The following is a 71,259-nucleotide window of genomic DNA, read 5'->3' as shown; positions in this document are numbered from 1 at the left end:
CCTGAAGGTCACCTCTCCAGCCCGGCTGTGTACTGTGGTTGCTGATGAAGGACTACAGCGGAGGGTGGATGGATGTGGATGTGTGTGTAGAGAGTGGAGGGGTGTGTGTAGAGACTGGAGGTTGTGTGTGTGTGTGTGTGTGTGTGTGTAGAGAGAGTGGAGGGGTGTGTGTGGAGGTGTATGTGGAGAGAGTGGAGGTGGGTGTGTGTGTGGAGAGAATGGAGGTGTGTGTGTGGAGAGAGTGGAGGCGTGTGTGTGTGTGTGTGTGTGTGTGTGGAGAGAGTGGAGGCGTGTGTGCCGCTGCTGTTTCATATCTTCAGCAGCCAGCCCTGCCCCAGGTAGAGGCAGCGCTGTTCCTTTCTGACTGACTGAGCTCCTCCGGTGCTCAGCAGGTTCACTAACGCAGTAATCCATCCTCCTCCTCCTCCTCCTCCACCAGTCTCCTCATGTCCCCCGGAGCTCTTTCTTTCCACCCCTCCACCCCACTCCCACCTCCTCCTCCTGCAACCCTTCTCCTTTTTGCGTTGTTTCTCTCTCCCTCTGTGTCCTGCTGAGTGAGGCGTTCCCTGCAGTCCTGCCCCCTGCTCACAGCCCACCTCTTCCTGCTACCTTGAGGTTCTCTTCCTGCTAGTTTGAGGTTTTCCTCCTGCTACTTTAAGGTTCTCCAGTGGATTGTCTCTACCGCCGTAAAAGCCTGGCACGTCTCAGGCATCGCCCCACCCCATAAACCTACGTCATGTTGGGGGGGGGGGGAAAACAGTTTACTTCCCATTTGTCCCGTGTCCCGTGCCGTCGACCGGGGTATGACACACCTACCGTGACGCAGGCACACCGCACGGCGCGACGCTCTCGAGCACGCCCACGCTCTTGCCGGCGTCGGCGGCCATTGCTCCAGCGTGGCTGGGTTTGCGTGCTCCGCTCGTCTGTGCAGTAGGGGCAGTTGCCATGGAGACCCGCCGTTGCAGTACTGCTGATGGGAAGGGGTGCTCTGCATCAGACACACACACACTCTCTCTCTCTCTTTCACAAACACGCACACACTCCTACTCACTCATCAGAGGGTAAAAATAGAGAACTGGGCAAGTGAGCTAACGGCCTCACTCTGAATATTGATCATCCTGACGATAAAGGTTGACAATAAAGGGACTACAATAGATGGAGAGAGAGTCTTTACCCTGCCATGTAGGGCACGAAACAGCCTTCCACACCACTTACTATGTTCCTCACTCCTCATTAGATTAGCTCCTGTCTAACCGTGCCTTTTTTAATGTCAGTGCCTACAGCATTCTTAGCTTGACCTCTATCTGAAGCTTTCCCACTATCCAAAGTAGCCAGGTGAAGCATGAAGAGTTACACTGAAGGCCACGCCCAAGTGTGATGCTCAGCGGTAGATTTGAACAGGAACTAATATGGTCATCAGTTGGCATTATTGATGTCATGGGCTGCATAGGTAAAGCACTCATTTATATATTTTCACTCCTTGGCCTTGGCTGCCCCTCATGTGGTCAGGGTTTGAGGCTTGACCCAGCCATGGTTATTGTCCAAATAGGCCATTCTACAGACAATCTTCAATATTCTCCTAGTCGATCTGATAAGCCAAAGATATGATCTCATTCCTGCTGCTCTGCATTGTATAAACCATTTTAGGAATGCCTGAATCCCTTTGATCATTATGGGCTTTTCAGGGTGCCGATTGCCTGGTTTATCATCCCCATTCCCACTAGAGTCGCCTATAGACTCTAGTCACATAAACTAGCCGTTGGAGTCACACCCTTTATCAACAGTAGTCTCTGGCCTAACAGAGCAGGCGTGCACTGAGCCCCATGTCTGGAGTGCCAGACGTTCCCGTCACCAGGAAGTGTTTAATTACATCTCCCGAGGTGTGATGGGGGAGACGCTTTAATTACACCCATCTCCCCCACACTCTCACCGAGCCAGGCGTGGGTTCCACACAGCTGAGATGGTTAGAGATGTAGAGAGTGTGTGGTAGAGAGGAGAACACAGCTGAGATGGTTAGAGATGTAGAGAGTGTGTGGTAGAGAGGAGAACACAGCTCAGATGGTTAGAGATGTAGAGAGTGTGTGGTAGAGAGGAGAACACAGCTCAGATGGTTAGAGATGTAGAGAGTGTGTGGTAGAGAGGAGAACACAGCTCAGATGGTTAGAGATGTAGAGAGTGTGTGGTAGAGAGGAGAACACAGCTCAGATGGTTAGAGATGTGTAGAGTGTGTGGTAGAGAGGAGAACACAGCTGGGGGTGGAGGGGGGGCGGGGGGTGTCATATGGTCATGTTGGAAACATGGACCTCTGTATTCATTAGCAAGGAAAGTGTGTAAAGTGGGCTCCTTGTTTTCTCTTCATTCCTCATCACACTGGACGCGTCTGTGATGAGCGGTTATCAGATGGGTCATGGGGGGAGCGCGCTGGCACTGATTGGACTAGCGGGGGTGGGGAGCGTGACCTGGTGCTTGGTTAGTGTGGCGATCTAATAGAAGGGTGTCAGTGGATAGACGGGTGCAGTCTGATTAGGAGACAGGATAATAATAATAATACATCAAACTTGTATAGCGCTTTTCATAGTACTCAGTCGCTTTACATGGCACAATACAATACATAGCTTTATTAAATCAGAAATAGGGTTAGAGACAAAGAAAATTAGTTAAAAACAAACATGGTGTGTGCTTGTAGATGATAAAAAAGTGAAATCGCTTTTGAAAACATAAGTTTCTTTCCAGGTAAAAAAAAAAAATCCTCCAGGTTCGGGGCTAGTGGTTTTACTGGTAGTCTGATATGCTGTACGTTAATACCTCATGATGACAGGAGCTTTGTGCAGTATTACTATTAGCTAGGCATTTGCACAACTCACATTTTTCATAGTCAATGAGTCAATTCCAATCAGTATAGCGCTGTAGAACGGATGATGCATGACATTAGTTCAGTTCAATTTAAATATTTATTTGAATCAAATTTTATTTTTTTTACCACAATTTGACCAAAATCGATTAGTGACCAAAAATTGTACTTTTGAATGATTAATTAATGGACCCGGCCCTACTATTAACAGGATTGGGCTAGAAGACGGATTCTGTGTTTGATAAGAGGAAAGTCCCCTGACCTTGTCTGTCCTCCCCCCTGCCCTACAGGCTGAACTTTAAGGAGCCTGAGGCGGTCCGCGCACTGACCTGCACCCTGCTGAAGGAGGACTTCGGTCTGACCATCGAGATCCCCCTGGAGCGCCTCATCCCCACCGTGCCCCTACGCCTCAACTACATCCACTGGGTGGAGGACCTGATTGGAGGCCAGGGCAAAGTCTGCAAGGGCATCGACATAGGTAGCTAGCCGTCACCATGACACCGCCTTGCCTCTTGTCCTTCCTCCATGTCCTTATTAGGGACTTCCTGAAGCACCTTCATAGACCCGGTGGTTTTTCGTCAATATTTTTTTGAGAGGCAATCTGCATCGACTTAAAATGATCAATGTACCACATAAGCTCTGGTTTGAAGCAGCGATTGGAGTGTTGGAGGAGGTAACTAATACATGGGTCATGTTTGTTTGCTCAAAGCGGACTCCTCCAGCGTAATCTGTAGTAAAGCTGGTGTCACAGCGCCTGGCACACGGGTTGAGCCCAGAGCATCTGGCTGCCAGCGGGCACACGCTGGCACAGACCGGCCGCCTGTTGGCACCTCTAGCTCCTCCTGCACATGTGCCGTCCGTTGGATTCCCTTTGGATCTGGAGCTCACTGACAAAATCCCCCACCTACATGTCACGGCTGGTTTTCCTGTATCCATCAGGCCAGAAAACGTGTGTGCGCGCGCGCTTAGCATTTGTGTCTGCTGGTACGTTTCCTCAGAGACACTGAGGTCACTTACTGGTGACCATGGGCCATTATATAAGCGGATTGGAGCTGTCACTGTTGTGATGGATGTCCTTTGGGGGTATTCTCCTCCCCTGACCTGACGTGTGACAGATGCCATCCCAGCCCCCCAAGGGACCCTGCAGAGACCGTCTAATGTGAGATCTGGTCTCTGTTACTCCTGGATGATTTGATAATGGCTGCCTGAATTGTCTCTTATTAATCCATTATGGACTATAAGAGGCAGAGGAAGTGCATTAGATAGTCCTTGCCTAACATACACACATGCGCACGGTCACACACACACACACACACACACACACACACACACACACACACACACACACACACACAGAGTGTTTACTCATCAATATTGTCCCAGAAAGAAGACCATGTCTCTCTCTCTCTCTCTCTCACTCTCTCTCGCTCTCTCCCTCCATTCCACCCACATACTCCCAGGAACCTCATGCTCCGTTCTGTCCTCAGGCACCGGGGCCTCCTGTATCTACCCCCTGCTGGGGGCCTCTATGAACGGCTGGTACTTCTTGGCCACGGAGGTGGACGACATCTGCTTTGACTACGCCACTAAGAACGTCGAACAGAACAACCTGTCTGGCCTCATCAAAGGTGAGGGTGTGGTCCTGCCCGGCTGGTCCTGCTACCCAGTCCCATCTCTAGACTGTCCCTAACCTGTCTCTAACCTGTCTGTGTGTGTGGTCCCGTCCACCGTCCCAGTCGTCAAGGTTCCCCAGAAGACTCTGCTGATGGACGCCCTGAAGGAGGAGACAGCCATCGTGTACGACTTCTGCATGTGCAACCCTCCCTTCTTCGCCAACCAGCTGGAGGCAAAGGTAAAGGTCTCTCCTCTGACCCCAGCGCAGACGTGGTGTGAAAGCCAGGCACCTTCAGCTCCATGAAGTGCTCCAATTCAGACACTGCACCTGGCCTCCCCAAAACAAAACAAAGATTTTTTTATGCTAGGCCAGGGTTGTCAAACTCAAATACACAGTGGGCCAAAATTTAAAACTTGAACAAAGTCGCGGGCCAACATTGAACAAATGAAAATTTTAATATGGACCCAAACAAGTTTTGCTTTAACATTGAATATGCACTTATCACTTTCGCTTTTGGTGCGCATCAATGGTGTGCACTAACATATGTGAATACACCCTCAGACACAAGTGTTGGTGCTCCATCTGCTCAGTAGAGAAGCTTGTAAAACCCTGACTGTCCTACAGCCAGGAAGACAGACAGACAGCCAGGCAGACAGACAGACAGCCAGCCAGGCAGACAGGCAGGCAGACAGGCCGGCAAGAAGGCAGACAGGATTGAATGAACAGGAACACAGCAAACACAGCGGCCGGCTAGGTCAACACAGGTGTCTCTATCACAGTGAGACGTTACATAACGTAAAGCTTCTGTTTTCTGCCTTACTTTTCGCCATTTTTAAGAAGGGGTAACACGGTTACAGTTGTAGTATGAGATTGCTATGACTACTGTCACAGAAGAGAGGGCGTTTCTGGGTCCTGTCTTGATTGACGCGCCAAACCAACAGCAGAGCATAATGGGATTTGTAGTATTAGCGGTGAATGCGCTGTATAATACTGGCGGGCCAGCTCTAGTAGTCATTTGGTATTGCCTCGCGGGCCAAATATAATTACACTGCGGGCCAAATTTGGCCCGCGGGCCAGAGTTTGACACCCCTGTGCTAGGCGATAGCGTCCATCCGTCCGATGTTTGTTAATGCAATATCTCTGGAACGCATTGACGGAAGTTCTTCCCCTTTGGTACAAATGTTCACTGGCACTCAAGGATGAACTGCTTAGATTGTGGGGGTCAAAGGTCAAGGGTCGCTGTGACCTCCCAAAAGGCGTTTTTGGCCTAGTGAACACGATATCTCAGATATGGCTTGACAGAATGTGTTCATAGTTTGCCAAAATGTCCAGTTGGACTGAATGAAGAACTGATTAGATTTTGGTGGTCAAAGTTCAAGGTCACTGACCTCACAAAATGTGTTTTTGGCCTGATGAACACAATATCTCAAGAAAGGCTTAACAGAATTTGTTCATATTTGGGTAAAATGTCCAGTTGGACTCAATGATTAACTGATTACATTGTGGGGGTCAAAGGTCAAGGGTCACTGACCTCCAAAAAGGTGTTCTTGGCCTGCTGAACACGATATCTCAAGAACGGCTTGACAGAATTTTTACATATTTGGCCAAAATGTCCAGTTGGACTTAATTCGATTAATTGGATTAGATTTTGGTATTCAAATGTCAAAGGTCAACAATGTTAACTGCAACTTGCATTGTTGGGCGGAGGCATTTAGCCGCTACGCGTTTTTTCTATAAAAAAAAAAAAAGAAAAAAAGAAATTATGTTTAACAGGAGCAACCCAGACACCACAAATGTCAGTGGGATATCTCAGAAATGGTAATTGCTATTAGGGAGTTAACCCGCCCCTCTCCCCAGGGGGTGAACTCCAGGAACTCGCGCCGGCCGCCCCCCAGCTCCGTCAATACGGGCGGGGAGACGGAGATCATGGCAGAGGGCGGAGAGCTGGAGTTTGTGAAGAGCATCATCCACGACAGCCTGCAGCTCAAGACGCGCCTGCGGTGAGACACCCCAACTTCTCTCTCTCTCTCTCTCTCTGTCTCTCTGTTTCTCCCTCCCTCTCTCTCTAACCACTCCCCCATTAGTCTCGAAATTAGCAAGTGTCCTTTCCTTGACTTTTGACTTGAGCTCATGTAGAAAATAGTAGGGCTGGGTTTAAAAAATCGATTCATCGAATTCTGAATCAAATGATTCAGAATCGATTCATGAATCCCAAAATCGATCTTCTATTTAATGAATGAATGAATAAATGAAGGAATGAATAGTTCATTAATTCATTCAATGATTCATTCATTCATTCATTTTTCAAAATCAGTATCGATGCCGAGCCCTAGTATTGATGTGTTGCATAACTCTGCAGTCATGTAATTAAGGTTACGGCTAAAAAAAAGTTTTAGTAACACTAACCGAATCGATATTGAATCGAATCGTGATAATCGATTCTGAACCTTGTGAATCGGAATCGAATCGATTCTTGAAATTCGACTCGATACCCAGCCCTAGAAAATAGTGTTGCATTCAAATTCCAACAAATATGGCCCTGAGGTGACATGAGTGGATTCTGAAGGTCATTTCCACCTCCCTCAGACCTGAGACCTTGTTGTAACCAGAAAGGAGAAACGTGGTGAGGGGAAGAGAGGCCCAGTGATGAACAGGGCCCAGGGGCAGATGGAGGTTCAGGGATGGAGCTATCACCCAGAGTTTGTTTAATGAATCGGCGCCCGAAATAAACAGTCACCCCCCCCCCCCCCCCCCCCCCCCCGGCAGTGCTCGGACCCCCGCTGGGAACAGCTGTGTTGGGGGGGTTATGGATCCTTTCCATACCCCCCCCCCCCCCACACACCTCCTCCTCCCTGAACCCCCTCCATTACCAGGCCTGTCACTGGTGCAGCTGAGTGAGACTTCGTTATGGGGAAGGAGGGAGAGGCACTATTATGGCTGATTACACACTCCACACCTGTGGACCCCGCTGGGGCAGTTTGTGTGTGTGTGTGTGCGTGCGCGCGTGCGTGTGCGCGCGCTCACTCGCCTGAGCCGTTTTGAGCATGTGGCTTTCAGGAGACAAGTGCTGCACTTACGAGCACATTTTGTCTGCGTGTGTGTGCACGTGTTTTTCCGGCTGTGAGCGATGAGTCATACACCGGCGTGTGCGTGTGTTTCACCGGGAACACGGGCGGTCCTCAGGAGGGGGGCTCCCTCTGCCTGGCGCGTTCACACCACGGTGCTCCTGCGTGGCGGTACTTGTGTGGACAGATGAGTGGCCGGCCACAGGGAGGAAGGTGTGTCCCCCGTCTCCCCATCCTCATCCGCTCCAGCCTCTCTCGCCGTCTCTCTCTCCTCCACTGTGTCTTTCTGTCTCCCCACAGTGTCTCTCTGTCTCCTCCATCGTGTCTCTGTCTCCCCCACCGTGTCTCTCTGTCTCCTCCATCGTGTCTCTCTGTCTCCCCCACCGTGTCTCTCTGTCTCCTCCATCGTGTCTCTCTGTCTCCCCCACAGTGTCTCTCTGTCTCCTCCATCGTGTCTCTGTCTCCCCCACCGTGTGTCTCTGTCTCCTCCATCGTGTCTCTCTGTCTCCCCCACCGTGTCTCTCTGTCTCCCCCACCGTGTCTCTCTGTCTCCCCCACCGTGTCTCTCTGTCTCCCCCACCGTGTCTCTCTGTCTCCTCCATCGTGTCTCTCTGTCTCCCCCACAGTGTCTCTCTGTCTCCTCCATCGTGTCTCTGTCTCCCCCACCGTGTCTCTCTGTCTCCTCCATCGTGTCTCTCTGTCTCCCCCACAGTGTCTCTCTGTCTCCTCCATCGTGTCTCTGTCTCCCCCACCGTGTGTCTCTGTCTCCTCCATCGTGTCTCTCTGTCTCCCCCACCGTATCTCTCTGTCTCCTCCATCGTGTCTCTCTGTCTCCCCCACCGTGTCTCTCTGTCTCCTCCATCGTGTCTCTCTGTCTCCTCCATCGTGTCTCTCTGTCTCTCCCACCGTGTCTCTCTGTCTCCTCAGTGTTGGGGGTTTGGGGTTTGGGGTCGAGGCAGCAGCAACAGTGGTCTGTCAGTCCAACGCCTGCTGGGAGACCAAAGCCGCCAGGTGTCTGTGGAAACCCAGCCAGCTATTTGATTGGCCCTCTGAGACCCCCCGCTGCCGCCGCCTCCTCTTCTATTCTCCGACAACGCTGAACTGTGATTGGCTGCCAGACTGGGCGGGGCTGCTTTGTTACTGATCTCACGCACACTCACACATACCAAATTGCAGCCCGGAATAGGAGACGATTCCCCCTTTCCTCCTTTGCTAAATGTTCAGTCATTGATATGATAATTTCTGTCTTTAGTGCTAATCATGTTTTTTTTTTTAATTCTTGTAGATTATTTTCATTCTAATGAAAGGAAATGTATGAATTAACAGTAATTGGGCTGCATCACTTGACCCTCAGGGGTGTTTGAGAGGGCCCCGTTTTAGGAGGGAAGATGGGAAGCTGCCATGTGTGTTAACATGCATTTTCAGACTCCCCCCATCTACATGACAGAGTGGGGGAACATCTGTGGATATTAAAGCTCTTGAATATTTCATGGCCCCGCTTGATGCGAGCCCCATGCTTCTCTCCCAGCCTTCTCTTCCCTGTGGGCACCTCTCCAACTGGGCTTCCTTCCTGCTCCCTTGACTCCTAGACGCGCCCAACCTCCTCCCCTCCTACCCCAACCTTCCTCTTCCCCCTGCCTAATAAGGACTCAAGCTTAGCCTTATTATTGGAGCTGAGGGAGTTAGCTGTCGGACACACGACCTGTTGGAGATTAGCAGGGTGTGGTCATAGCTAGGTTGTTTTTTTATTTCTCTCCAGAGTGTGGTTAGTTAAGGTGGCGAATGGTGATATCATCCTGTAGCATGTCGTGTTCGTTAATGGAGGACTGATAGTCCTGTAGCCTCAGTTGTCATGGCAAAAGGCTATAAAGGAAAAAAAAACTCTTGACAGGAGGGCAACACAAGCAGACAAGGTGAATCAAAATTTTACTCTCAAATGAACTCCCTGGTACAGGTGTCTCTGTATTTCCCCTGGCCGAGGCACTGTTGGCCATGTATTGATTAAGCAAGCCTCATCTCTTTATTGCGGAGGAAAGATATTGATTTGGTTTCCTGCACTGGGCGACTTCAAAGAAGCCCATCGTCTACGAAGACGTGAGGACCCCGGGCCCAGTTGATATTCTTCTCCTCTTGTGATTTAATTTTAAAAATCCAGAAGAAATTGTCCATCTGCCCTCAAAAGTAGAGAAACAAGCGGCCCCCTGTTCCCACGGAGCTGTGGGGAGGCTGGAGGGGGTGTGCGTCTGGACGTGATGCCTCTCCCTGGGTTGTTTGATCTCTGCTCGGTGGCTCATGCCCAGGCCGCCGGCCGCCTCATCTTTCTTTTTGCAGGTGGTACAGCTGCATGCTGGGAAAGAAGTGCAGCCTGGCGCCTTTGAAGGAGGAGCTGAGAAAACAAGGGGTGAGTTTCCACAGAGACCTTCAACCAAACACACACACACACACACACTTGTAAAATATAACACACACACACTCAATCAATATACAATGTACAAAGCACACAAGTGTACTGCACCAAGCCAAGGCGTGTGTTAACGTGCCCTGTGGGCAAAGAAAGATGAATGGGGTTTTGAAACAACCTCCCACCATCTCTAATCCTCCTCCCCTGGGACTCTGTCGCTACGTTAAGGGGGGAGGAGTGGCCATCCGACGAGCCGTAACGGATCAACCCACCTCCACTAATACGCTGGCTAAGCAATGTCACAGAGCAGCCATGATTGAGCCGAGTTGGGTTAGCGTTGCGTGACGGAGACATCAAGGCCGCGCGCCACTGACGCTCATTAATAACAGCTAGCCTGCCGTTAGCCTAGCACATGACCACTAGCCACTGACGCTCATTAATAACAGCTAGCCTGCCGTTAGCCTAGCACATGACCACTAGCCACTGACGCTCATTAATAACAGCTAGCCTGCCGTTAGCCTAGCACATGACCACTAGCCACTGACGCTCATTAATAACAGCTAGCCTGCCGTTAGCCTAGCACATGACCACTAGCCACTGACGCTCATTAATAACAGCTAGCCTGCCGTTAGCCTAGCACATGACCACTAGCCCACAGTTCTGGGACTCCAGCCATATGCCAGTCACCTCCCTGAGAGACCAGCGTGACTCGGTGGGCATGGATGGCACCAGACGGGCATCGGTGCAGCTCCCTTGCGCACTGGCTCGTCCCCATCAATCACCCAGGGGGGCCTCCGGGGGGCCGCCCCACAATGCCTTGCTGCGCCTCCAGAGGTGTCGGAGGGCTGTCACTGCTCATCAGCGTGAGTGCAGCCTTGGCGCAGGGTCGGGGTGCCGCGTGTAACGGGAGACCTAGTTAACATGCAAATTCCGCTCACGCACCGAGTCTTAGATTGTGATTGTGTGGGGGACGGGAGGAGTCGGACTGGAGACTCTTTCAGAGCGACCTCCTCCTCCTCCTGTTGCTGCTGGCCTTCATGCCTGGAGGTTGTCATGCTATAGCGGTACACGCGCGAACGCGTCCTTTTCACATGTCAGACGCTGCATCTTCTCACCTACAAATGGACAACGTGGAGAGGCTGCAATAACCGGCAGCCACGGTAGACAATCGCATACGTGTTTACCAAATTAGGTTAGGCTGTTTTCTTCAGTGTGCTGTCTGTGTGTTTTGTTGTTGTTGTGTCTGATGGTGTGTGTTGCGTCTGCTGTGTTCTCAGGTGCCTAAGGTGACCCACACCGAGTTCTATCAGGGAAGAACCATGCGCTGGGCACTGGCCTGGAGTTTCTATGACGACGTGACTGTTCCGGTAAGCGGACCCGGCCGGGCTGGGAGGTCCTATCCACGACCCCACTACAAAGAGTTCTGACCACAGGGCCGCTTGGAATTTAGGAGAGGAATAAGACCATAGAGAGAACAAAGGAATTGCAGATCGCTTCCTCCGTCATCCTGTCTGTTCTCTCTCTTCCCCTTTCTCTCTCTCTGTCCCTCTCTCTCTCTCTCTCTCTCTCTCCCTTCACCCTCTCTCTCTTCCCCTTTCTCTCTCTCTTTCTCTGTCCCTCTCTCTCTCTCTTCCCCTTTCTCTCTCTCTCTCTCTCTCTCCCTTCACCCTCTCTCTTCCCCTTTCTCTCCCTCTCTCTCTTCCCTTTTCTCCCCCCCTCTCTTGCTCTCTCTCTCTCTCATTCCCAGTCATCCAGGGCAATGTGTCCTATATCCACCTGCTTCTCAGCCTTTGACACTTCCTCAATAATACATTTGCTGCCTCCTCCTCCTCCTCCTCCTCCTCCAGCCCATTCCATTAGACGCTCTTAACACGCCCTCTGGAGAGATGTTTTTGCGTCCCCTTAATTTGCTGTATCCAGGCAACAGTTGCCTGGGCAGTAGTGGCAGTGTCCGTTCGCGCCCGCCACGCCGTCATGCTCCCAGGGCGGCCAGCGAGCGAGAGAAGCCAGCAAGGAAACGGGAGGGGAAGAGAGAGTGAAAGATGGGTGCACAGAGGACAAAAGAAACAGTAGACATGGTATTAGTGAGAATGAAAAGCAGGACATGAAAGGAGGATGAAAATGTCAAGGGCTCGGGGCGGGAGCAGGGAGTGGTCTGTGAAGAAGCGTTCTGGCCTCTCGGTTCCCGTCTTTGGAGTTGCCCTTTCAACGTAAAGGCAGTCAAGCAGAAGGATTGGCCTACATTTCCGCAGCCCTCCTCCTCCCCCTGCTTTTCCACAGCGGAGCGCTACCTCATCACCAGACTGAGTAGGGAGGAGCCGTGTGACCCGCTCACCTGTGTGTGTGTGGGAGTGTGTGCGTGTGCACATGTGGTTCTACGCATGGCTGACTGCTCACTTGCGTGACAGTAAGTGTGGGCGTGCGCGCATATTTATGTCGTGTACTGTCTGCGTGGGTGTATGATATATTGTGCACATGTGATATATTTGACCTACTTTGCCCCTGGTAGGATTGTAGAGCAGGCACCAATGTGGCACTAGATTTCCATTAGATCCTCCACCTAATCAGTACAGTACAATATGACTTTGTCACTTGTTATGAGAATAACAGATTCGTCTTCAGTGGTTCTTCGTCTTCAGTACACAGCAGAGAGAGAGAGAGAGAGAGAGAGAGAGAGAGAGATTTTCATAGAAAATGAAAGGCTGAGTGGCTAGGTAGGAGGACGTGGAGAATGAGTAGGATGGACTGACATAGGAGAGCCGTGTAGAGAGAAGGGGAGGGGGGTCAGGAGGCGGAGCTTGCATGGCCCTTAGGCCTCCTGTTGTTGTTCTCTGTGGGAGTGTCATGTGACTCAGAGGGCCCCTAGCAGGGGGCGTGTCAGGCATGTAGCCTGTCAAGGGACGATTTACAGCTTGGGGGTGGGGTGGGGGGCGGGGCTTGGGAGGGGTCAGGGGGTCAAGGCTGGTGGGGCCCAGGCATCTGAGGTTTCCGAGGCTCAGAGGGAGGGGGGAGGAGGGACTTAAGTGGAATGGATGGTCAGAAAATTCCCTGCTGTAATGACCTTAAGGTTAAATGGCCATCAATCTTATAGTAGAGTGTGTGTGTGTGTGTGTGAGTGTGTGTGTGTGAGCATGCGCGCATTCGTGTATTTCGGAGAATAAGGGCAGGTAATTGAATAATGCCACTTTTGTTGAAAGAGTCCGTCTCTGACGGCTGAACTTGGACTCCTGGTTTTTAGTGAGGGTTTCTGGAGAGGTTCGGCCATGAAAGACTAGACTTAGCTTTCTCAGTCGTGTGTGTGTGTGTGTGTGTAAAGATGATGAGGTGGGAGAGTCAGATAAATAATGCAGAGGAGTGTACTTAAGGTGGAACACATCAGACTGGATTGTGTGTGCGCGAGCGCGCGTGTGTGTGTAACAATTATTTTGTGGATGCATTTATCTGTGAAAGATTACAGTTTGTTGTTTTCTCTTTGTGAAAATCTATACATGTGGAAGTGTGTGTGTCGGCCTGAGCCGTTGTGCCTGTGTGTGTGTATTCCATGTCAAGGATGTGCTTGTGCACACAGACAGCTTGCCTTGATGGACTGTATTGATTTCCCCCCTCCTCCTCTGAGCTGAGGGGCTTATGGAGGTGCTGGGAAACAATAAGAAACACAATGAAGCCGCTCTTTAACAAGGCCTGCTAGACGACACACCGTCCATCTTTCATTCACCACTCAGATAGACACCCTTCCACTGTGGAGAGAGTCCATGAATTAAACATGTCTTCATTAATGGTTCACATCCACCTCCGCTAATGACGTCACAGAGGAGAGCAGATAAGCCGGGACTGATCTTGGCCCTCGTCTGAAGGTCACAGCCCGCTCCTCTATTGTATGGTTTGTAGGTCAAGTCGGCTGTGTTGTCTGCAATGTCATTGTTTGCCTGCAGAGCCCACCCATCCAGCGCTTTTGAATGGACTCCCCAGGGCCATGCAGACTGACCTGTCGCTCTCCTGTGTGTTTTGGGAAGAGCGCTCAGGAGGGGTTTATTGTGTGTGGACATGCTTAGATAAGAGACAGCTTCCGCCATAGCAGCATGACACCAGTGCCAATGTCATTGCAGGCGTGTGGGACCAAAAGCCATGGATGGGGTGCCCCCTTGTGGTTTGGTACTGGTACTGCTTCTGCAGTTTTGTTCTTGATGGTTTACTGCTGCATCCACCCCTCCCTTTAAATTAAATGAATTAACCACAGAATGATTGTTCCCTCAGAGAGGATCAGGAGAGGGTTGAATTGAGGAGAGAGGTGCGAGACAGACGCAGAGATGGAACTACAGTAGAACCTTGGAGATCCGAACAACTCGGTCAACCGAACGGGGTCAAAACAGGAAATGAGCACCAAACTAACAGCGCGTCAAATCCTGACAGAAAAAGTAACGGTAAAATGATAGCCTATAGGACAAACAGCCTATATTATCGGACATTTGCTTGTGATTTAAATAGGTTATGCCTATTCTGAAGGCAACTAGGAGAGGGGCTAATAGCCTACTATCAGGAGTTAATTCGCTTCAAAATAATGGAAAAGGGCTTGTAGCCTATGGTTATCTGAGTGCACGTAAGTACCTTTTCGATTCAAATAGAGGGTCGTTTTTAACATATCAAGTGTCTAGACATTACATATTATATTTTCTAAATTTTGTGTATTTTGGGATAACCTTCAGAGTTACGAACGTCAGAGATCTGAACGACCGTCATTCCCGGTGGGTTCGGCTCTTGGAGGTTCTACTGTAGGAGGAGAAAGACATTACGCTGAACGCTGTGACTCAGCCATTACATCAGTCGTCACCACCGGGAAGACCTGACCTCGCCTTCCTGTCCCCCCCTGGATCTCTCCCGCGGTCTGGCTGTGCCACTGCTTCCTCAACCTCTCGCTCAGAACCAGGCTCCTCCTCTCCGTCTGTCATGACCTCTCTCCCGCTCTCTCCGACACCTTCAAGCCTCGGCTGCCCAAAGGGGGTTTCCATGGAGACTGGCACAGCGAGACGTTCCGTCAGCCCAGGTCTCCCGGTCGATCATCTGCTCGATGTCAGGCAACGGCGTCTTGACGTGGTCTTGTTGGGGTGTTTCGCTAACTATGAAAAGCACTGGTGTTAATAAATGTGTAGTGCCTTGATTGCGAACCATGTGTGCCAGTGTGCGTGTAGCCTAGTGTGTGTAGCCTAGTGTGTGTAGCCTACTCACCCGTCAGGATGAACCGTGTGTGTCAGTGTGCATGTAGCCTAGTGTGTGTAGCCTACTCACCCGTCAGGATGAACCGTGTGTGTCAGTGTGCGTGTAGTCTAGTGTGTGTAGCCTAGTGTGTGTAGCCTACTCACCCGTCAGGATGAACCGTGTGTGTCAGTGTGCATGTAGCCTAGTGTGTGTAGCCTACTCACCCGTCAGGATGAGCCCGTGTCCCCAGTGTATCAGTGTGAGCTGCTCGGTGTCTGAGACTTCCTCTAAAATGTTTGCTATGGGGGTCATGTACAGGAATGGTGTGTGTGTGTGTGTTGAACTCACTTACTCATGCTTGTCGTCTCAGCAATGTCAGTTATGTTGGGCTATTCATCACTTATTTTGGGCTAAGTAGATAGACTAAACATGACCGCGTGTGACTTGGTATGTTTTGATGATTTACCAGCTAGGATCGTGTGCTGGGTCATAGAAAGGCCATGCATGTGGCGTGTCATCATGATATGTCTACATTTGCAGGCAGTCTGAGGGAGGGTGCTCTCCACAGCGGTGCAGTGTATATATATATAGGAAATTAGGAGTTTTGTTGTCCTAAATGATATGAGTAGTCCAGATGGTTTGTCTTTTGGGGGGTTCAGCACTAGAGGTATTAGTGTATAGAACATTCACCTTATTACAAATTAAAGGTCATATGCACTGTTTGCCTTTGGCATTTGGTGTTAGCAGTGCTAGAGATGTAACAGTAAGAACATTTCATATAAGGATTATAGTGGTCCAAATTATCACGGTTATCAGTATTATCGCGGCATTATAAAATGTGCTGACACTTTTCTAAAACTAATGATGCACTGAAATCATTTCACCAAGTTTTATATATAAAACCACTAATAAAATCAGCAGCACTATGCACTTTTTGTTTGCATGAACATAAAAATAATGTCTTGGAGACTGTTGCTAACTTGCTGATGTTGATGCTGGACAGTATTTACACGGAGTTGTTCAAAGCGCAGAAATCAAACACGGTTTTAATGCTAATTTTATCGCGATAAATTTAATTGAATTTTATCGCAGTTTATCATTATAGCGGTTATCGTGACATCCCTTAGCAGCACTGATAGTGATAGCAGTGTGTGTGTGTAGGCCTGGTAACTCATAGTTGTAGACTGTGAGCAGAAGAACACCAAGCCCATTGTTTCTGGTCCTTACGTAATGTGAGTCATACCTACGGCGTTCAGCCTGATGCAGGAGAATGTGGAGGAGTAAGAGGGGTGGGTGTGGTCGCCATAAACCATGACGGCACAGCTCCATGTCATCAGTAACACGCCTCTTAACTTTCCACCATGCGCTTCTTGCATAATTCCTCTCTCTGTCTTGCCAGTATTGTCATATCAGGTTGTGAAACATGGGCCTTGCTTTATAGACTACTGCGCATCTGTGAAGCCTGGCTAGTCTGAAGATTGCTCAGTTATCTCCCTCTGTGTCTCTCTCTCCCTCTGTGTGTCTCTCTCTCTCTCTCTCTCTCTCTGCCTCTCTCCTCCTCAGTCTCCCCCCAGTAAGAAGAGGAAGCTGGAGAAGGCTCGCAAGCCGCTGTCCTTCACCATGCTTCAGCCCACACTGAGGGAGCTCCAGGCCAAGGCCTCCTCCATAGGCTGTAAATCCAGCAGCCCAGTAGAGGCCATCACCGCCTGGGTGGAGAAGATCTGTACTGACCTACGAGTGAGTGCATACTTACGTGTGTGTGCGTGTGTGTGTGTGTGTGTACGCTCGCATGCATGAACGCAAACACGCACACGTCACACACTGTAATGATGAAATATCTGATATTGATAGAGAGGAAGGACATGGTGCATCATTTAAAGATTGAATTCAGGTGTACTGGCCAGCACACAAAGAGCACTGTGTGACTGTTCATGGACAGACCAAGTACAGTCGTCAACATACTTATTTATGGACCTTGGAGAGGTCAGAATACCAAGAATGTAACCTATAGACAGAAGGCCATATGTGGAACATGGTGTCATTCTAATGTGAATTCCATAGAAAATCCTTAGGTGACAGCTGAGCAAGGCTGGTATTTGAGCTTCTTCTGAGAGGCGTCTGACATGCTTTCCATATATAGTAGGAAGAGGCATCTATTTGCATATCCCTTCAGCACAAAAAAAACATATCCTTGAAAATGGGACATTCCACAGACCTGTAGTATAGTTACAGAAATGTCATCCTATCACACACACACAAACACACACACACACACACTGAAGACAAATACAGACAAATAGAAATGTGTTCTGTGTTCTCACTCAGAGACAAACCTGCTGCACATATTGTACGCACACACTCTCACATAACACACACACACACACACAAATAGATACACAACACACACTTGCATGCTGCACTCAAACTCTAAATGCACTGTCTGATGTGGTCCCTCAGGTCCAACACAAGAGGGTGCCCTGTAGGAAGGGTGAGCAGAGCCTGCTCCTGACAGCCATGGAGAACACTTGGATCCACGGCCGGCAGAAGCGCCGTGACCAGGGCCGCCAACTCCGAGAGTTACCCAGAGCGCTCCCTGGGGCTGGACTCACCCCAGCAGCGCCTGCCATAGCCAAGCAGTCGGCTACCCAGCAGCCCTCCACTCACAGCACAGACAACCCGGAAGACACAGACACACCTTCAGTAGCTCAGCAGTCGGCCAATGAGTCCAACTCACAGGGGCCCGGTGGGGAACACCCTCAGGTAAAGGAAGCCTGCTGCGTTCCTGAAGATGTCAACGGCCAGGATGTCAACATGGAGTCCTCCGCATCTACAGCGCCCCAAAAACACGCACAGTCAGAACTGCTCAAGGAACATGCAGACCAAACTGACCCACTGCAGGAAGTACCTACCGAAGCACAGGAAGTACCTACCAAAGCACAGGAAGTGGAAGCTACCACGCAGGATGTAGTGCCCCCGGGGCGGCCAGTCAGCCCCAGTGCAGGGCAGCACTTCCTGTTCAAGTCCCTGGTGAACGTTAAGACCGAGGAGAATGATGTTGGTGTGCAGATGCACTGGGTGGAGGGGCAGAACAAGGACCTGATGAACCAGCTATGTACTTACTTGAAAAACACAATGTTTAGAATAGTGGCCAAACCCTAAGGTGCATACGTACGTACAATACAGTTTTGGTTATAAAAAACACACTGTTTAGAAGTGTGGCCAACCCCTAAGGGACAAACTATATTGTTTTGGTTATAATAATTAAGTGGACCATATTGTATGTGAAAACAAAACTGAACAGATGGTCCGGTGCCTGGGTTGTTTAAATTTCATTATAATTTGCATTGCTTCATAATCCAATATTATGAGGCAGTGGAGCATATAGTTAGTTTGCTTTGTGATGTTTGTAATAAATGTGTGTTTTCTTTGAGAATTTGTCTGTTAATACCTCCTTCGTTCACCGTGCGCTCTGTTTCAGATTTCCAAAATGCAGTTTTCATAATCAGCCACACGAGGGCAGCACATTGCCACGTGTTTCTACAGGACTAAGAAATAAACCCTTTTCAGCACCTCCCAGTTTCTAGGAAATGCTCCTCACATTTGTGAATGGCCACTTTCAGTTTCAAAATGAGAGAGTCGTGCCCCAATCAAATAAGATGCCCATGACTGAATTTGGCTTCATTGGTCAGTAATGGTCTTTTCTCATACGTCAGCTGAAACAACACTCCTAGTTATGCAGGATGTCCCCAGATTTCCTCACTCTATCCTGTGCCTAGAATGCCTATTCAATTGTCACATTATTAGGTAGCAGCCAACATACTTCCTTCACAGAGAGGAGTGAATAACAGGAAAAGTGTAGCCTACCAGATTCTGGAGTGTGCGCGCACACGTATTGTCAAATGCTGTGTCTGAAATGTCTGCTACCTGCTATATAGCAGGCGAGAAGTAGCATGCTATAGGCTATAGTACCTACTACTCCCAAGAAAACGATAAAGCAGGCGAGAAAAATGTAGCATGCTACTCGAGTCAGGTGACGGGAAAGTGTGTGTCTGATTAGCCCTTTTCAGTCCTGTTCTCGCATGCTCGCTCATGCCACACAACAGTCCTTTCCCGCTCCATTCACTTCGCCGTCAAAATAAATAGGTGTCGGCCTATTTAGGAGAGGCGCTCATATTTAGGCCTACAAGTGTCAGATAAACATGAAACTTCACTTACCTAAGCAAAAGGGTATATTTAAACAAATGCTGGGTTTTGAAGCATCGGCGCTACCATTAAATAACTTATTTAGACGCGTTCTGTCCGAGTGAATTTATTTTTCCGAGGTAGTCTTCTGTGGTGGTGGCGGTCTCTGAAGCTTCAACTACCACAGAAGAGGACTACCTCGGAAACATAGCGGAGCGGGAAAGGACTGTAGTCTGGCATGAGCGAGCATGCGACAGCAGGACTGAGAAGGGCTAGAGTCTGATGTGCTTACTTGGAAGGCTCAGATTCACATCCTGCTTCTACTGTCTTCCAAAGAGCTGACTCTCGGTCACTCGTGAGAATCATGTGACTGTGAAAACTGGAGCAGCATGCAGATGATAACAGATCCTAGCTGTCTAGATTTCTGCCAATCATGGTTCCATCATAAGGGAAATTGTTTGTGACGCTTGAAGTCCTATTGAACTGTTTATTCTTTAATTACTGTATACTGTATTTAAGGCATATATCTTGGTCATGGTAAGACGTAGTGTATCCTAATTTAGTCATATGATTGAGCATCGCTGACCTTTCTTGTACACTGCTGTCTGAATAGGTCCTTCACTGGTGGTGAGGAGAGCATGACGCAATAGCAGACGTGAACAACCTACAGGTGAACAGCCTCTAAATTGATGTCTATCGGTTCTCGTTTAAATGGCATCAGAAGCAGGAAATGGGCAAATTCAGACTGAATGGCTGTCGTTCCCTCGCTCGCTCCCTCCCTCTTTCACACACACGATTTCCTGCAATCTAATGGAAAATGCATACGCTATGGACATTAATAGCTATAGTAGGCCTACTTGTATCTTAAGCACTGTATCTCTAGGATAATGGCCAATGCAAGCGCACAAGGTTCCATGCATTAGCCCCTGTATCCACTTTGGGTTCAGGGTGGTTTAAGACATATTTGTCATATGTACAAGATACAAGTAGCCTACCATGTAAACTGTAGCAGTTTTATGAGTATAGTAACAAAAAAAATATTTAGCTTAAGTGACACTGCAATAAGTAGCCTAATATGTGCACAATCAAAAACATACATTATTCTTGCATGTCATGACATGTCTCCCATGTAAGGGGGATAAGTGATCCAAATCATACCCTAATGACGTAGGCTACTGTAAGTAGATAAGGAACGGACAGTAAAGTGTGTGACTGTATATCACACCACTCTGAATGTACTGAAACGGCCTACTTAATTCAATTAGGTGTTTGTGTTTCAGAGTGCTCTTTGTTAATGCTGTGAGTGGCAGATGAGAGTTTGCAGGGGAACCTCTCACGGTTAGTATTGTACATTGTGGGCCTAATGTTACTTACTGAACAGTGGGTGAGAGTTTGCCACAAAGAGCAAAAGTCCCCTACTGTTGCAATGCTGGTTTAGCGGACTACCAGGGTGCCATAGGAAAGGAAAGTCCAACAGAGGACACTGATGAGGGTGAAATGCGTGTTGCACAGTGAAATATGCTTGCGTATGGTTAGTAACCATTAGTCCACCCAGTTTGTATCCATTAATTTAAGATCACGCAGCTACCATGAGTTGCTGGGTGATATAGGCTACTGAATATTGTGAAACCAAGAGTAGATTTTGAAAATCCAACCGAAAAATCCCCCACTCCCTTCAGGCCTCCCTCCAAACTGGGAGAAAACAAGGGGCACTAGGCAGGTAGATTGACAGACAGGTAGGCCATCCGTCCATTATTTCAACCTAGTACGGTGAAATGATTGGACGGGCTTATTACAGTCCTGCGACTTCCATAGACTTTCTTTTCTTTATTTTATTCATTGATTGCTGTTGGGATGTAAAGAGAATTGCGAAAAAATATAAAAAGTGCTTCTGAAAGAAATCTCATACCCTACCTTAAGGGTCCTGACGTCTACTTTCAACGCAAAATAGCACATTTACAGTCAGTTGAGCATTTTGGGGATGTATGTGACGTCAGTGAGTGATGTACAAACTTGTGAATGATCAACATTGCCTACATTTCCTAAGGTTTAGGACATTTATTAACATTTGAAAAACTGTTAATATTAATTTGGGCTCTCATATTATAACTTGCAACTGAAGCTCAAGACAGAAATTCTCCAAGCCAAGTCACCACAAGGTCAGCATGTAATGTGGAGTATGCTGGCCTCTTCAAATGCAAATTAACACGAGGCCCTTTGTGAAGGACCTGCATCAGAGTCGGTATGCCACATGGATCTTTAAAGTTTTATTTTTCCAGCTAACCAATGGAGTTTAAATTTCCTTTCATTCAGCAGCTTGCCCCAGGCTGCTTATAATTCGATCCATCAGCGTGCAAGTAGCCTAAGTAAACCAACAGGGAGACTTTTGAGTATGCAACATAATAGTGACAGTATTGTCTTGCAAGCCTATCTGGCAGAATAAAAAGATATCGATGTTGAAGCGGGAGTCATGTGATGTGTATGGACAGTTCCCTGCCCATGTGTGCTAGTGCCTTACCTTGTTGTCTTTGTGCTCATTGGGTGTAAGACTATCATATGTTAATTAAATGTAAATTTACTGCAGTGCATGGCTACTAGCAAACTGTGGTGTGGAAATCCATGATATCACATTAAAGCATCTTGTACAGTTAAAATACTGCAATAAAACCGAGTTTTGTTTGTGGAACGAGTTATAAAACTGTGCAACAGTAAGCGCTTGTTAATAGTATAGCATAGTCGTATGGTGACTTGGAACCAGACGGTCCATTCCAAAATAGCACTCCACTATTTAGCTTTTTCACTGTAGTGTATGGGAGGGAATATATATGTGGGCGGTCACACACGGTGCTTTTGGCTCTGATTTGTTTCCTACTACTCTCAGCGCCATCTTGTTGCAACTCTTATACGTAGGTGGAAGAGTTTCTACGAAGGGGTATCCGATTACCCTTTTCTTCATTTAACCAGACTGGCATTCTAACCCTAATAAAGTGCAGAGACTTCAATAATCTCTTTTTTTTTCTAGTAAAATTGAGTACTCACAACGGGCAAGAAATGAGCATCGAAACGCTTTTAGAAGCAGCCAGGTTTTTGGAATTGCAAGCCCAGCAACAACAGAAAGCACGTGGTAAGTAAAGGTTGCAATAAATTATGGGAGTATCGTCAATAGAATTTTTTAATTGGGAACTGAAATATTTCTGGTAATTTATACCTCCTATTTATCGGTGGGTAAAATTGATTATAGCCTACTTGATTCTACGAGATGATCCTCTGCTTCATGGGCACGTATATTTGGCATCATTACTATTGAAAATGTGGGTATTTAGTAGTTAATAGTTAAAATTAAGTAACTAATAGTTAACATGTGATATTCCATTCAGAATGTGCACATTTATTGCCTTTGTTTGCGTTGGGGGTCGTGACTCTTCAGAGAGGAAGCTATTGCTACCTATATTCTGAAACATTCCATAGCTGAATGATATTCGTGTTATAATTTAGCGTACTAACTGTTACTGTAGCCTATTTGTGCGACTGTGCAGAGTTTTTAGTTGCGCGTTCGTTTCCAGAAAGTGAATCATTGGACTATGACAGGACAGCCTTGGGAATTACCGCAATCCCCCGCGCCGTATCATGTTTATTTGCAACATTGTTTCAACCTTGATCTCTCAACCAAAAACGAAACATTTAAACAACACTCCGCGTGTCCTTTAAAGCCTTTATGTGTGAGTGCATATCCTGCTTAAACATTACAAAACCAAAATACTTGCAGTATAGGGCGGTGGCGACGGGAGTGCCTTTACCCGTTTTACATAATGACCTGACATAGCCGGGGTATCATATGACGCTAGTTTTCAGGCTTCCCTCAGCTTCGGTGCCACTCGGAACTGAATTTGTAATAGCCCGCATAATAGGATTTGCAAAATTCTGCAGAGATCAGTCATGTGTATAATACTCGCCTATAATATATTGTAATGCATTCGTGGTGTTGATTACAGTCTACATTTGTAGGCTTTGATCGCTTGATAGTTTAAAATGTTGGTGTGTTGGTGACGTGTCAAAGCGAGCTACGCCCCATGTCTGCAACGGAGTGTAAAGGCCCCGCCCCTCTCCCCACGTGCATGCCAGGCACTCTGCTACACTAGAGAGAGGCCCCCTCCCAGCGCAGGTCACTGTGGAGAAAAGTAGGGCAATGTCTCTCCCCTGCTATGTGCTGCAGTTATATAATTCTGACTGCGCTTGTTGGTTTTACGTGTAGTGAAAGTGAACAGGACTTAATGGGATGTGTTATTACACTAAAATAGTATTGTTGCACCAGCGAGACTTCAATGCGATATACAGGAATTCTTTTTGAACAAGTGGTGAAAACATTGACCAAGTATATAGGGGAAGTCTGTAGATTTGTGTTTTTCCCCCCTTACAAAGCGCATCTTGTTGCACAAGCACATGGTGGTCTCCATCACTCTCTCCTCCTCAGTTACCAACCTCGGGGTCAAGTTTGATCCCTCCCTGGCTTTTAACACCCACATCAAACGTTTCTGCAAGACATCACTTAAAAACATCTCCAAACTCCGTCCAACCTTAACCTGTTCTGATTCTGATAATCTAGTCCATGCCTTTGTCTCCTCAAGACTGGATTACTGCAATGCACTGTTCATTGGGATCCCTGGCAAGAGCCTGCAAAAGCTCCAGTACATCCAGAACAGTGGTGCCACGATCCCAATGAGAGTGCAGAAATATACCTATATCACTCCTATCCTGGCATCTTTACACTGGCCCCCTGTCTCCTATAGGATTGAATTGAAAACCCTTCTCCTAACTTTCAAATGCACCCATGGTAATGCACCTTTAAGAACTCCTCACTCCACTAAACTCCTGCAGTTTTTGATCTGGGAACAGCCTGCTTCTTCTTATTCCCAGGACTGAGCTCGGCTCTATGAGAGACCCTGCTTCCTCTTATTCCCAGGACTGAGCTCAGCTCTATGGGAGACCGTGCCTTTTGCTCAGCTGCCCCCCACCTTTGGAATGTCCTTTTTAGACTGGTCTAAGAACCTACTTATAATGTATATAATATATACACATTTGTCTGTTTTCTTAATGACTGATTATTATGTATATATATATATATATATTTTACGATTAATATTATTTTTATCATTATGTGAAACTCAAAATAATGAATAAGTAAATTTTTCTTTTTCAAATATGTGTCTTTAAAAATCTAGGTGTGGCACTCACAATGCTACGCTTGACCCATTGAGAAACAAGAATACAAAATAAGCCACTGCTGTCATTATCTGAAATTTATTTACATTTCAGTTGGAGGCTTATAAACTGTAGGGATTTGCCACTGAGATTACTGGTAGCCTATAAAGACTGTCAGGCTCACTCAGATTATGGAGTTTTTTGTCATTTGTATCATCTTACTTATTTGTATAGGATAAGATCCTTGCTTTTGACAATGGGACTGGGAGTAAGTAAGCAAGGACTAATAGGTCCAGTCCTTGGGTTTGATGGTTCATGTTTGTTTGTAGGAAGAATGCAAAATGCACAACTACTCAAAGGCTTGTGAACCTTGAACCCGGACTGCTTTTAAGTCACTAGCGGTTGTGCCAGATGGTGGTGTGTATTTGTAAATTGCTCTTTACCTCTAGTTGTTTATGTACTGTCAACCAATCTTATCGGATTTCACTATATCACCCTTCATATTCAAGAGTCACTTTGAATCAAGCCTGGTAATTGGTCTCTTGCGCAATATGTAGTAATGTTTTTTTCAGACAGCCTTACAATGTAGTGTAACCTGCTTTGTGAGAAGAGTCATACACAATGTAGTGTAACTTGCTCTGTGAGACTCATATCATGTTGGGGGCAACAGAGCAATATTGATCACTGCTCGGGGAAACGGTGTTCAACCATTGTTATCTAGCTAATGTTAAGATAATTGGCTGGTGAAAGAAAAAGTGTGGCCATTACTAAGCCTACTACCTTGGATACATTGCTTAAATGTCACTTTCAATGGAAACAATTAACATAGCTAGCGAATACTGAATACTATTTGTTCACAACCTCTAGGTGGCAGCATTGCATAGTCTGTATGTGCCGTTGACAAGCTGAGCAATGCGCCAGACGGTCATTCCCTTGTTGTGCAACTTTCGCCTCCTACTTATAAATTGTAAGCTTGTTAGATTGCTTTGCTAGCTGAGTATTTGTTCATGATTTAATCTTCTGTGGGTTTATTTTATCATGGCTTGTGACTGTCAGTTTGCCCAAGTTTAGGTTTCACTTCGCGTTCTGAAAAGTAGGTTTCATTTTCGCGTTCTGGCTACATCCATGAACTCTTGAAAACCACTTTCAATTTGTTTGTTTTTTATAAAGATCTATTTTGTGCCACGAAAAACTAGAGGTTGATAGTAGGCTACCAAAATCAATCAAAACTCCAAACGTAGGCTACGTTATCCTAGTCCAGCTTTGCTTGCTCCAACTCTCGCCCCACCAACGTGCCTGTGTCGCGTTTACAAAGGAAAAATAATATATCCTAGCTAAAAAAGCAAACTGGTAGCTAGGCTAGTTTAGGGCTGTCAATTTAAGAAGCATTTTATCTTGTGCCTCTCGTCTGTTCCAGTGCTGCGTGTGTGTGGCAGCCACAGCACCAAAGAGGAGGACAGACAGGCGAAAATGCTCCTTAATTTAACAGCCCTAACTAGAGACCCACAGACAGTGTTTTAAGAGAGAAAACAGAGAATGAAATCCGCTTCTGTTCAGTAGCATTTTCGTGAGTCACTCAGTGTAACATTATGACGACGATTTATCGCTTTGGAGTATCGGGATTCGGGACAAAAAACAAATACTACGAATACTGAATTGAACTCCGAATATCAATGTACCTAATGAATAGTGGAATACTCTAATTACTTGGGCCAGCCCTAAAAAATTGAGGATGCAACGCATAATTGTGCATCATGATGCATCGTGATACCGAATCGTTTACAGGATAATCGTCCAAATCAAATTATGAGACCAGTGAAGATGCACAGCCCTACTGGATGAACATTGTTTGCACCATATCTTGAAAACTAATTTAATTTAATTTAGAAGTTTATTTCAGGGACAACATACAAATACATTAGTCTCCTTAGAGAGAAGATGCATTGTACTAGATTATTGCTTTTGCTATTTTCCATCTCCAGTCCCATATACATACGACAATACAATAAAAATGATGCAATAAAACCTGCATTCATACAATATGATGAAAACATGCATTAAACATAAAAACACTACATTACAGATTCCATGTCATACCCCTCCTTCCCCTCTCAACCCACGCATACACACACACACACACAGACACAGACACACAAATAACATTATTACGTTCATATCTGGTACATGAATTCCACTCATGGTTCCCTGGACCTGATAAGAATTTGGAGCACATGTTAACGGGGAGGATCCACAAATTATTTTTCTCTTTCGTGTATATTTCCGACCAGCCACCAGTGGCCATCAACAACTACCTCTCTGCATTGCATGATTTCACGTTGAGCTCGCCTTGCACACATTTTTAGAAAAGTTGTTTATTGACTGTAGTATCGTCCTCAAAGCGTACACTCTAAAATGCTTTCAGCTGATTTCACACCCATACGGTCCAGCTTTGTTCCAGGTTTAAAACTCTTTCTACAGGCCTAAGGATTTTCTGAAGTATCAGTGAAGTGAATATAGGCGAAATTTACTTCCTGAGCCAAAGAAAAAACAAAAGTGGGTGGTCACTGTTGAGAACTAGACTGCACTCCGGCGAGGTTCCATCTTGCGCCTTAGACAAATTCAAGAATTCAGGTGCAAGTTGGTCTTCTCCCGAGTACAGGTGCAAGTTGGCCTTCTCCCGAGTACAGGTGCAAGTTGGCCTTCTCCCGAGTACAGTATAGTTTTCTTAGTCATGGCAACACTGGAGCGCACATCATGATGTCATCAAATCATGTGCCAGAAATCAGTCCAAATGTAGTAGTGGGGAAAGACTTGCACACCTCCAAATATGGCAAAGAAAAATCTTGGCGAGAGACTTGGGAATAAGTTGATGAAAGATTTAATGAATATTTTTTAGCACCTGAGCATTCATTAAATCTTTCATCAACTTATTCCTAAGTCTCTCGCCAAGATTTTTCTTTGCCATATTTGGAGGTGTGCGAGTCTTTCCCCACTACTACATTTCTATCGTTTGATCACCGCACCCTTCACCAACAACTTTAAGAAGGACAATACTAGGTGCAACAGTCCTCCCTCTACCTTCCAGAAATCAGTCCCCCAGTTTTCGTAAACAATGTGCTAGCAGATTGTCTAAGTTTTCTCTGGAAAAGTCAGCTAAAACATGTTTTTTCTTAACAGTTACCTTATGCGAGGTTGGATATATAAATACAAGAAACAGGTGGCTTTGAACAGATTTTATTTTTGAGAGATTTGCATCATTTGTTGGATTTGATTGGGTATTCTGTAAAGATCCCTATTGTTACAATGGCATGACTGGTCTACTGTCACACATGGCTCCACCTCTTATTGATGTAAAAGACTGTTCCTTGCATCTTGATCGTTCTAACATCACTGCTGCCATAGCAACTAGCCACCCCCTTCCCCCAGAACCTAACCATTGAGCAGTTGCAGGAGGCAATGCAAGGACACCCACCCCCTCCTCTCCCTGCTAATACATGCACGTAGTATTGAACCACCACCCTTTGTCTCTGACTTGTCCAGGCTGTAATGGTTTATGCCTTTTTACAGGTAGCCATCGTTTCAAATGCTCTTGGAGGCTTGTTCTCATCGTCAAAGCTCTTTAATACGAAGAATGGCTGCTCCATGTTCCTCTGGTCTTTACACATTGTTTGATGTGCAGCCTAGTTTTTAGTGATGAGCGAGGTCTGTACTTACTATATTTAGGTTATGTGTCTCTGTGCTTTGGACTCGGGCTACAGTGTACCATCACAACATTTGGTTTGCTCACAGGTTGGTTATCAGATTGAAATGATTCTCATCAGCGTTAGAAGCCCCTAAATGATCTGGTGCAAAAGGACAGACTTTGAATTTAGAGGCACCGATACCTTTGCTATACAGCTGTGGTTTGGCCCTTTGCTTTAGTACACAGCGGTGATTGGGCCCCTCGTAAGGAGTTAGTATGTGGACTTACTGGAAGAGAAATTGCAACACCTAGTGCACTTTTTTCAACATAATTATGACAGTGTACTATGACTGGGATTAGGTGTACCAGCAACCAATAACCTGCTTTTCCTTTAGCACGCAAAGACCTTGATTACACCAGTCCATGGACTCTTATCCGATATTCCACAATAACTCAACTCTCTGTGTAGGCCCAGCTCAGACTTCACATGCGCTCCAGTGTGCTGATATGTTGGTGTGACTCTAAAAAGTTAATGAACAGCCTTGAATTTGTTTGTGTTGTTTATCTAGGACCTCTTAGTGAATGATGTTGTAATACTTCTGACTGGTGGCAGGCAACTGCTTTATATATAACATGGGCTTAAATCCAGAAGGTAGGATAAGGTCTCTGCACATAGGCCTGGCTTATCCATGTCAGTGTTGGAATAGCCCTATAGAGGGAGTAAGGAGAGGAGGGGCTCAACTGGCATCACATTTCCAATCTGACTTTACAACGGTAACATAACCCATGAACACGCACACCGGGCGCCTGATCTCAGCGCACTCTGGCCCCTCCCTCTCTGCTCTTCAGTTGTAGTAGATTGATTAGAAGTGACCCATCAAATACCGTCTGGTTGTCTCCATGTCTCACAATAGTGTCTGGTATCTGTTGCAGCCTTGGCTCTCCACAGTGTCTGTTGTTAGAGAATGATGTCAGGTCAGGTCAGGGGTCATACGCTAGGTTATTCTTCTTCCAGAAGTGGGAGGTCAGGTCAGATGCCACAGGTTTCTGCTGCCAAAGTGATGGAGATGCCTTATTCGTTGTCATTCCGTATGTTTGGGCTGTCACAGACTGTTCTTTCTTTCTACATTTCTGGTCTGTGAATTGTTTTGGTCCCCTATTCCCTTTTACGCATGGTGATGTTCACAAAGGAATTTGTACAAATTGACAATATGAGTTCCCAGTTGCCATCATTGCTGAATTGCTCTGTATGCTATTCTACAGAGGAGAATGAGTTGAGGGAGAAACTGCGCCTCGAGCAACTGGCCAATCACAGGCGCGCCGACGTCACCTATACCTCGCCGATCCGGATGAACCATGTGACCAGAGTGGAAGAGCCGCGCTCGGAGCGTCGTCCGGCGCCCGCACCCCCGCTGCCTCCCCCCCCGATGCCCATAACCGTCATCCCCGTGGTGAACTCCAACCACACGGGCCTGCCTCCGCCCCCTGCCGCGGGAGCGTCCCCGCCAGCCACGCCCCACCTCGCCACCCCCAGGAGGGACCCCCACTCCCCGCAGGACCAGTGTGCCCCCCTGCCCCTCTCTCCTCGGGCGAAGACCGACCACCTACTTTCACCACTGCCCGGCAGCCACAAGCAGCAGCTGCATCATCACCCGCAGCTGGTCTCTCAGGCGGGCAGCCCTAAACTGCAGCAGCCCCCCCACCTGGTGCAGCCATACCCAGGCTCCATCGTTGTGGCCCCTCAGCATGTCTTACTCCCCCAGCCCGGGCCCCCGGCCCCTCAGGCTCCTATGCAGACCAGCCCGGTCAGCCGGGGCAGCCCCCCCGACGATGCCCGCAACCTGGACAGGAAACGACCTGGAGGGTAAGTCTCATGTTTGCGGTAGTGGTTGTGGAGGATGGGTTGGTTGACTTTTTCACTGGATAGATGGTATTCACTCTGATGGTTTTTCATTATTTAGACACTATCAAATCTGGTCTTATGCTTAGTTTGTAGCACTGATCGTGAACCTGTGTTGGGTAGTAAGGCACAGCAGGTAAAATAACATGAAGAAACTCTTGCCATGATTGAGTTACGCGGTAATGGCTAGGTCCTGCTTGGACAATTACACAGTGAACCGTTTAGCTGTGTGTGCCTTGGTGAAGTAACAGAGATGATGGAGTACTTTGATTCTTGTTTTGTGAGTCTAGCTCTCATGCCCATCTGGACACCAACTCTTTAATGTGCTCCGATCTGTGCTTTTTCAGGGCAGGCACAAGAGAAGTACATAACAAGCTTGAGAAAAACAGGTGGGTGCATCTCTCTCCCATGGTCACCTTTTCAAACAAGGACGTTTGAGCTTTTTGCACCGTGCAGATAGGGTTATGCTGAGATCAGGTGTACACATTTTTCCACTATTATACAAACGGGCTGCTTGCTCTGTCCGTATAGCAAATTATTCTTTCACTTGCAATTAATCTGGTCTTCAGATATTTCCATATGGATGACTTGGTACTTTTATTGGCATATGATTTGATTTGGAATTTAAAAGCATAACATCAGAGAAGTACTGTGCTCTGAGAGCACAAGCCTCTGCCCATGAATGCATTTTGTTGGTGTAATCAAGTTGAAATTGTTAAACTCACTCCTCAGTTTAAACATTGCCGACTGAAGCACCATTGAATAGTAGCTTTTTGGTGGCGTAACTGGTAGTGGTGTTTATGACAGGTGGTCATGTGTGAACTTAAATCAGAGGACCTGGGTATGATGCCAGTGTGGGCAAGTTATAGGAGGAAGTGATGCAGATGAATGATACACTGACACCTGTCAGCATGTGCAGTTGTTGAACGTGTGAGTGGATGAAATAATCAGACAGTGATTGATAGATAAGAAAGCAGCAAGGTCTGTCTCTCCCGCTGTCTTTCTCCCTGGGATATCAGAGTGCATTTAGTATGCGTAGGGTACAATAAAACATCAATAATAGATAGATCTTGACACATTTATTAAACTATAAAAAACACAGCACTATCACTGTAACATGTATGAAAGAACATGAAACATGATTAAATACAAAATGGAATAATATTCAACATCTAGTTATGAAAATGATTTTGAATTGAAAGTGCATTGTTTGACACCACACTATCTACCCAACTCCTAATACCAAGTTTTCCATGAATCCAATTTCTCCAAAATCACAAAGCAGTTGCAGACTTGTAATACTGGAGATGTTTGTTCAAATCCTGGTGATTTTTTTTATTTTTAGAAACTGTTCCTTTAGACATTGCAAATACATTATGCCTATATTTAAACAATGTAATATTCAAGATTCAAGATCCATTTTATTGGCCATGTATATGGTTCACACATACTACAGTTGGGAGTAGTTAGAAATTATCCATCCCATGGCATTTCACCATGGCGGTATTTGACATGGGTGTTATTTCATTTTAGTGATGCACCACCGCCAGGTGGCGTCTTTGAGCAGATTTAGCAGGCTGGGCTCACAGAGTATTTCTCCTATAGTCTACGAGTGAAGATAAGCCTGATCATTGCATCATTAAATTTCATATTCTTTAATTTAAATGCTCTGTTGTAAAGCACTTTGATCTGAATTTATCTGTATGAAAGGTGCTATACAAATAACGTTGTATTGTTATTATTACCTTGTTCTCAAACACATTTTTCTCCATCTGGATGTAATTTAATTATTACGAACATATCTATCAGTAAGAATCTATCTCAGTAACTGACGTCAGGTCAAGACGTGGTGTCTGTTAAGTCAAATGCGCAAAATAACAGTATTGCTAACAATAGCTAACTTGCCTAGAACTACAAAGATTGGGCGAAAGTGAGGGTTTTGCGTTTTGTTTCTGGAACGCATTCAACTGGGATGTGACGCTGTCTCGGGCACCAAATCCCAAGCTCCGATTTCGCTCCGATTTCGCTAAAATAGAATTTATTAAAATGTAGACTATTACATTGTGATGCTTTTATTTTCCTACTGTTTCAAAAGCAAGACATTTAGAGTGCTATTTCAGATAGCTAGCCTAGTGGAGTAGGAGAGAATGTGTGTCGTTTTCTAATAGGCTTTTCGCGACCGAGGGCCGAATGATATGATATTCATTGAACAATCAAATCATCGCTAACCCTTTCCTCCCTGTCTTTCTGTGGCATTTGCTACCAGCAAACACAGAAAATACAGGTCCTCAATTTATTTATATTAGGGTAGCCTATCCAACTGGACCACTCCAATGAATGTTGAATGTACTTTTATTCTTTAAGTTTTACAGAATACAGTGTCCACACATGCATGCGCCATCTGACAAGAAATAGGCTTACTGAAATAGCTTAACACGCAGTGATCAACAATGGGCCCTGGTGAGAATGATGTCACACACAAAATACAATAAGTTTGTAAGCAACTTTGGGGGCCTATATATAGGGCCTATATTTTTCTGATAGGATTGATTTTTGACTTAAGACATTATATTATGTAATAATTATATAATTATTTCGATAAGCAAAATATGCATCAAAACAAATAAATTACTTATTTTGGAATTACATTTTTGCCGGTATGCCGCAGGTGTTGGGCTGAATTCACTAGTTTGATTGATAGATGGATGGATTTAACGTCTTAAGTATTGTGCAAGTATTGTGTAGGCTTATGTGTAAGAGATGAATGGTTGTAACCATGACCTCAGCCAGGTAGATTATCAGCATTTATCACCAAGCTCAATTTATGCTCGTATGAGGACTTTCCTCTACGTGTTGCCATTCATTTAAACCACCATCTCATCTAGGCTACTTCATGTTGCTGCATTTTTACCTTTATGCTTTCATGTTTTTAGAGCGCAATCAACATTTTCCATGATTCCAACATAAGTCCATCCATTCATCCAACTTTGTGCTGAGCGCAGCGTGCTCTCCAATGAGCACAGCGGTCCATGTAGCCTACTGTAACCAACAAATACATTTCCATCTATGTTTACATTACATGGCTGGAGCATTCCCCTTTTATGCTTAAATTATACCAATAAGTTCACAAGCAGGACTGGCTTTATCCAAAGCGACTGTAGTACCACTTTACTCACAACTACTAATAGCACAAGTGCACAGGAGGTAGGCCAACTTTTCAGAACGCCTTTAGAGAGCATGGCACGTTCCTGGCAGTACTGTCCGCCATCCAGAGGACTGAAGTTGGTCCTGACTAAATGATTAAAATCAACTACGCAGACGTGTCACTGTTGGTTCCTTTGGTTCAACACAAGGATGGATTGTTATGCAGCCATTATGTATACCTGAAGCACGATCGTGTTCGAGTTGGCTGTGACACACTAAATAGAAGGGAATATTGGGGGATAGAGGGATGATATTAGCCTATTCGTTCAGTGAACGTTGTGTCCAGAGAAGGGCACACAGTTGAACCGGGTGCATCGACGCAAACTATTATTATAAAATATTATAAATGATACAAATGTAGTATTCCAATCCTATAATGTTATACATCTGTAGATTTTAAGGCAATCACAAATCATTTTAAATGAACATGTATTTCGCACGAATAGTCTGTAGCCTGCTTAAGACTGCTTTTCCGTGTTCGTAGATTCTGTTCTTAGTTCCCACATGTGAGAACATTGGTGAATGCAAGAATCTTCTTGGAAACGGTGCAAGTGGAGTTTAAGAAGAAATGCTTCCTAAGAAATTCTTAACTTTGTTCGTGAATGAGGCCCATTGTTTGCAAAAACGGCAAATAAATAAAGTTGATATTTATGTATCTAAAGCTAAATTGACTCCTCATTCTAACGAAGAGCCAATGTTCTAAAAAAAAGAATAAAAAGAATGTCACAGTCAAGATTGGAACCCATGCCGGAGCAGCCAACTACAGTATTGGAAGTCCTGTGCTCTACCTCTGCACCATCTGGTAGTGCAGCAAAGCTAGCAGAAGACCTGAACATGAAGTTAAAGGGGTGTGCTCTTTTGGACATTTAGCCCTATTTGTGGTCCGTCTACCATGAACCTGAAACAGAGACCATAATTTTACTGATCGTCCTAGTATTGAGCTAGCTGCAGATTTTCTGCAGGCTCTCACTGGGCTACAATGGAAGTCAATGGGCGATTTACTTCCTGAAACAATGAGCGATTTACTTCCTGAAACATTTTGATCAGCGCCATCTTGCCGAATCGACCCCTTTTGACATGCGCAGTTGTGCTTTTCTCAGACCCCGCTGCATTCACGAACAGTTTGCACGTTCCTGTGGATTTCCAATGCGCATTCACAGCTCTCCCCCGCTCTGTTAGTGTGTCTGAATGAGCATTAAGAACTAGCTTGCATAAAATACTGATTCTGTCAAATATATCATTTCGAAAAATTATTTCTTTATCCAGGCATCTTAGTTTTAAGTTTCATTATAGCGGAGCAGGTTATATTTGCTCGTATGTGGTATTTCTTCTGTTCACAATTTTGCGATCGTACAGCCAGGCTACAGAGCTCCAGAACCCCCTATGCCAAGCCGAGCTGCATCACATTGGGGCTGGCCCAGAGAGCTCCTGTTGCGGGTACAAGCACAGGGCTAATAGCTCAGTTTGTGGTGCTATTTTCCATTCGCTGAGTACGGTTATGATAATAATAATTATATTAAGAAGAAGAAGAATCAGAATGAATATGTTATAGATATGGATTTGTGTTAGGATTCATCAAGGGCGAATGGAAAATAGCACCACAAACTCCCCTATTAGCCGCGTTCCTGCACTCCGGCCGCTCCTCTGCTATGGCTACGGTTTCTGGAGCTCTGTAGCCTGGCTGTACGATCGCGTTGTGATATTCTGTTGTGAACAGAATAAATACCACACACGAGCAAATATAACCTGCTCCGCTATAATGAAACTGTTAACTAAGATGCCTGGATAAAGAAATAATTTTTCGAAATGATATATTTGACAGAATCGTGATTTGATGGCAGGTACTTAACAATGCTAACGCAGGGGCACGCAATACAGCGGGGAGAGCGGTGAACGCGCATTAAACATCACATGAATGTGTAAACTTTGTGGACGCGGCCGGGTCAACAAATCACGTGGTTAAAAAGCACAACTGCGCATGCCTGTGAAACAAAAAAGCACAACTGCGCATGTGAAAAGGGGTCGATGGACCCTTCAAAAAGCTTCACTCAAGAACAAGGCGTCAACGTAGTCACCGCATCCAGTTCTATTAATACATCGATGGTGTAATCTTAACATTTACATATGCTCCATAGACTTCCATTGTAGCCCATTGAGAGCACTTACATACCCCTTTAAGCTGAATGGGCAGCCAAGTTTTGTTTTAATTCATGGATTGGCCCAGTGATTCGGATCCGCTTCTAAATTGAATGGGTTACGCCAATGCCTTTTTTTTTTCTTACTGTCAGGTTATGTTCAAGATAAGTGCCTTACCCCTGCCAGCTTTGTCACAAACCATTGGTCAAAACACATATGTCTGATGTTAAAATATCACTAATAAAACAATCACAAAATGAACACAATTGTCAGATTCTTCTTATATTTTTTTCTTCCTTTCGCTAATGTTGTTTATCTGTGACTTCTGTCCCTCTCAGACGAGCGCATTTGAAAGAGTGCTTTGACACGCTGAAGAAGAATATCCCCAATGTGGATGAGAAGAAGACCTCCAACTTAAGTGTACTGAGGAGTGCGCTGAGATATATTCAGGTAAGCTACAACTGCCCCCTTAAATGGCCAAGTCAGTGGTTAACTCTCAGCTATTCAGTATTCATGTGTTTCTACTAGGGGTGCACTGATGGATCAGCAGGGGACCGGAATTTGGCCGATTTTCAGCTGATCGGCCAGATCAGTGACCGGCCGATCCGTCTCATATCCGATTCAGTATTGGAAATTTTTGTATTATTATTTTTTTAGACTATATGAACGTTACATTTCTAACCTGCAACAAGATGTCTAAGAAACATTTTTGCTAATTAACTGCAGAAACCGTCTCCCTCGCAGTGCTCGTCTCACTCACACACATACATACACACAAGGAGACTGAATGGAGAAAATGACATGCTCAAAAGCTTGGTTGCCTACTAAGACTGTTGTTTGATGTAGTTTAGAGTAGGTAACGCTAGGTAACCTGCCTGATTCGGAACATTACCTCGCAAATTCATGCAGTTTCACTTTCATTATTGTGTCTTAAGCGGCTTTTCAAAACAAGTTACCTGCTTCCTTCATGTTTTTATTGGGTGAAACAAATGCACATGTAATATTGAGGGGGACCTACAGTATCCCGTGTCTGAATTGTCAGTGGACAGTGGTAGGGTCAGGAAGGGGCAGCTGACAACTGTGTTGCAGTTTTGGAGAAAATGTAAGTTATTTAATGGTGTTTTATTATGAAGATGCAAATGAATTTCCCATTAAAGTAAAAATACATGTATGTGTAGGCTGTCAATTATAGTTCATAGAAAGAATCGTTCCAAATCGGAATCTTAAAAAAATAAATAAATAAATGAAAATCAGAATCGGACAAAAAAAAGTGCAATCGGTGCATCCCTAGTTTCTACCATATAAAGCAGCTAGTCCTGTCAGCACATGCATGTGAGTGTTAGTTGATGATCAGGTCTACAGCTGAATTGTTGTGATAATGCAGTTTAAAAAAAGAATGGATTTGCTTTTTATGAGGTGGTGCTCTCGGGTCCTAGCCTGGCGCCTTGGTGGTGCTCTCGGGTCCTAGCCTGGAGCCTTGGTGGTGCTCTCGGGTCCTAGCCTGGCGCCTTGGTGGTGCTCTCGGGTCTTAGCCTGGTGCCTTGGTGGTGCTTTCGGGTCCTAGCCTGGGGCCTTGGTGGTGCTCTCGGGTCCTAGCCTGGTGCCTTGGTGGTGCTCTCGGGTCCTAGCCTGGCGCCTTGGTGGTGCTCTCGGGTCCTAGCCTGGCGCCTTGGTGGTGCTCTCGGGTCCTAGCCTGGCTGGAGTAGCTGAAGGGAGGATCTGTTAAATTGGTAAATAGGTTTGTTAAACTCCAGGGAAATCAGTGGACCGAAGATAAAAGAAACGCTTACCAGTTGATCCATTTCCTAGAGACCGAATGCAATTACATTGCATGTAATGGTTGAATTATGACAAATTGAATGATTCATAACTACGACGTGGATAGGCACTGTGAGTTTTGACAACTGTACAAAGGTCTATCACTGACCTCATTTAACTCCACTGTGTGGTAATGGAGGTCCTGTTGTCATATCTGAGTTATATGTTCACTCACACAGGGAGTAGTGTCCTGAATGTAACCTCCAGCGCTAATGAGGATTTTGATGATGTTGTTGGCAGAGGTGGTTAACCTGCTATCAGCATGGAAGCAGGGGAATCTAGGGCAGTGGTGTGGCAGCACAACTCATGTCACACAACCTCCGCCCCTCCCTACTCTGAGATTAGGCAACATGGAGTTAGGCTACCTCCACACTAATATGTTTTCGTTTTAAAATGCATAACTTTTGCTACGTTCTATAAGCCTAGCATCCACACTAATGCAGACTGACCGCATTTTAGTTTGAAATCTCCGGGCTTGTGTTTGAGTCTGGACAGGCAGAAAGGTGGACTTTAGAAAACCGTGACGCAGACCCACCCACCACATTCACTTCCTGATTAGAAGTCACAACGAGGCCTTCCCTGATTCGTCACGCCCCTATCACGTGACCCTTTTCCGGGAGAAAACAAACATCAGCCTTGATTTCCAGTGGTTAATTTAACATGGATAATGAATTACAGGCATTGCTGACCTTGTCTACGTTAGCAGCTGTTGTGCAATTACATTCTTCATTTTATATTGCTACTACTGTACATGCACATTAGGCAAGCTATTAATCAAGCGATTTGCGACAATTCCCATTGCTGTTCTTCCTCCATAGTATTTTCTGCACCTAACCAGAAAATGGGGTGTATTTAAAGCACATATACTGGGAAACAAACAGACAACCACCGCCATTTTCCACTCTACTGTAGACTGACACGATCCTCTGTTTGGGGATGCAAACTATTTTTAGTTGAGAGTACAAAAAGTGTTTTTTCTTTTTATATATTTGCCTGTTTTGTAAAATGTGGAAATATCCTTTTATAATTTAACTACTGTTAAGTCTGGACACTGAAACAAAACATTTGAATTGTGAAGCTGTGAACATTCCGTAATCATTTTAGCCTGTACAGCTCCCCTCAGTGATACATTGAGACTCATCTATTTTTCATAGTCCGATTTGAATAGTATTTTGTGATGGTTGAGCTGAGAGCATACACTCTACCAAGAGTTGTAGCACAGAGCGGTGCTTGTAGTGAGTCCTTCTGTGTCATGTGGTGTTTTTGCTTCTTGTTATTGATTGTGCTCGTGTTGTGGCGGGGGGGGGGCAGGAGAGCGGGTGGTTAGACAGAAGAGCGCAGGGGGGCGGGGGGGTGAAAGCACAGTGTGTGCTCCCTGTCGTCCTGGAACGGGCGCTGTAAGCACATGCATCCCGGTCTACACACCCCTCTCCCTCCACTTCGGAGGGGCGGAGTCAGTCCGGGGTGACCAATCCGAGCAGGGGAGGGTTGAATAAGAAGATTTAGGGAGAGGATTACTTTTCGTTTGATCCATCTCTCCCCGTCTCGGATGTCCATCAGCGAGTGATGCTGCCATGCCCCTCCATCCACACGTTGAGCAGGGCCAGGTCTTTCTGCCAAGCCCTGCTCCTATCAGCACGTCTGCCTCTGTTTGAAGAGTCACTGGGTTTAGTCACCAGCCTCTCCCAGCAGTTCCACTTCCCTCTTTTAATCTTCCTCCTTCCGAAGAAGCGACTGAGTCAGACAGCGATGTACTGAAAGAAGGAAATTTAAATCATTAGGCTGGGAGACGTTTGTGTCTATCTCTAGACTATAGTGGTGTCTAAACGCTCATAATTGGGATGTGAACTCTTCAGGTTGAGCATGTGTGCAGATGTGCTTCCACTGGCTCGGTTATATCTATTCAGGAACAGCCTTGTCTTTTTTTCTACTGCAATGGCTGTTTTTATGCTGGCCCTTCACAAGTAATCAGGGTGACATTGAAAATGAGGAATATGGGCGACATTGAAAAGGAGAGCTTGCTCTCAATTGAGTAAATAAAGGTTTCAATCCAATTGAAAGTCTTTCTCCTTTCCACGCTGCTGTGTCTGGAGTTGTTAAGTAAATACTGGAGCGCCGGGCTCCTCCCTGCTCCTCCCCCTCCTCCTCGCTCGCTCCCTCCCTCCATCCTGCCTCTTTGTGAAGTCCCAGGGCCACATGAGCACTGAGCACATGGCTAGCCTGAGACGTGTGACGTCACCCCCCCCCCCTTCCCACCTGCTCCTGGAACAGCTACGACTCGGCCACAGCTCACAGTCCGGAAGGCTTAGCCGCCAACTGGAGGGAGGGAACACGCCATCGTAAACACAACGCTCAGCTCTCTCCATTTGAACTTGAATCTGGCAGAACCTGTTTTATTTTCCCCCCTTGCTTGTTAGAAATGTGGTCCTCTGTGTTGCAGTGTTGGTGATCTCTGCTCTGGATAATGCCGCTACATGTTGGCCGTCCCACAGAATAATGAGTGTAATGTTTTTGGTATGCGCAATGTCTGATGCAAATACAGGCAGGCCTTTCCTAAACCCCCACACCACCCACACCCCCCACCCCCATTTGAGCAGATTAATTTTAGTGATTGCTTTGACCTTCTCACATTCATTCAGGCAAGGGGAAAACAGCTCTTCCCTCCATTGTTGGCCGCACTGAAGTGGGTCACATCCGATTGGTCAGCGATGAGCGAGGGCACGGAGATTGTAACATTTCTGCTGCTTTATTTGGGACAGGTTTTGTATTTGAATTGAGGGTTTTGGTGTGTCACATCATCAGAGAAGTACGCATGTACTGTCTCAATGGGTTTTGTAAATCTTATTCCATCTGTAAGTGTTTAAAGGAGTAGTAAAGGGAAAATGCATGTTTAGCCCTGTTTTAAGGTTACTTATGACATATACAATGGTTCAGATCAAAACGTTGAAAAAACTAGCACTTGAGAAAGTCTGATAATTGCTCTACCACCGTTCTGGTCATATAATGGATGTGGGTGGGCACCTTGAAAAATCATTCAAAAAACATGTTAAACTCTCAATTTCAAAGTCAAGAAACTCACCGAGGTGTTAGTTGGCTTTCTGACATATAATTCGCCATAAAGTAAGATTCTAGTTCATCTGGAAAGGCTTTTTTAAATATTTAGCATAGAACTATTTAGTTGCAGCACATACGTGTGTAAACTTCCGCAAACTAGGTAGCCTAGCATCATAAACAATAACAATAGCTACCGTAAGTAGTTCCGCTTCCTGAATCCCCTCTGCGGATTGATCTACACATCTATAACGGTCTCTTCAATACAAGTCAATGGATTTTATAAAATGATCAATAAAACCCTACAGGATTCATACTTTGCGGCGAATTTGATGTCAGAACACCAACAGACACCAATTACCCCCTCGGTGAGCTTCTTGTCTTTGAAATCCACCCACATCCATTGTATGACCTAAACGGTGGTAGGTGGCTAAACATGCATTTTCCCTTTACTACTCCTTTAACAGCAGACAGAATTAGCGGTGACTGATGATTTCCATTTACTGTAGGCCAATGGCATCCAAGTAGCATCCTGAGAAAGTGCCAAATGAGGGCATCTTGGAACATACAGTCTTTTAAGGTAATGAAAGTCAGCCTTATCAGTACACATGGGCCTCAGGTATCACCTTCAGACATGCTCATATTTCGTTAGATAAATTATTTTTGAAAGCTGAACACATGGGACATCAGATGATTACTTTTTTTTCTTCGAACGACATGAACATGAGAGACTGTTTATTTGCTTTCTTGTTAACAGAAATGACTGTCCTCCTTCACCAAAGCAGTTACCACAAGCTTGAAAATTGTTCCATCTGGCCTGTGCCTATATCACGTACTCTCTGTCACAGCTTTTTGATGAGATGTTTTCAGGTGAGCACAAAATGTCAGTTTCCCAGATGGCAATTGCTGCTCCATAGACAACAGTAAAGGTGAGAGAATAAAAGGCACAGTTGCTGTCTGAATTATGTTTAAAGTTCAAGGCACGCTTGTTGTAGCAAAGGACACTGATAATCAAATAGAAAAATATTTGATAAGGTGGCTTTTGTTAGCACATGTTCCTTGTGACCAAGGTCTGGAACATAATGACCGTACAAGTGTCCTAATTTTTGAGTTTATCCCATTTTTATTAGTTAGCCCACATCCAACACACACACACACACACACACACACACACAGAAGACTCAGAGAAATAGGTCTTTCCTTTAAAAGCTGTCTATTGTTCAAGCCGGGAGCCATGTAGCGTTTCTATTACAGCCCGGCGGGCACATGGAGAAGACGAGGGTTTATGGTTACCAGGCAGCAAAAACGGACCTGTCACAAGATCTCTGTCCTCTCGGCTAATTGGCTCCGCAGAGTAGCATGTTTGCAACGTGGCTGCCGCTAACGCTACTAGCCTAGCGCAGTCTGTCTCTGCTAACACTACTTGCCTAGCACAGTCTGTCTCTGCTACAGTACTAGCCTAGCGCAGTCTGTCTCTGCTAGCTTTACTAGCCTAGCGCAGTCTGTCTCTGCTAACTCTACTAGTCTGTCTCTGCTAACTCTACTAGCCTAGCGCAGGCTGTCTCGGTTCTGCAAAAATAGAGTCAGGGAGCCTGCTCTCCTCTCCCTCCTCCTCCCCCACATCCACATGCAGCCTGTTCTCCCTCCTCCCCCACTTCCCCTCCCTCCTATCTTGGTTCTCTCTCTCTCTCTCTCTCTCTCGCTCTCTCTCTCTCTCTCTCTCTGGAGCCATGTGCTCAGCACTCGCATTGCATGTGCCTTGTTTACCTTCCTCACACCATACAGACGGTGCAAGCCCTATTCAGTGACCTGCCCCACTTTCTCTCACACACAAACGGCGTTGGGGTGTGAGAGAGAGAGGTGGGGCCCCGTCATTCCGCCAAGAAAAGAGAAGTGGGGGGGGGGGGGGGTCGTCATGTGCCATGTGCAGAGCAAACAAAAGCTAATTGGAACCTTGTCCCTCCCCCTTCCCCTTGCCTGTTCACGGCTTGGACTGCTTGCAGTGGTGGTGGCTCGGTGGTGGCAGTCAGCATGAGGTGTGATGTAAAAGAGCCGGTGATTTTGTTGTCCAAGTGATAATGTCAGTGGTCCATCTGCTCTTGGCGTGCTTCGGGTACATCCGGCTAATCTCTCACTAGATCTTGATGTTTGGTCTGTCCTTTGGGGTGGAGGGGGCAGGGACTTGGTTGGTGGTTTGTGCATAACAAAAAAAAAACGGTATGCTAACTATTCTTTCTGAGTATAGAAGGCATTGTACAGTACATGGCATTTTCAGAGAACGATTTCCCCTCGGATAAATAAAGCGTCTGTCTGTCTATATGTCTATCTATACGTCTATCTATCCGTCTACAGTATAAGTCTATCTATCTCTTTCTTATCTTATCTATCCAGCTATGACTCCATGGTACCCAGTGGTAGGAGGACAGTCCTTGGCCATCTGAATTGTAGCGGTGCGAGTTCAGTGGGTTTCAGTGTTTGTGGAGCAGCACGGTTCCCTCCCTGGCTCGCGCGCACGCTCAGACTGACTGGGTATGACTCATAGTCCCAGGCACGCACAGCTGTCTGAGAGCTCCGGTTGTTGCTGCATGTGTGCAGCGGTAGAGCAGGCATCACGCCTGTAGACCAGAGAGGAGGCTAAAGCTTTATGGTCGGCCCTTTGGGAATAGAGTGTGGTCCAGTATTCTCTTTTATTAACTTCAGTGTGTCGGGTTAGGATTGGGTTTGGCAGCAGACGTGCGTTTACTAGCAGCTTACACAGGAGGCGGGGCGGAAAGAGATGCCGGTCGTCTCAGTGGAAGGGCGCAGCGTGCAGGCATGTGTTCACTCTGACGTGAAAAACATCACGTACCACTGTCGTGTTCCAATGCACTTAAGAACCTGGCTGAATGAAATGACTCTAAACAGACCATTATAAAATCATTTTTTGTACTATCTGTCTAGACTGAGGTATTACAGTGTGGACGGATCGTTAACGTTTCAGCATCAGAAAGGGGCAAAAGACTACGATCTCAGCGCGAGATCAGGCGCAAGCAAAAGTGTGAGCCTCATGCCAGATGCGTGAGACCTGGCAACCCTGAAACACATGACAGCTGGTGCATCGGGACAAAATGCTCATCACCAAATAGGTTGCCAGGGAAACGATGGTGGTCTTCAGCTGTTGCCTTGACAACAAATGTATGCCGTTTGTTTAGACTAAGGCTGTATTTCAAACCGAAGGGCTCATCCCTACAACCTACACCCTACGGAGTGCCTTCCCTTCGTAGTGAGCACTGTGAAGGGCATAGGGAGTAGGGTGTCAAAATAATGCTTCTTTGGAATGCCCTTCAATGTCATTTTCAGGGCAGTCGCATGTCACAACAGCTACATATATGGCTAACCATAACCATTGTTAATGAATAAATCCTATCTTAACTGAAGCTAAGCCTTCGGAGTGGGAAAGTGTCCTGATCTCAAGCTATATAAGCCCAAAACGACGGGGTCATCGGAGAAACTAAATGCCCATCGCTTGTTCAAGCAGCTGAGTTTAACACAGCTGTAGCCGATCGGCTATTGCTAGTTTTGCGTCCGATGTCCAATTCATATCTCAGCCAAACACAACTATGCTTGACCTTTTACACTTGCCAGCTTGTGCTTCTCATTATTATCTTTGGGGGAGTTGCTTGTGCGCAGGAGGGAGTATTTATTGGGAAAAAGCCGTTGGATTGTATTCAGACATAATGTTTGCTGGTATTGTCAAGGATCACAGCCGACACCCTCCATTCCCACGACGGAGGGTTATCAGCCGGGCTGGAGTTCCGTCTCTCATCGCTGACCAACTGCTGCCAACTTAGGCTAATGCTAGTTAGCTAGCTACATCGTAAATTCGTCAAACTTAATAATTACCTCACATATAATTAAAAAATACCGATAGCTAGTTCAATCATGATGTAACTAGGATATCTGCAAAAAAAAATCCCCATCGACAGATTTAGCTACAATGTCCACAAACCATTAAGCTAGGTTGCCAAATTACTGTCGCCTCAACGCCCACCATATTTGCTGATAAATTATTGACCGGAGACGTCGCAGCCGCAAGGGGTTGTGGGAGCGAAGGGAGCAAAAGTGACCATCACTTGTTCACTTTGAAAACAACCGTTACGAAGGGCCCTTCGAAGGGAGTACTTTTGCACCCTTCAGATTGGAACGCCCTTCAATATGGCAGAGGTGGGCGTGGCCCCGATTATGTTCCCTTCGAAGGGTAGAGCCCTAGCTTTTGGAATACAGCCTAAGACGCTGCTGTGACACGTCTGAAGGTGAATGGGTGGGCCCTGTTGATCTGATTGGAGCAGAGGTCTGCCATTTAAAGGTGGATAATACTTTGTTTTCAGACATGCTGAATTTGTCTTGACATCAGCATCTTCCAACAACAATTATGTTGTGAAAGGTTTAAATAAATCTAACACCTGTGTAGATTTATCTAGGGCTGTACCCTGAATTTTATGAGTTGAATCAGATTCACCTGTTCAAACCAGAGATTCAACGATTCGTTCCTTTTCCCCCCTCACATGCCCAGGTTGAGGGGAGACCGTGGGAGTTGGGACAGCATCATCTAGCCCACATTGTCCATCTACTTCAGATGCTCCCGTGTTTTTATGCAGTGTATCCCATAGCTTACGGTTGGGTGATTTTAAGGTAGTCTCCTCAACTGCATTTGAAAGCGTGCATGAACTGAAGCATTTTCACAAACGTTAGTCCTCTGTCTATGGAAAATTTAATTTAAAAAAAACAACAAAAAACATTTTCAGCAGATATCTTAGTTAATACAAGAAGATTGATCTAGGAAAGCAGTTTTGTGTTGTGACATTCCTTTTGGGAAATGCACGTGATTGCTGGCGCACTAGTAGACTAGGCTCACAGCAGAGGGGAGAGGGGTTCCCTGCCTTCCTTCCTTCGCTATATCAGTCTTAAGTCTCCTTTTACTGCACTAGCTACAGTAACAGCCTAGGTCTTAAACGAATGATTGGCCTGTCCTATATAAATCACAAGGCAGGTGAGTGGTCTTAGCCCACCAGTGCATCTTGACAGTGGAGCAAAATTAATCTTAAAGAATCTGTCGACTTAAGGGTGTCTGACTGATGATTCGACTCATCTTTTCAGGAGGTAGCCCTATATTTATCAATTAAACGCTGTCTGCTTTTTTCATAGAGCTTTCTCACACAAATGATGTCTTATAAATAATTCTACATAACTGTAAAGAATAATGATTATACATACACTGTACCTGTACCTGTAAAGATGTCTGTTAACCTGCTGGCAGCCATTAAAAACAAAGGTTTGTCATTTCCAAAATCTTAAGGCTATTTGTACATGAACTTCTCACAAGTTCCTGCTGTATGAAGTAGAAAATACCCAACTTATGCTGTAGAATGTGACAATAAAAACAGATTCTTTGGGAGGACTTTCATGAGCCCTACAGTCAAGTAACCATGGGAATGGTCACAATGGACAAGGTAAAGTTCACCATATTTTATGTCAAGTGCTTTAACAACACTGTACAGACCGTCTATACAGACTAGAACAGCCTGGAGGCAGGTGGGTATAAACCAGCCAGGCGTGTCTAGTGTCAACCACCTGCCCAGCTGCTTGGTGTGTCCATCTAGAACAAGAACATGGCCGTCTCACTAGCTAGAGGAACAGTGTGGTCTGTTAGTACTCAAAAAAAATACATTGTACATTGTACATTTTTCATCTAAGACATCAGGGGTGAGGAGTTCACAGGTGCAGACTAGCCATGTGAAGCAGGGAACAGAGCGGGAATCACATGACTGACAGCACGGCAAACCAGACTCTAATCCTGGATAAAGGAGACGGGTGCAGAATGAAACAGACCATCTTTTCTCTTCATCTATTTTTATTTCTATACGGTGTAGCACATGCCCACGCGGCATGCAGGCCGGGCCGCGGACAGAGAGACGCTTCACACACGGACGCGTCAACAAAAGCAGGAAGTCCAGCCTCTGAGCACACAGCTTTATGACTCTGAGTCATTGTTCCACCAAGCGCATAGGAGCGGTCTGGGGTTGTGCAATGATCTTGCTGGGCAGAGTAAAAAGGCTTGTGCTTTGCGACTATAAAACAACCAGTACAAAGATCACCCTGGTCCACAGTTCCTCATGGGTTTTCCAATCCAAGATACACCACAGCAGTCGGTGATGTTGATGATGGCTGATGTGTGCTGTATCTACTCTATATGGGGCAATTGTTTTGAGACCTTTCTTTTTTTGGATGTGTGAAAGTTGCTCATTGGCCCTCGTAGGTGGTGAAATGTGAATGACTACTCCTGAGTTGGTACAGGATCGTACTGCCCACCCACTCCTCCCTGTTTGGCGTCCGTGTGTCAGCTGACCAGGGAGAGGAAACTGGGTCAGAGCTCCTGCTTGGCAGCACCTCTCTCTTTCCATGCTCCACCCCCCCCCCCCCCCCCCCCCCCCGAGCTGTGCCTCTCTGTTCCCGGTGTCACTCTGGTCTCTAGCACTAGTTTAATTAAACTTCAATGCTTGTTTATTCAAAAGCAAGCAACAGGCTAATTCGATCAACTAAATGAACAAGACTTGAATTAAGAAACAGGATCTTCTAATTTCTCAATGGATGACAATATCGTCACGCGTACAAAGTGGTGTATTTGTTTATGTGCGTGCCGAGGACTGTGAGACTTGGCAGAGTAGATGCTGGGGGGGGGGGGGGTTAATATGAAGTCTTCACATTTTTTAATTAGGCTGAGAACATACTAGTGCATGCCTTTTCCCATGTGTTGATATAATAGAGCATGCATGGTCATTGTCTGTGTTTACTTACACTTTTTTTCCCCTTGCTGATTATATGCAAAATGTATATTTTAACTCCCAGTATTGATAAGCAAGTAGGCTATGGATTTATGGTGTTCAAATGTTCAGTTTGAGGTCTCAGGACAGTACTACAACAGTGACATAATTTATGTCAACAAAGAGCACGCAAATAGGATCTTACTCTTTATGTAAATATTGACAGATTTAGGGAGACGACATGGGTTCATGAGCTTGTTTGTGTTATCCTGCTGGTTTCATTTACGGTCACCGACCAGGAAATCTTGAGAATTTCTAAAACTGATTGAGTTGCTTTGTTGAGTTTAAACAGAAAACAATTTTGAGTACGCCTGAGTGGTTCAAACTTGAGTGGCTGCTGTTTGGATACCAGATGTTTTTTTACTGAAGCTTAACTCTCAATTCGTGAATTGAAACGTGGAGTCTTGTGAATCGCATCTGTTGACAGTGGCTGACAACAGCCTAAGAGCCAGTCTATTGATGTTGCCGGCTCAATGTAAGGATTAGGATGAAATAATCTGAGATGGAGGCTGTTTGTAGCGGTTAACCAACCCCGCTTCTCTCTGCCGCGCACAGACGCTGAAGCGGAAGGAGAAGGAGTACGAGCACGAGATGGAGCGTCTGGCGCGGGAGAAGATCGCCACGCAGCAGCGGCTGGCGGAGCTGAAGAAGGAGCTGAGCCAGTGGATGGACGTGATGGAGGTCGACCGCGTTCTCAGGCAGACGGTGCAGCCAGAGGACGACCAGGCCTCCACCTCTACCGCCTCAGGTACGTTCGCGGACGTCGGCCTCACGATCAGCCGGGCTGGGTTTAGCAACGTTCTCTCTCTGCCAGTTCAGGCAAGTGTTCCTATCAATCCTGATTAACGCTCTTCACTTTTATCCGCGCGGCAGAGGGTGAAGAAGAAATCATGGAGGACGACCTGGAAGACGAGAACCTGCCCGAGGGTCCAGCCGCCTTACGAGCGGCGCCTCAAGCCGCGCTGCCGGAGCTGCGCACGACCGCGGCCCTCAACCCCGCTACCTCCGCCGTCGCCAACCATCACGTCTCCATTCAGCACAAAGCAGCCCCCCCCCCGCAACCTCCGCCTCTTCCCCTGACCCTCCCTCAGCCGCTGGCGGCCCAGGCCACGCTCTCCATCGCCACGTCCAGCTTCCCCGGCTCCGCCCCCATCCAGGCCCTCCTCCCGGCCCACACGCACATGGTGACGGCGCCCAGCCTGCAGCCCACGGTGATCGCTCGCGCCTCGGCCTCCCACGCCTCCGTCATCCAGGCGGTCAACCACGTCATCCAGGCGGGCGGCCACAAGCGCCTCGCCCACCTGGCCCCCTCGTCCACCTCTATGCAGCTGGCCCCCGGGCACCAGCCCATCGGGCACATCACGGTGCACCCGCTGGCGCACCTGGGCCAGCACCTGCCCGCCCTCTACCCCCAGCCCATAGCCGTCACGCAGCCCGCCATGGTGAGCCACATCGCCCACACGCTCACCCACGCCCAGGTCAACGGCCAGCCGGCCGCCGCCATCATGGGCAAGCAGGCGGCGGTCGGCGCCCAGGTGATGACGCATCACCCGCAGCTGGTCGGGCAGACCGTGCTCAACCCCGTGACAATGGTGACCATGCCATCGTTCCCTGTCAGCACCCTGAAGCTGGCCTGAGCCGCCGAGGAACACGGCCAGTGATGGGAGCCGCGGTAGAGGAGGCGGGGCCACCGGCCGGAGAGAGGTGGGACGCCAGGCCCAGTTCACCCTGGAGGGGAGGAGCTGAGAGAAAGAGAGAGAGAGAGAGCTAGCTAGCTAGCACTGCAGTTCTCCATCACCAACCAGAGGCATTACGACTCCCATCATTCCCAACTGCAAACCTTCGCTGAAATGATGAGTTACTGGAGAGGTTAAAAGCTAATCTTTATCCCGGGAGTTGAGATGTGTAGAGCGGGGCGCGTTGTCCAGGGGGGTGTTCATGCCAGCTCGTATACAAGTGCAGTGGGGGGGAATGCACACTCATATCTACAGATAAACGTACTGGAAGTTGTAGCCAATAGTGAGATTAATGTCATCTGTTGTTAAGGACAGTCAGAACTCAGAACTATACATTAATTCAAGATGGGTCATTGCCTCTAAGAATGTAGGCCCATACTTGGCATATCGTCACTGAATAAGGACACAGACTCTGGGCATCCCACTATCAGCGCCTACAGCAGTATGAAGGTACTCGAGTCAAAAAGAGGGCGGGGGCAAGAGAGCAGTGTGTGTTGGGAGCAGTGTGCGCTCAAACCGCCATAAGGGAGCACATTGTGAATGTGATTACTGGGACCTCCCCCTCTTCAGAAAGGCACATGGCTGCAGAGTTGCAGTTAAAACATGGCCTGAATTATCCCTACCTCCGTGGCCCTGCAGTACTCCGTGCTGTCGCCACACAGGCGCCCTCTGCTGTTCAGACGCTCCCCCAGCTGGGATCAAAACGCCACGATTGTGTTGCTCCAACCTACTGAGCCATCTGAAAAGTTGGTTTGAGGCAAAAATTTGAAAAAGTATATATGGAGTTGTAGTCTAAGCATTATTCCTTCAACCACATATTTCTATGTGTGCATAAAGGACTGATTGGGCCAGACACAGTCACTGCAAAATGATACCTATGTGTGTTAATATCTACAAGTGGATGTAGGGCAGGTAAGTAGATGTAGGTCTTATTTTTCCTGCATGTTTTCTGATTGTGTTGCGTTGATTGTCCTGTTGCTTTAGTAAATGGATGGATAATGAGCAGGATTGATGGATGTAGAGAACTATTAGAAATCATGATGTGCCTGGGTTAGAATGCTTTGGAATACTGGGATATACTTTTCAGTATTCTTTATGGTCTGTGGCAGATGAATGGCAGTGTTGGGATCAAATGACTTAAGGCATGGTAGAGCAATCTACTATGGAGTTCTCCTTTATATCTCCTCTTTCTTGCGTTATCCAATACAATAACGTAACTGCTATGATCATGTTCCCACTGTACCCTACACTTGAAATGAAATGAAAGGTAGGACATAACCTCAGACTGAGATTCAACTTCTAACTTAAAGCACTGTGACCTGCAACTTTATGGCCCCCTAAAAAGCTAAACCGGTTTACAACTGTCCGTAACTCTAGCCAGTGCAATGTCCCCTGAATTAATCTGAATGTATTTGACGTGAGCATTAGCATGTGTGAGAGGGGAGGACACAACAGAGCAGCAATTTTCATATTTTCCTCTGGTTTTACATATGATTTAGGTTATGTGATCTGATCAATTTTGTGTGTATGGAAATGGTGGGTGTACACATCTACAAGTGCAGATTTTTGTATTTTACGATTTTCCTGTTTTTGCATGTAGCTTGGTAATTAATGTCAATTGTACTAAAGCTTTTTTCTGGGACCATGTACAGTACTGTATACCAGGGGCAACTTCAGACCTCTTCACATTGATATTATATATATAAAATTGTGTGTTTTCCCTATGGAGAAAGTTTAAGTTGTATATTGCCTGTAAATTTTGGGCTGCATTTAGATCTAATTGTCCATTATGTAAAAATAAAGAGGAAAAACATTGAATACATGCTCAAGATACTTAATAAATCTGATTACATTTACAAAAATATTTGTCTGTCAGTTTCTAGCAAAACATTGAAGAACTAGTTTGGTAGTTGTACAGTATCAGTATGGTACAGTATGAGGGGTTTGTGGCTTGTGCTTAAGAGCCTGCCTGCACCGCCACCAGCACGGTGCCTTTCAATAAACAAGTTCCAACAGTCTCACGTTGGAAATCTCTTACTCGGGGTGCATTGAATGACATTTCCAGACCAGTTTACCCCTACCAACATAAAAGTCTGATTGTTTATTGGACATGTTTGGTGACGAGGCCATGAGTTGTTTTTCTGAACAGATTAACTCTTCCCTGCTTCAGGTAAGTGGCTTTAAAAACAGGAGAGGAAAGGGAACTGACAACTCCCCCGACCTGTGATGATATTCCAATATTGCTTGAACAAATACCAGCTTGGACAGGTGACTGCGCTTCGCACAAGCATACCGTACAGTATTTGGCTTTGATCAGACAATGATATTGATCAAGTATATAAATTATATATTTTGCTTTTTATTATTGTATTACAACTCATATCCATCTCTTCTATTAAAGTTATATTACATAAATATATTCCATGACAACAAAGTTTCTTATAAAATAAACAGAAGAGGAAAAAATACCCTACCCTCATTCTGGACCTGGATTTGAACAGTCCCTCAGGACCAATATCAATCAACCAGAACCTCAATCAACAGGATAACGTCTTTACTCAAAGCAGATTTGGAAATTGTTAAATGCTTTCAGGGAAACAAGAATACAAACGAAGAGGAAATAGTGATAAAGTAGGACTAAATCTGATGACTAAATGTTTTAATTAAATTATAACTTTGAGGGAGCTTGACTTTGTGTGAATTATCTCTGCACCTGGAGGAAATAAATCTAATTACCCTTTATTTTTCGATTTAAATCATATTTTCAATAGGGAGAAATGTAGACAAATATGATCTAAATTTAAAGTGAAATTTAAATTAAAAATATTAACTATTAACTTGAAATGATGAATGATATGTTTGCTTTCAGCACACGAGCATCTTTGTTCCCTTAGTTGAATGCATATTATTACTAATATAAGATCACCAACTCCAACTCATCGACTTCATGTACATGAAAGGTCCATTACTAAGGTACATAATATCTCAGTCCATCATCATGTCACCATCAAGAAGTCTGAAGGTATTCAATAACCTATAATTAAAAACTAAACTTTTCACACAAACAAGGGGGCACGCTTACTGAAGTGGCCCTGTCATACTTTACTGCTCAACCTCACGCAGAATTAGGGCTTTGTCATGTCTATCATGGGCAGCCTACCATCAGGCATATTACTGTAACCTCTTGCATATATCAAACAAAGACTGCTCATCTCTTGGCCTGTTTAGTTAAAAAAGATGACTATACTCCAGGTAATGAGCAATCTTTTACAGATCTCAGAACAGTAGTTTCCCCCTTTCAGGTAAATAAAAGAATACCAAAAACCAGGACTGAGCAAATCTTCCAAAAACCACACTATCATGCTGTTTGGGATGGAATTATTGAAACATTACATGCTGAAATTATGTTTGGAGGCATTAAAGAAATGTGTTAGTCCTGTAACATCATTAACATAAATTTAACAGAAATACCCCATAATACTTCAGAAATGTTTGTTGAGAACGTTGAAGAAAAAAACAGGAAAAAGTACACTTTCATACATTCTACTAAGACAAGGAATTCTTCACTATTCTGTGTAGTGATACAAGTAAAAACTATTACATGTGATAGATACAATCCTGTAACAAAAATGTTTACAAATGTAACATCATAGTAAAAAAAAAAATAATTAAATAATTACATTTTATTTGTAAATCAATTTACAGTACTGACCTTTGAAAAAGAAGACGCATAGGGGAAAATGTGCTTCAGAACTGAAAATCTGTCAGTCACTCACACATCATTCCTTGTCTAGGGTGGGGAAACTACACAGGTAATCCTGTTAAAGAGTAAAGTCAAACTACAGTAAACATGTAAGTTTAGCAGAGGGACAATACCAAGCCCATGACATAGAGACTACTGCTCTAATGTCATGGTTAAGGGTTTTAGGATGGTGTCGTCATTTGAATTAGCAATGGTCCGGAAGGCAAAATAAAGTCCTTCTTTTTAATATCTTCATTTAATCAAATAACTTGAGGGAGTTGTTAGCTGATGTTGTACTCGCCTGCCATGGCAGTGGTTCTCTTGTGCAGGTGTGGGCCGTGAACTGTTCAACTGGTGGAACCGTCATGTTTTGGAAGAGGCGACCTCTCACCATGCTTGCCTCTTATGACAGTTTAGTCTCTGATGTCCAATAGTAGAGGTTATTGATGACTGATGTCCAATAGCGAGGGTTGTTGGTGACTGTGGAGTGGAGTTTCTGAGCCGGAGTAGACTTGCACTGGTGGGGGGAGACATGTACACAGGGGTGGGGTCCTAGGAGCCTATGTTAATAGGCAAAGTAGACATGTACACAGGGTTGGGAGTTCTAGAGGCCTGGGTTAATAGGCCTCTTTCTGAGTGTGCATCTGTTGCTGGATCTTCTGAAGCATCTCTTGCATTCGCCGCAACTGTGAAGGGAACAGAAGCTGCCATTAGTAAAACATCCTATAATTAAAAAAAAAAACATGTGTGAACAATACACAGACAAATCTAATCAATGATATAATGATAAAAGTGCAAAATGTTCACTGTTCACTAAAGGTGCACAAAAATCCAGTTAGAATCTGTTCTGCAGAGTTAGTCAGGAATGGAATGAGGGAAAACCCCATCAATTTACGACCTCATACAAACTCATTACTTTCACATGACTACACCAATAACCCAAACCTATCCAATCACAAGCAGGCATGACAGCGCTCACAGCCCATTGATATTTTTGGCCATAACCTCTCTCTCTCTCTCTCTGTCTCGTGACATGACTGACTGCCAGTGCACAGACACGTTTTTGTATTAAGCGGCTTTTAGTCACATGCCATTTATACTGAGCTTTAAAAAGTTTTCAACAGTAATGTGAAGAGTACACATACTGTAGATGATATCACTGGTATATCAATGAGCCCTTTTCACAGAGGGCTACCAATCACAACGGTCATTATACTGACAAAGAGCTGCTGAGATGGTAAGAGGGTGATTTTGAGAAGTTCTCTGGGTCATGAAATTTCTGTCCACATTTGGTTTTAAAGCTCTAAGGGTCAAATACAGCATCTGTCAGCGAGCGGGTCAGAATGATCAGCACCTGAAACATTCAGGACCAATACTGTGAATTGTGATTGGACAGTGTACTGTGCAGTTATTCTGTGCAGATATGTGACTTGTTGCCCCAGTCCCACACCTCTTAAATCAAAATGACATGTGACAGACGTGTTGGCAAAGTTTTAATGATGGTAAGTAAATACAGAAAATAATAGGGGAGAAAGCAACACTGATTTGGAAATGTTGCTTGGGAGGGAGGGAGGAAGGAAGGAAGGAAGGAAGGGAACTGCCTCACCATTGGCTCCTGCAACTGACACTAACATATTTATTTGAAAACCTCCTCAAAGAGTTTAGATAGCTGAGTTTTAGTTTTTTTTTTTCATGGGTGCAGGTGTTTCAGAGATTTCATCCATCTCCTCTGTCTCACTTCACCGTCTCACTGCTACAACTACTGTACTTGAACTTACATAGCACTTATACTAGTAAACCAGTAAAACTATATTTATCTTAGTGGGCCACGTTTAGAATAAATAAATATAATATCTGGCATTGCACCATTGTGCCACTTCACAGGAACGGCCTTGCGCCGTTTCTTCTTCATCCACAATGCTACTCTACTAATCAAATCAAACCAAACTTTATTTGTATAGCACAATTCAGACATGAATGCAACACAATGCGCTTCACAACAAATTGGAATAAATAAGACAGATGGTAAAAGACGTACATAAGATGTAAATAAATACATAAATAAATAGTAAGCATAATAAAATACAATACAAATGTGAGTGTAGAGCAAGCTAATATACTAGGACCATCCGAAAGCAAGTCTAAAAAGGTGTGTTTAAAAAATCTCCACAGTTTCTGCACCTTCCAAGCTCTCTGGCTGGCTATTCCAGAGGCTCGGGGCATAAAAGCTAAAAGCTGCCTCTCCATATTTCTTAGTCCGGGGCCTTGGTATAGTTAAAAGGCCAGTACCAGAGGACCGCAGGACTCTACAGGGCTCATACCTCAAAAGCATGTCTGACATACTGTATATTGCGCTGCACAATCATGAATTGATTTAAAGACTAATAAAATAATCTTAAAATATGGTCTTGGTCAGTACTCGTGCTGCTGTATTCTGTGTTTGTAGCTGTCCAATTGCTTTGTTGAGTCGGCCAAACAGGAGCACTGCAGTAATGAAGTCTGCTTGTGATGAAAGCATTGATACGTTCCTCAGTGTCTGGTTTTTAGGCTTTTAGTCTTTGGTCACCAGTCTTTAGTGGTGACTGAATTAAAATGTGCAGCTAGTTTCTCTCTCTGGTCTTTGGCTCTGAAGATGAGAACCTCTATCTTGTCCTGGTTTAATTGAAGTTTTTTTGAATGTTTTTTGGTGGGACTAAACTCCTAGTTGTAGCTACTCCCATCCAAGCCTTTTCAGATCTAACAAAGTATCCAAGGAGTAAGAGCTTGGAGGGTTGTTTTTGGACGTTTTCTTTTTTACCCCATCCCCCTATTTTTTTTTTTTACCCCAGTTTTGTTTTTCTGTTTTTTACCCCTTCAGAAGTGTCGTCTAACCATGACCCCACCCGACCATGGGGTAAAAACCATCAGGCCACCAGGGGGCCTGAGACTGCAGGCAGTACAGGTGTGAATGTGAGTGAGACAGCCTTAACACAAACTCAGGAGGCCTCGTGGTCAGGCCCCGGGTCTAAGCCCGGCTCAGGCTGGGGTTCTGCTGTGTGCTCATGTGGGTCGGAGGGCTCTGGCTCGTGTTTGTGCTCGTGAGCCTTTTGGTGGTGGTGTGATTCCGGCTCATGGTCCGAGTGGCTGTGCTCCAGGGGCCGTACCTCCTCGTCTTTCTCCCGGATCAGCTTCTCCGTCTCTGTGTCTGTCACCCCCGGGACGACGGGGATGGGGAAGTCTGTGCCGCTCTCCCTGGTCAGCTTGCTGGAGAGGCAGAAAGAGTGTGCAGGCTACTGTATATAACATGACCAGCAGAAGAGAATAGAATAGCATATAGAATAGAATAGAACAGAACAGAACAGAATAGCATACAGAATAGAATACTGTAGAATACAATAGAATAGAACAGAATTGAAGAAACCGCTTTAGAGATTTTATTGGGGTTTGGAAGTATGTGACCTTGTATGTGAGTTTCTGTGCATGAAGAGTACGGGTGCCAATGTGTGAAGTGTTGGTGTGTGTGAAGTGTTGGTGTGTGTGTGTGTGTGTGTGTGTGTGTGTGTGTTTGCACACGTGTGTGCGTGCGAGCGTGTGTGTGTGGTACATGGTCGTACTTGCGGTTGCGTTCCTTCACCACCATGCGGGTCATGCTCTGGATGCACTGGGCTCTATAGTTCTCATAGTGGGTCTCCCGCGTCACGTCCTTCAGGTCCTGCATGTGCGTCCTCACCAGCATGTTCCTCAGCTTGACGAAGTCGCAGTGTGCCGAGTTCTCCACTGAGGAACGCAAATGAGAGGTAAATATAGCAGACCTAGAGAATGTCTTGAGACACAGGACCAACAAACACTGGGTATGCGTAAGCTTAACCCGTAGTACAGTCAGTACAGTGCCAACATACCGAATATTAATTGGATTTTCCCTATATTACTAGAAAACGCAGTTTCTCAGCTTTCAGGAAGTGTTGGAATGCTGGAATGTTTTAGATTTTTTAAATTATGATTTGATTTTATATACTGTAGCGCCCTTCATGATACCCAGAGCGCTTTACAGAGTCCAGTATTCATTCAGACACAGTCATACCAGTGGTGGTAAGCTACATCTGTAGCCACAGCTGCCCTGGGGCAGACTGACAGTGTGGCTGCCAATCAGCGCCTACAGCCCCTCCGACCACCACCAACATTCACTAATTCATACGTTGCATGTCTTTATGATGGTGGGGGAAGCCGGAGTACCTGGAGGGAACCCACGCAGGCACGGGGAGAACATGCAAACTCCACACAGAAAAGACCTGGAACGACCGGGATTCGAACCCAGGACCTTCTTGCTGTGAGGCGACAGTGCTAACCACTGAGGTCATGGACTATGGACAGCTGGTGAAACGGGCTGATTGAGGTGCTGCTGTGCTGCGTGTCGCTGCTCAGGGAGCGGGGTACCTTCCACGATGCCCCAGGGGTAAAGACGCCCGCGCACCCTCTTCCCTTTGGCCTCCACCACCGTGTTGCTGCCGATCACTGCGAACGGAATGCTGTCCTGGAGGGGAGAGACGGACCAGGAGAGACAGATGGACGTGGATTTAGAGAGACGCGTGGGTGGTTAAGGTGATGCAGTTCAGTGTTGATGGTTGACTGCAGGTCTGTCTATGGCAGGTCCCCTCTCTTTTCCAGGTCCAGGTCCACACACACACACACACGCACACGCACACACACCTCCCCACCCCCTCACATTCTCTTCCTAAGGGGAAGCACAGAGGACAGCACAGATCCATGCAGGGGGGAGAGAGATGCTCTTTGTACCAGACAGACACCCTAAACTGGAGCAGCGCTCAGCCAACCGGCCAGCATTAATGTCCCTACATACCCCCACTAGATCAATCAATCACATCAACTGAGGTAGGAAAGAGCGGACTCTCCCAAGGTTACATTCTTGTTAATGCTGTTGTGTTGGAGATATTGGAAGCTCTAAAATAATGACTTATACCTCAATTTTAAATAGGGCATCAGGGAGCTTTATGAACAGGGTAGTGTAGGGTAAGTTGAGATAAAAGGATAGTTGATACTTTAATTGCCTTTTCTGCTTGACATAAACATAAATGATTCTGGTTTTACTGATCTCCAGCTTTGCTCTAAGGGTACCATTTGCTGTCAGCGATGCCTGAACCTGGACCTGCCTATAGGATCTGGAGTGGAGGAAACAGCATGGCCTTAGTCTCAGTCTGGATGAATGTGTTTGAACCTTCAGTTCCTGGTCCTGCTGTTTGAAGTCCTCGTCCTCGTCCGAGTCACAGTCAGGGAACTGGTAGATCTTGATTCCATACTGCTCAATCTCCTCCCGGATCTACGCAGGACGACAGATGGAAGAGCAGAGAAAGAAAAAGGGAAAAGAAGGTGAGATATGCAGTAAAAGTTAATTCAGGTCAGTTCATTTTTAAAATGAAATAGAGATGGACATTTATTGAGGACAGTGAGCCCTGTCACTTTTTCCAAAGCAGCGTAAGTTGAAGAATGCATGCACCTTACCTTGATTTTCTTTTTCTTGACCTCAGTTGGGGTCAGTGTGTCTGCCTTTGCTAGTATGGGCACAATGTTGACCTTCTCATGCAGGGCCTTCATGAACTCCACATCCAGAGGCCTGAGGCTGGAAGAGATAAACAAACAAACCAACAATGAGCATATCAAATCAAATCAAACTTTATTTGCACAGCACATTTCATACACAGAGGCAACACAATGCACTTTACAGAGAGCAATGGGGGGTGAGCATAGGTCCCACCCCTACATATTCCAGAGGTAAGCAAAAGCAAAGTAATACGACCAAAAAATACAATTGAAAAAGAGCAATAGGATTAGAGAGAGTCAGAATCACATCTTTCACACAACTCAAAATGTCAAGCAAACCCCCCCCCCCTCATCAGTGAGTGTTTCTTGGATGGTGCATCCATGGATAGTAGCACAGTATAGTCAACAGAGGGAGCTCTCTCTCTGTCTATGGCTTTGCAGCAGCATAGCAGTCCTAAAGGTTTCTTCCCTCAAAGAGCACAGCGGTGTGAAACGGAGCATAAACACTGACAAAAGTACTGCATCAGCGTGTACTCGGTGATTGGAAGGAAGGCTTAGCATTGCACCAGATGTAAATCTCCCTAGAGAAGTACTACCGCTGCAGTGAGCATGTATGGGGCTCCACACAGGGCACCATAGTACACTATGCACACCACATCCAGATTTAAGTTGATCTTAAGGCAGTGTAAAAGACAACAGATGATGAACGGCTAGTGCCAGTTTGTATGTAAACGCCGGGGTTGTACATCAGTATACATGATAATGTGGGGATTGAGGGTCGGGCGGTGGGAGTGGGCAGTGGTCTTATTTTAATAATCATCACAAGCTTCCTCTCTGATCAACGTTGAATATGCAGTCCGTTCCCCTGCCAGTGGTAGTCAAGGAGAGGGTTGAGTTTCCCAGCGCTGGCCCCCGGCCCGCGTCGTACCCGTGGCCGAAGGGGGAGATGAAGTAGAGGCAGCAGTGCACGCGGTTGTCCTGGATGTTCTTGCGGTTGAGGCCGCTCTCGTCCCTGAAGTACTGCTCAAACTGCTGGTCGATGTAGTCCGCCACGGACTTCCAGCTAGGGCGGAGGGATACACAGAGACACACCAGCACTGAGGCAATGCAGACAGGCAGACAACCTACTCAATGTTCCTCTACACTTGACAAAACGTTGTTAATATCAGTGCTCTGACTGCGACACTGCAAAACAGCAGTGTGCCTAGACTGGACAAGGCAATCTCTGCAGCAGTTATAGAAAGCCTGTTATTTCTGCAATGAGGAGTCTGCCTCACTACCGTATCCATGATGACTAACATATAACCTATAATGACTAGATCGATATCTGAAACGATCCAAGATATGATTCTGATTTGAATTCAATAACCTCACTAGGTCGTGCCATGTGAACGTGGTGCAGAAAATAAACACATCACATTGTCCACACAAACATGCCCTTCAGAGGAAGGATTTTCGACATGTACCATTCAGTGTTGTTGACGGCGTCTCCGAACCCAGGAGTGTCGACGATGGTGAGCTTCAGCTTGACGCCCTTCTCCTCGATATCCACTGTGTGCTTTGTGATCTCCACTGTCTGAGTGATCCGCTCTGGAGTCGAAACACACACAGGACCGGGGAGGAGGGGGTTACCCCAAATGCTTGGGCACTGATATCGTCAATTCATTGCACACACAAGTTCAGATGACAAATGTCAATGAGACGGCCCACACCTTCAGCGTTGAGCAGCTTCCTGTCCTTGTAGAGGTCTGTGAGGAAGAGGCTGTTGACGAGCGTGGACTTGCCCAAGCCCGACTCCCCTTAACCCAGAGAGAAAGAGAGTCCGTCAGACTTCAACCTTAACAACAGAGCTCAGTCATCAGAGGATAATAATAGCATTAGATACATGGAGAGTCTGACACGTTCTCATCCCCTCTCCCCCCTGCTCACCTGCCACCATGAGGGTGAAGTCAAAGCCTTTCTTGACAGATTTGCGATGCACCTGGTTGGGGAGTGTGGCAAATCCCACATATTCTTTGTCCTGGTCCTGTGAAAGAGGGACAAAAACAAAAGAGAGACACACCAAGCCATGTCAATATCCCACTGAACTCTGATGGAATACTGTACACACTGGTAGCTGGTCAAAATGACTACAAGTATTACTACAGATTTTTGAGAACCAAATCCAAGCCCAATAACAAAGCAAGAAGTCTTGGTTGAATGAAATTCAGCAAACCAACAATTAACATAATTTTACTTGAGGCAAAGAGAAGAGAAATTGAAAACCCAATCAATGAATCAATAGCCATTTATCTTCGCTGACTGGTGTATGCAGTCATGCCATGCCAATTTAGCCTCCTTCAGACTTTCGAATATGCTAATAAAACTGCAACCACGCTGAAAATCTTTCATCAACATCAAACCAAAACTGCCATCCAGAACTGCCAGTAAAACCCTGTTCCATTTATTCCACATCCATGGTTTAGTTTATGAACAAGACGCCATTGGGGCCTGAGCTCGCTTTTAGCAGAGGAGGTGACGACCCATGGGCATGGTCTTCCCCCTCCTTGTGGCCCCCTCCTCGACTCCTCACTCCTCCCTGAAGTTACCTCGCAAGCGTTGTAGGGGTCAAACCGGCCCCAAGGGCTCTTGGGCCTTGTGGGGCTGATGGGAGACGGCAGGTCGTATTCCACACCCCCCTGCTGCAGCCTGGGCTCTACGCCCGCTTCCGGCTGGGTCCTGCCTGCCCTGGGGGGCCGCAGGAAGGCGGGCATCACTGGGGCGTGGGGGTGGTCCTCGCCCTCCGCCTCACGGTCCGCCACGGGCTCGTGCGCGGGATGGGGGTGGGCGTGCCCCCCGTTGTGGTGGGGTTCCTGCATGATGTTCACCAGCTCTGAGTCTTCTGAGTGGCTGGAGTGCTGGGGAGGGTCAGGTGACCGGGTGAGGGAAGGGGCCAGGCAGTGCAGAGTAGTGGTGGTGGTGGACAGGCAGGAGGGAGGATATACGGTCAAGGGTAACAGGGGAATACAAGGATCAAAAGAAAAAAAGGAAATAGAGATTTTTAGAGTGGTTAGATACAGTTAACAGTTGAATGGTGAACAGGTCCTACCAGCAACAGAGATCATTAGTATTATGAGTACAAGGTGGGCCTAGTTCTCAGGGGGCAGACGGAATTCAAAGAAACAGAGAGGAAGGAAAATATAGACTGGCTTGACTTCAACAGAGACCGCCAGAAGATACAAGGGTTGAAACACACGGGGGGGGGGGGGGGGGGAGTATCTGCGCTGATTGGCTGTTTTTTGAGGTCGAATCCAGAAGCAAGGAAGAGGAGCCCCCGACAGGCTGTCAAACTGGAAAAAAGCTGAGCCTCCACTTCGAATGAGGCAGGATACTGACCCTGTCCAATGTGCTGCAGAGCACCTAGAACACCTAGCACCCAGTCTTCCATCAGAGAAGATGCATTATCTTATAATTTTGTTGACCTTCTTGAACGTCTTGGCAATATTGGAGGATACATCTTGTTTGAAGTGTATGCCTGACTGAAAGATTGTCCATGCTCAGCAGTTTCAGTCTTGGCAGACGTTGGAGAGCTCACAATTCAATTTGAAGGTAGCCACGTGGCTGACAAGGTCTGGAGGAAAGTATTTAATGAGTCACAACCAGAAGGTCGAGCGGCATTGCCTGGATTCTACATTACACTGATAATAAAAACTCTACATGCAACATCTGTATATCACATTTTGATGATGTCTCTATACTGTTATAAAAAATATGTAGAATCCCAAATTAACCTCAAGTTAAAATAAGCCAGTCAAAGTAATTCATGAAATCTAAGGTTTGTCTCCAGTGTGGGAGTAATATTTGTCATTCATCATTCTTGCAGACGCTCAGGATAACTGATCTGTTATTGTTGAACATATTTACTTGCAGCGGCCGTACAGTACATTCACAATGACAGATCAGATTGTGACCCCAGGGTGAGTTACAGTAGTTTCCTTTTCCAGACTACCTGTCAAAACTACAAGTTGAGCCCCTTTTCTCTTCCTCTTTCCAAAGTGAAAGAGGAAACCGTCAGAATAACAAAAGCCCAAACAGTACTCCATTCAACAATGGGAGTGTGTAGCTGGCCCCTGTAAAGGGATACGCTCGTCGTGGCCCTCAGACTAGTGTGCAGCTCTGAAGGCATGCATGCTCGTATTACCTCAGCTCTCCCAGTAGCAGAGCGACTGTTGGGTCACCTGCTTGCTCCGTGATAAATAATGCAGTGGCAGTGAGAGGGCTGGACTGACTCTGGAGGCCTACAGTAATGACAGTCAGGCTGGACATTGAATTATGGGCCCATCTGTCTGCTACAGTATGTGCTCCCTAATGAAGCTACAGTAAGTATGGTTGTGTATGTACTATAGTTGAAGGGGGAGGGCTGCAGGTGCACAAAGACTAAATTGCTCCACTTCCATACAGACCAATTTTTGAAGGAGATCATCCTTACTGATGGCAAGCTGTGTTGGAGGGAGCAAAGCACAGCTGTGGGAAAGCTCTTAGACCACTTCAGTTGTGGGTGGCACTTACTAGTGGTATCGGGGCGTGGCGGGGGGGGGGGGGGGGGTTGCGTGGTGGTTGGGGTTTTTTGGGTGGGGTATTTCTTCGGGAAGTCATCGGTACCTGTTCGGCTTCGTGGTCGACGGCGTGGCGGGGTATCGGCGGGGCGAAGTCTTGTTCGTCCGAAGACGAGTTTGACTGGTCGCTGTCCTCCATTACGACTGGGGCTACAGTGCACTCCGCCATCTCCAACCAGGAAGGAACATGCATTTGGAGTGGAGACGGTGGAGGGGGGGGGGGGGGGGGGGGGGGGGGGGGGGAGGAGTAACAGGGGCGTGAGGGGAAGGGGCGGAGCCCGACCAGAACGTTGGAGGAACAAGAGGTGGGTGGACGAGGGGGACGGATGGCGTGACAAAGGATATAGTGTTGCATGATGGTGATTGTGTAGACCGGACAAAGACACAGGGGGGTTGAAAAAGAAAAAAATGAAACAGAAAATCATGTAGTGATTAAATAAACCATGAAACAATGAGTGAGACATAGATGTCTGGATCCAGCCACAGGAACGATGCCAGGATAAGCAACATGGCTGTCCACTTGAGTAACACATGGCTGGTCAGAGTGGGGTATGTGGAAAGAGTTGTTTCAACAATGTCCAAAAACAATACTGGTTTAAATGGGGGTCTACCATTGTGGCACTGCCTAATGTTGTTTATTTGTACCACTGCCCTTAGTGAAACTTTTTCCTGATATCTCCTCCTTCTGCGGTTCTAAAAACGCAGTGCTGTAGCCAACGCAAACGCCAGTGGGTGGGATTGACCCTACTGTAGTTGCGTAATGGAGAGTCATAGGAAGTTTGCTGCAAATTGAGGCACACACTCCTACACAAAGACACACAGCCAAAAATATATATTACCTTTTGAGCTACTCAACTGTCACGCTCTTCCAAGATCTTTTTCTGAGCCTTTGCTCTTCCTGAAACCCCCATAATGTGTTACTGGTATGTGAGGATGTAATCCCAATAAAGTTTTAATATTATCCAAACAAGGGTTTTCTATGTCAGCCCCACAGCTTTAATTAGAGCTCACTGGCAGGAGGAAATTAATAGGTTCCCAGATTAGAAGGCCAATGACCCGTTTTTCTCAGCTCTGACCAAACCACACAGATCAATGTTCAATCTACTCGGCAACACGGAAGGCCGTGTGACCCACTTCAGAGAGGTGGTCAATACAAGCCAGGACTGGAGCAGAGTCATCCAGATCAGACATTTCTGCAGAATACTGTACTAAATTGAAAAATTGCAAGGGTTTGACAAATGGTTTACTACCAATAGCTTGAAGGATAACTTTGTCCCACTTTATCACTTAGGAGAATCCTGGACAATATTAGGACTTGCACGTAATATCTAAAACGATAATAAGCCTAATATCCGAGGGAGTCACCAAACAAACAATAATTCTACTGTACGTTGTTTGACAAAGGTAGAAGCACTAATACTAAAAGTGATGAATTACCTCAACTGATCCTGGGTGAACATTTTACACTCTGTGTAGATGCCTAAAGCTCTCTGCAAATTAAATATGCCTTGGCTCAAGACAAAACCTCACCTGCTTTCTCGTAGTACACCTGTAGAACCCAGTTTTGAACAGAAACAGATGGGACTTCTTGTCTGTGTGTGGAACCAACTCTTCACGCCCTCACGGGAGCCGGTTCTAGGCTGTGGCCAGAGCCCCCTGACTTTATACCCCTCCATTAACCCCCCTGCACCAGGACACAGTGTCCTTCAGCCCCATCGACCTGCCCCATTGCCCCGGGGCTCCTATCAGCAGCATTGACGCACCATGGTCTGCCAGGCCAGCCTTTAACCAAACCACTGTTGTACTCATAACACCTCCCAAACCACGATGACAGCAGTGCACACAGTCACAGAGCTGTTCGCAAAATAATAATAATAATGCATTAGCCTACACTATGTGGGCATGCACTCTATCCCTTATTCTGTTAGATATTTGCCAACTGAACTCTTTTTTTACCCACTGCTTGACCATACAGTACATGACAGTTTGAGTTGTGGGATGTGTTAGTTTTCTAAGTCATTCACCATCTTAAACCCCAGGTGATGCCAGACTGTGGTCAGGTACTGTGCCGATTTTCCACTGCGCACCAAACTCTTCCAGATTGAATTCCCTCAAGTCTGACAACTACAGCAACAACCGAGCTATTTGCCCTCTCGCGCTGCACCAGTTGGGCTGTCAGGTCGCTGGAGTGTGCGATTATCTCGGGTATTAAAATCTTAGGAGACGGCGGGCACAGCTGAAAGGGATTTATTGCGAAAAAGATCAAGGAATTTCACTTAAGATGGACCAAGATACAAATACTGGTTGTCAAAATATAAAACAGTCTGTCCAGAGATCTTCACAATGTGAACCTCAGGATTAGTGTCCTCCACAAGGGATGAGTGGGAGATTTGAGTATACTGTGATTACTGCAGCGATTGGCCAGTTGCACAAGAGCAATTTTCCACCCTCACAAAGTTCTATCTCTCCAAGTTTCTCCATCAAGACCAAAATAGTAGTGCCAAGCAGGGTAGTCAGTTAACGAATTCTCATCTACAAACAAACTACATCACTACCATCACCCAGCTACTAACACAGCTCATAGTATCTGAAGATGAATTTGTTGACAAGCTTATGAAACAACATATTGATTAGCTACAGACACCTACAGTATCTGGTTTAGTTCAGGTTGAACTGAACTAAATCCTATTAGCAAACACACAACACACATGACAATCCCAGTAATCTTGACTGTCATCTCTAGAAGGGAACTCTATCATTCTTGAACTCCATAGAGCAGAGCTAACCATTCACAAAACTGTCACTTTGATTATCAAACTGGATTATATATTCCTCTGGGCAATTACATAACATGCTTGACCTGCAATTTCTCATTTTTGCAGCTAAACGCTGAAGGGTGCACAGTGTGGGAACCCAGTTGGGACCTGAGCCAGTTAAACCCTTAACAAGTAGGACACATTACTGCTTCTGTCACTGTGCTGTATTTAGAGACAAAACTGATCAAATTGAGGGTAAAAGTCACATGTGACCAATAAGAAGACATACTGCACTACTATCAGCTAACTATCAGTTACTACCAGTAACATCCCCTGGGTATCTATCGCATGACATGTCTATGCTACAACAGAACTGGCACTACAGAACCTTGTCCCCATGCTTTCAACTGAAACACACCATAACTCCTTATAGGCTGTAAATCAATCAGGCGTATTGGTGTTCAGATGAAACCAGACACACTGGTTCAAGTCCAAGGTGGCGTACTACCGCTGAGGCCCCTGAACAGAGCACCTACAGTAACTGGAAACGCATCTGCACATCTGGGTGTAGAAGCTGAGCTGCAGCAATATAAAAGTGTGGAAAATCGATTAATTTCTGAAAGCAGAAAACTGTGTTTTCAAAGTTGGAAAGGGGAGCGAGCACACACACACACACACACACACACAGACACACACACACTTCTGATGAAGCAAAGATGAACGGCTATTTGGTTGCCTACAGCATCAATCACAGACTTAACCCATAGTACTGTATGTAACAATATTTGAAATGTTACTGTCTCCTATCTTGCTAACTTGAAACTAATAGATCTGGTCACTTCATGAAGAAAATGCAATTATACAACTATTGGTCGAGTATTAGGCTATTTCCATAGGACATGGCTCTAGACATCAGCAGATGTGGATTTCATTCTAAACTTAAGATGTTGTCCTATGAAAGACAGATGACCTCATAACTACAGGAGCAGTTGATGAGGAATGTCTTGTTTATCATGTGTAATTACTTCAGCTAACTGGTTCAAGGGTTACCCTGGCAAGCATATTGCACATGACACAGACCTCTGAGGAATCCAATCATCTTTAATGGATTCTAATAACCTCTTTGAAGGAAATGCGGTGGGTAACATTACATGCTTATTGAAGCTAATGTTTACCTCTAGGGTAACTTCAATCAACTCACTGTCATCAAAGACCCCATTGTAGACTTGAGTGACAACTCAGGAGAGCAGACAGAAAGGGAAGATATTATGGGATGTGGGAGAGAGGACAGGAACTTTCTGGGGGACTTATGGTTGACGGTCTGCCAGAAGTGGTCCCAGGCAAACAATTAAAGGACATGAAACCTGGACAACATGGGAAATGTTATCAAAAGCCACTAAGAGCCATAGAATAACTGTATGGGGTGCTGTTATGACCTCGTATGATGAAAGCAGATTTCGTTTCTACCCCAAACTATGATAATTATGCCACATGAAGCCTGAAACGTTTCCAGCGGACAAATATTCCAGTTTATACTAGATGGAATCTGCATCTCAGACAGTATGGATTTACAGTACTTTTAACAGGCTAATTTCACCCTTTCAGGAGAAAATACTTGCTTTAATATGTCAGTAAAATTAGAGGTTTCAGTGCTCCTATGAAACCCAAACTGTGTTTTATAGAAGGGCTGGACTAGATAGGGGCTATTCTTTGGTCACCGTCACCCATGCCTATGGAGATGGGGGCACACAGCACAGGGAAGCACCAGCAAAATGACGCTGGTCGTTCAAGAGGCCTCATATTCTCATTTCAAAATGTGGTCCCTCAGTGAAATCCATGCAGACTATGTGGATGTGGTGGAGTGCTAGTGCTGAATAACAGTGAGCTTGCTCAGTGGCAGGTGGTGGAGTGAGCATGTGTGCTCTGTGTGAATGCTGTGGTTGTTTAGATCAGCACAGCAGGGCTCTGTGTGAGGCTGGGCTGTAAAAGAGCCAGACTGGGACAGTCAGTCAGTCAGTCAGTCAGTCAGTCAGTGAGTGAGTGAGTGAGTGAGTGAGTGAGTGAGTGAGTGAGTGAGTGAGTGAGTGAGTGAGTGAGTGAGTGAGTGAGAGATTGAGATTGAGAGATTGAGAGAGAGAGAGAAAGAGAGAGAGAGAGAGAGAGAGAGAGAGTGAGTGAGTGAGTGAGAGAGAGAGAGAGAGAAAGAGAGAGAGAGAGAGAGAGAGAGAGAAAGAGGAAGCAGACAAGGCAGGTGCCTATGATATTACACCCTGCAACTGTGCACTGCTCCTCTCACACCTGAGCAAAGCCCCAACAAACCATCCCTCACATCCCATCACATCCCCTCTCTTCTGACATGGAAATGACAGCGGGGGCTTCGGTATAGTATAGTTTCCACTGGTAAGAGATCATATGAGATTACTCTCTACTCAGTGAATGCATTAGTCAAGAAATACTGTTCAGCAATGAGCCCCACCATGCATCTCTACTCAACCATGCAGCCCACTGTAAGCGCTCCTGTCCATGGCAGCAGAGTTGCAACAGCAGCAGGTAATTCTCCAAAGGCATTACAATACACTCTCACTCTGCGTTTTAAGGTCTTAACACCTGATCAATAGAGACACCTTTAACACCCAATGGAAGACGACATAATTTCCCTCACAACAGTGAAACAACTGGGCTGCCACAGTCCATAAACCCGGGCATCAACAAGCAACACATGTCTGGAGCCATGGGAACCAGGGGCATTCCAAACCCATCTCATTAAACGAGAAATGTTGGCCGACACAAAATAACGTCCGACCAAGACGGAGTAAGCTGCCTGGTATGCATCCAGCTGAATGAATGACGGTGTGTGTTATTATCTTGGTTGAAAGTGAGACACGGACGTGTGCTCAGGAGGAAGAACCTGGCAGGCCAGCATGAAGATAAACAACTCCGTTAACTGGCCTGGAGCTGGGAGCTGAGAACTAAACACTGCTGACTATTACCATACACACACACACACACACACACACACACACACCTCTAAACACAGAACAGCTAAACACATAGGCCTACCTCCGAGTCGGTGTTTGTTTCAGAGTTTGCTGCCATATTCTCCATTCTGGCCCCAACGGTATGCAAATATCCCCCCCCTATAAGACCAGACAAATAAAGAGGCTGGCTGAGACCTAGTAAACAGGCCTTCAGAGCTCCTCGGTCCTGCTGTCACTTCCCCTCCACAGACCTCATTACATAAACACACCCTTTCCCTCCAACCTCTCCTATCAGAGGCTTTCGAATCTGCATAAACGCACTCCTTCCACTCGGACTAGGGATCTTGTTAAAATAGACACACCCCTTGGCTGGATGCCAGCCCCTCTGTGTGGTGCACATTTTGCATAGCCCCACCCCTTTCCCAGTTCTGACCACTGAATGCCTGGTATGCAGATGAGATGCAGCTGCAGCGGAGGTTGCTCACGCACGCTCGGCCTTTCCTTCAGGAGGGGTGTGCAGCTGGGAGCTTCACCACATCTGCCCTGACGCTTTTAACCAGCCCCTGATGTCCTCTGCCTGCAAAGTCATATCTGTGGTCCGCGGCACACGCGTACGCATGCTATCACCTCAGTACGCTATCAACTCCAGAGACCTGGATGGAATGACTGAGTCTGTACCTCTGTGGTAATGATACATGACTGAGTCTGTACCTCTGTGGTAATGATACATGACTGAGTCTGTACCTCTGTGGTTATGATAGAGTAGTGAGACTGTACCTCTGTGGTTATGATAGTAGTGAGACTGTACCTCTGTGGTTATGATAGAGTACTGAGACTGTACCTCTGTGGTTATGATAGAGTACTGAGACTGTACCTCTGTGGTTATGATAGAGTAATGAGACTGTACCTCTGTGGTTATGATAGAGTACTGAGACTGTACCTCTGTGGTTATGATAGAGTACTGCGGCGGTCTTGCTGCTCATCCTTCAGGGCTTCACAGGCTGAAGTCTTGCAGGCGCCCCGTGCTCTGGCACTGTTCCCTGCCCACCCTGCCCCCAACCCCAGGCCTCTCAGCTGGCAGTACCAGGGCCGGAGTGGCACTGCAGCGCGGGAATAATTCTGCCTGTGTGTGTGTGTGTGTGTGTGTGTACACATCGCAAGCATCTGTGAGGGGAGACAGAGGATGTTGTGGACACACAATCACACAATCAAACGTACACTTTCCTATGAAGATGGACTGAGCTACAGTACAAAGCATAATGTGTGTGTGTGTGTATGTGTGCATGTGTGTGTGTGTGCGCGTGCGTGTACACAGACACAGATACAGTACACACAATCCAAACTGGCTTAGTCTGAATTGGGCCACGCTATAAAGACTTCTCATAATCTGGCTGGGAGGCTACGCATGCTTGCACAGTGATAATCACTCATTCTTAGGGAATTAGGATTTAGTGATTATGCTATCCCCACATGTTTGGTGTAGAGTGACGGTTGAATGGGCCGAAATGAATGAATGAATAGGCCGTCTGACTCCTAGCATTGTGTCTATTTTTCTCTCTTTATGTCCTTAGTAAAGGCAAATCTGGAGTGAAATATGCAGAAACCTGCAGCTCACATTCTGGGAGCAATTGGACTGAGCCAGTCAGGCTTACCAGAGTTCTCCAATGTCAGTTTATCACTGGTATTAACACAGGGACGTAGGTTGAGAGGAACAATATCTCCCTGGATCAAGCTCATCTAGTTCTGCTACTGAGGAGAGGAGCGTCCATCTTTTTCAGACTGATTGTCTGTGAGGAGTCTGCTGCAAGCCTATATGGGACTGGATCACTGTATATCACTACCAGATCTCTCCCTATCTATAGGATGACCATTGCCAGTGCTTAGCCTGAAGCTGAATACACAGTAATGAGTGGATAAACGACAGATGCAGTATATGACAAGATTATATGTATAGTTACAGTAAGCAAACAAACTGGTCCAATCGTCCATACCACAGGTAGAAAACCCACTAAAATCCTGTAAGAGCAATGTGCCGTGTGGGCTGGAAGCAGAAACGGATTCCACTTAACAGATTCCAGAGTTCACACAGGCTGGAAAAGAGTGCCTTGGTTTCCTGTGGTGCATAGAGTACTTCCTGGAATGATAGTGTCTGGTCGGACGGCTGGCGGTTCCCCTTGATACTCTCCTGCCGTCTCTTGTCACTGATAATGAGGACAGTGCCAAAGGGTTGGGTTTATTATAGCACACACACACAAACGTGCACGCACACAAACACGCAGACACACACACAAACTAACAGGACACATGCTGCTAAGACAAACAAGAGAGGACAATAAAGTGCTGACTTTGGGGCTCCTACAGATCATATTCCCTAACAAAATTTAAATGCCTGCCTTATCCCTGTTTACATTGTAAGGTTATCCGGTGCAGGGCCAGAGGGACCGGAAGGCCTCCCTGATAAACACCGAACACGGGCGGCGACCAACGCTGGAATTCCCATGGGGTTCTCTCAGTGACAGGAACACAGTCTGGTCTCCTAATTGGTACTCAAATAAAGATGAGGTACACACAGCTAGTCCCACTAGAGGCCCGTTTGCTGATGTCCCTGTGAGTCTCACTGGCTGTTTAGGGACTGCACTCAATTAATCCATTAACCCGTTAGTCCACGATGATGCATGTCATCATCATCATCATGTCCCATGGGGACCAAACCCACTCTGGAGTGAGTTGGTGAGAGGTGGCGCCATCTGCTGCTCATGA

General features: G+C 46.1%; 3 protein-coding genes across 7 annotated transcripts in view; 2 read left to right on the top strand and 1 right to left on the bottom strand.

The window, feature by feature from the left end:
- mettl16 (methyltransferase 16, N6-methyladenosine) overlaps window positions 1-18,437 on the top strand; it is a 24,703-nt gene extending 6,266 nt beyond the window's left edge. Inside the window, exons 3-10 of the mRNA XM_084445836.1 lie at window positions 3,142-3,329; window positions 4,339-4,479; window positions 4,588-4,703; window positions 6,324-6,466; window positions 9,863-9,932; window positions 11,210-11,299; window positions 16,689-16,862; window positions 17,583-18,437. Coding sequence (XP_084301962.1) covers window positions 3,142-3,329; window positions 4,339-4,479; window positions 4,588-4,703; window positions 6,324-6,466; window positions 9,863-9,932; window positions 11,210-11,299; window positions 16,689-16,862; window positions 17,583-18,284 — 1,624 coding nt within the window. The 3' untranslated portion in view covers window positions 18,285-18,437. The remainder of the gene's footprint in view (window positions 1-3,141; window positions 3,330-4,338; window positions 4,480-4,587; window positions 4,704-6,323; window positions 6,467-9,862; window positions 9,933-11,209; window positions 11,300-16,688; window positions 16,863-17,582) is intronic.
- Window positions 18,438-22,228: 3,791 nt separating this feature from the next.
- mnta (MAX network transcriptional repressor a) lies at window positions 22,229-50,640 on the top strand. Its single transcript, XM_084443555.1, has 6 exons — window positions 22,229-22,431; window positions 29,452-30,052; window positions 30,436-30,477; window positions 35,767-35,878; window positions 47,713-47,905; window positions 48,031-50,640. The coding sequence occupies exons 1-6, from the start codon at window positions 22,359-22,361 to the stop codon at window positions 48,792-48,794; spliced, it is 1,785 nt and encodes a 594-aa protein (XP_084299681.1). The 5' UTR covers window positions 22,229-22,358; the 3' UTR covers window positions 48,795-50,640.
- A 556-nt stretch (window positions 50,641-51,196) lies between these two features.
- septin4b (septin 4b) lies at window positions 51,197-64,406 on the bottom strand. Of its 5 annotated transcripts, XM_084442800.1 has the most exons (14): window positions 64,296-64,370; window positions 63,605-63,663; window positions 62,812-62,934; window positions 60,759-61,067; window positions 60,100-60,196; window positions 59,883-59,969; window positions 59,637-59,760; window positions 59,099-59,233; window positions 58,132-58,249; window positions 57,848-57,949; window positions 57,049-57,145; window positions 56,229-56,391; window positions 55,779-55,878; window positions 51,197-53,321 (listed from the first exon to the last, which is right to left on the bottom strand). In XM_084442800.1, the coding sequence occupies exons 3-14, from the start codon at window positions 62,932-62,934 to the stop codon at window positions 53,253-53,255; spliced, it is 1,524 nt and encodes a 507-aa protein (XP_084298926.1). In that variant the 5' UTR covers window positions 63,605-63,663; window positions 64,296-64,370; the 3' UTR covers window positions 51,197-53,252. The 5 variants fall into 5 exon arrangements, with proteins under 5 accessions (XP_084298926.1, XP_084298924.1, XP_084298925.1 ...); XM_084442798.1 differs by lacking the exon at window positions 51,197-53,321 and having other exon boundaries at window positions 54,234-55,878; XM_084442799.1 differs by lacking the exons at window positions 51,197-53,321; window positions 63,605-63,663 and having other exon boundaries at window positions 54,234-55,878; window positions 64,296-64,378.
- Between the last annotated feature and the right edge of the window lie 6,853 nt (window positions 64,407-71,259).

Source organism: Borostomias antarcticus (genome assembly GCF_949987555.1).
Source record: "Borostomias antarcticus genome assembly, chromosome: 1".
Classification (NCBI taxonomy): domain Eukaryota; kingdom Metazoa; phylum Chordata; class Actinopteri; order Stomiiformes; family Stomiidae; genus Borostomias; species Borostomias antarcticus.
This window is presented reverse-complemented; position numbering and strand designations above follow the sequence as displayed.

Excerpts from the sequence above, each read along its gene's own strand:
- mnta (XM_084443555.1), top strand. The coding sequence starts at position 22,359 with ATGAGCATCGAAACGCTTTTAGAAGCAGCCAGGTTTTTGGAATTGCAA. Across the intron at positions 22,432-29,451 it reads GCAACAACAGAAAGCACGTG|AGGAGAATGAGTTGAGGGAG; the intron begins GTAAGTAAAGGT and ends GCTATTCTACAG. Across the intron at positions 30,053-30,435 it reads GACAGGAAACGACCTGGAGG|GGCAGGCACAAGAGAAGTAC; the intron begins GTAAGTCTCATG and ends GTGCTTTTTCAG.
- septin4b (XM_084442799.1), bottom strand. The coding sequence starts at position 62,934 with ATGGCGGAGTGCACTGTAGCCCCAGTCGTAATGGAGGACAGCGACCAG. Across the intron at positions 59,970-60,099 it reads CTTCACCCTCATGGTGGCAG|GGGAGTCGGGCTTGGGCAAG; the intron begins GTGAGCAGGGGG and ends CTCTGGGTTAAG. Across the intron at positions 59,761-59,882 it reads GAAGCTGCTCAACGCTGAAG|AGCGGATCACTCAGACAGTG; the intron begins GTGTGGGCCGTC and ends TTTCGACTCCAG.